At 46.0% G+C, this 72,089-nt stretch overlaps 1 protein-coding gene across 1 annotated transcript; it reads left to right on the top strand.

Annotated features, from left to right (window-relative positions):
- Nucleotides 1-31,106: 31,106 nt before the first annotated feature.
- Nucleotides 31,107-64,724, top strand: B3GALT9 (beta-1,3-galactosyltransferase 9). The gene is made up of 2 exons (XM_078640823.1): nucleotides 31,107-31,190; nucleotides 62,798-64,724. The coding sequence occupies exons 1-2, from the start codon at nucleotides 31,185-31,187 to the stop codon at nucleotides 63,905-63,907; spliced, it is 1,116 nt and encodes a 371-aa protein (XP_078496949.1). The 5' UTR covers nucleotides 31,107-31,184; the 3' UTR covers nucleotides 63,908-64,724.
- Nucleotides 64,725-72,089: the final 7,365 nt, after the last annotated feature.

Raw genomic sequence — 72,089 nt, 5'->3', positions numbered from 1 at the left:
TAGGAATTTAGCAGTGCATAGCAAGGGTGCAAGTTTAAGCTACTTTAGAGCATGAGTTATAGTTAAACAAAATGCTGTTTATTGCCTGGTTTGTATATCCCCGACCCTCCCACCAAGCTTGGAGGGGCAGGCTATATCTACCCTGTCACCCTTTTCAAGAAGGAGCGGAGATGAATGACATAGATGGATGGATAGATATTTTTTTCACTGAAAAAGGCAAACGTTAAAGTAATGCAATAGTTAGTTGTGATAAAAACATCTGTACTTGCTTTAAAAAAAAAATGAAATTCACTGAAAAATCCAAAGGTTAAAGCAATGTTATAGCTAGGTGACTTACTCTGTGAGAACATTAATATTTGAACTAGAAAAACACAGAAATTCAGCAGTTAAAGTTAGCAGCGCTAACTATATAACGTGCTCCCCCGCCATGCACTGCTTATTACCTTACATATGACATCACTTATGACATTTTCTATGATATCATTTATGACATCATTGATGCCACCTCAAATTGCATAATTCATGCCATTACTGGTGGCATCATCAAAGCTTCGTTTTCCCATATATTGCTCTATAAACTCCTATGACAATAGACATGTGACAGTAAGTACAAAATAGCTCAGGAGAATAGCAACTATCATTAGTACCATCACAGATAGAACTCCCATAGATGTTGCAAACAAGCATTATGTGCAACATTGACTCCATACCATGGTAAACAGCACTTACCATGAAACTTTTGCAACACGTGTAATTAAAACGCAGCCGTTACAACAACCGCGTTGTAACAACGCATACCATTACCCCACAAGTTGTCACAATCTCTAGCAGAGGACGAAGGTGCATTGTAGTGTGTGGGGGGAGAGACTGCCCTCTCCTGTCAAACCTCTCTCCCAGATGACGGGTGTGCGGAGTAGGGGGTGTGGATGGACTGGCCTTTCCTTTCAGACCTCTCTCAGATGATGGGTGTGCATAGCAGGGTGTGGGAAGAGCCTTAACTCTCCTCACAACTCTTCCTAAGCCAATGGGCGTAAATAGGACACTCTGATAAACACTATCTCCAATAAGAGTCCTTCCTATAGTATCAAGTTTGCGATCCCTGACCCTGCCTCAGGGCCGATCGCTCCACACACTGTGCGACTCCCCCGTGAGTGTGCCCAGACTCCCTCGCTACTGCCTCGGATTCGCCGCTGCCCCTTCAGCTAAGTATTCTGGGCTGTTGTCACTGGTTCTGTGCCTGTTGTTTTCCCACTGCTCTGCTCTGTGACCTGTTCTCGGTTTCTCTGCCTGCTGTTTATCCACTGTATTGCCTGCTGTTTGTTTTCCATTATATTGCCCTGTGACCTCTTTTTGGTCTCTCTGCCTGTTGTTTCTCCACAGTATCGTGCTGTGACCTGCATTGTGTCCTGACCCTTCGCCTGCATTTCCCGCCCTTCTCTCCCCGCTCCCTGCTCCCCGCCGCTGCTCCCCCGCGGCCTGCCCCTTTTTCCTTCTGTACCCTCTGCCCATTCGTCACCCCGCTCCCGCCTCCCAGCTGCTCCTCCCCCCCACTTGGCCATTTATGGCGGAGCCCACACAATGGTGAGCTGCGATCCCTGACCCTGCCTCAGGGCCGACCACTCCACACACTGCGCGACTCTCCCGTGAGTGTGCCCAGACTCCCTCGCTACTGCCTCGGATTCGCCGCTGCCCCTTCAGCTAAGAATTCTGGGCTGTTGTCACTGGTTCTGTGCCTGTTGTTTTCCCATTGCTCTGCTCTGTGACCTGTTCTCGGTTTCTCTGCCTTCTGTTTATCCACTGTATTGCCTGCTGTTTGTTTTCCATTATATTGCCCTGTGACCTCTTTTTGGTCTCTCTGCCTGTTGTTTCTCCACTGTATCGCGCTGTGACCTGCATTGTGTCCTGACCCTTCGCCTGCGTTTCCCACCCTTCTCTCCCCGCCGCTGCTCCCCCGCGGCCCGCCCCTTTTTCCTTCTGTACCCTCTGCACATTCGTCACCCCCCTCCCGCCTCCCAGCTGCTCCTCCCTCCCACTTGGCCATTTATGGCGGAGCCCACGCAGTGGTGAGCTGCGATCCCTGACCCTGCCTCAGGGTCGATTGCTCCACACACTGCGCGACTCTCCCGTGAGTGTGCCCAGACTCCCTCGCTACTGCCTCGGATTCGCCGCTGCCCCTTCAGCTAAGAAGTCTGGGCTGTTGTCACTGGTTCTGTGCCTGTTGTTTTCCCATTGCTCTGCTCTGTGACCTGTTCTCGGTTTCTCTGCCTGCTGTTTATCCACTGTATTGCCTGCTGTTTGTTTTCCATTATATTGCCCTGTGACCGCTTTTTGGTCTCTCTGCCTGTTGTTTCTCCACTGTATCGCGCTGTGACCTGCATTGTGTCCTGACGCTTCGCCTGCGTTTCCCGCCCTTCTCTCCCCGCTCCCCGCCGCTGCTCCCCCGTGGCCCGCCCCTTTTTCCTTCTGTACCCTCTGCCCATTCATCACCCCGCTCCCGCCTCCCAGCTGCTCCTCCCTCCCACTTCGCCATTTATGGCGGAGTCCACGCGTACGCGCAGCATTCATGCGCAGCGGGTGCGCCGATTGCGTGCCGATGGAGGGCCAAAGGCATGCCCATCTGCGCCCGTCCGCGCCTAGACCGTGCCCGACGCCAGGACCCCTGGCCCCCGACGAGGCCAGTCCACACGACGAACTTACGACGCCGCCACCCTCAATGCACTCAAACCTGGCTGGAACCCCGCCTGCTACCGAGCCACCCCGAAACGCACCCACGGACCCTTCACCTGCCAAGCCTGCAAATTCACCTGCCTCCGGACCTGCACCGCACCCGAATGGCCAGGCACCAGCACCAATCACCTCAAGTGCATCCTGCTCAACACCCGCTCCATCCACAGACATGCCGTCGAACTCTGGAACCTCCTCGACACAACATCACCAGACGTCTCCTCAGCGCCCGACATCGCCATAGCCATCCCGGACAGATACAAGATCACCCGGAGGGACCGCGTCAACCAGACCGGAGGAGGCATTGCCATCGTCCACAGAAACACCATCCGCATCACGACCAACTCCGAAGACACCCTCACCGCCGCCGAGCACCTTCACTTCCAGATACACACCGACCCCAAGACCACCCGCAGAGGCACTCTCATCTACAGACCCCCGGGACCATGCACACAATTCAGCTAAGCCATCGCAGACTTCATCAGCCCGCAGGCCCTCACCTCCTCAGACTACATCCTCCTAGGGGACCTCAACTTCCACCTGGAGAACAACAATGACAGCAACACCACCACACTGCTGGACAACCTCGCCAACCTCGGACTCAAGCAACTGGTGAACACCCCTACCCACTACGCCGGCCACATGCTTGAACCCGTCTTCTCCTCCAGCAAGCACATCTCCTTGAGCCACTCCACCGGACTACACTGGACTGATCACAGCTGCGTCCATTTCAACTTCAGGAGAACCACGGCCCACCACCACCCACAACAGGCTCCCCGCAGGAGCTGGAGCAAGATCACCGCCGACCAGCTCATCACCTCCCTCAGCCAGAACCCCCCCGCCAACACAACGGACCCCCAACGAAGCAGCCTGCAACTTCACACAGTGGCTCACAAACTGCGCCGATGACCTCGCACCACTGAAGAACCCGCCCAGCAGACCCGGCAGCAAGAAAGCCTCGTGGTTCACCAATGAACTCAAAACCTCCAAGAAAAACTGCTGTACCCTCGAAAAAGCCTGGCGCCACGACCAGACTACAGAAAACATGACAGCCCTCAATAACGCCACCCGCACACACCACCAGCTGATAGGCACCACCAAAAGGAGAACATGCAAAGAATGACTGGACAACAACACCCACCACAGCAAGGAACTCTTCAGCATCGTCAAAGAACTCTCCAACCCCAGCGCCGGAAACAACGACATCACACCCTCGCAAGACCTCTGCGACTCACTCGCCTCGTTCTTCCACCGCAAGATCGCCGACATACACAACAGCTTCGGCGCACAGACCACGCACCCAACCGCCGAACAAGCGCCCCCCACCACCACCCTCTACAACTGGACCCCAGTCAGCACCGAAGACACCACCTGCACGATTAACACCATCCACTCCGGCTCCCCAACCGATCCCTGCCCCCACCACGTCTTCAACAAGGCCGACTCCATCATCGCACCCCAACTCCAAGACATCATCAACAACTCCTTCGCCACCGCCACCTTCCCGGAGAGCTGGAAGCATGCCGAGCTCAGCGCCCTCCTGAAGAAACCAACAGCGGACCCCACCAACCTCAAGAACTTCCGCCCCATCTCGCTCCTCCCTTTTCCTGCCAAAGTCATCGAGAAGACCGTCAACAAACAGCTCGCCGCCTTCCTCGAGACAAACGGATCCCTCGACCCCTCACAGTCCGGTTTCCGAGCTAACCACAGCACCGAGACCGCCCTCATCGCAGCTACCGACGACATCAGATCCCTGCTTGACAACGGAGAAACAGCTGCCCTAATCCTCCTGGATCTCTCAGCAGCGTTCGACACAGTATGCCACCGCACACTAATACAGCACCTCAGCAACACCGGAATCCAAGGGAAGGCACTGGAGTGGATCATCTCGTTCCTCACCGGAAGAACCCAGAGAGTCCGCCTCCCCCATTCCGATCCGCGGCCACCGAAGTCATCTGCGGCGTACCTCAAGGATCCTCGCTCAGCCCCACCCTCTTCAACGTCTACATGAGCCCCCTCGCAGCCATCGCACGCCAACACAAAATAAACATCATCTCCTACGCCGACGACACCCAGCTGATCCTCTCCCTCACCAACGACCCCGCCACCGCCAGAGCCAGCCTCCACGAAGGAATGAAAGACGTCACCGAATGGATGAAGACTAACCCTGGGCGAAGCACTACGCTCCGCTCGCGGAGTTTGCGAAGTCTTTGCAACTTCGCACTACGCGAGCGGCACGTAGCACAGTGCGAACATGCGTAGTGCAGCGTAGCGTAGTGCAGCGCTCATTTTTTGCTTGTTCGCGGTCCTGAACGTCATGTTCGCGACTGCGAGCAAGCAAAATGACATCCCGGCGAGATTCTCAACGCGAGGAGGTCAGGTTTCTCATTGTGAGTGGTTGCGCATGCTCGCGACCGCTCTCAATGAGAAACTACCTGTTCGCGTTGAGAAAGCTGCCGCTCGAGTAATAATCTCCTAGAGCAGCAGAAAACTACAGCTCGCACTGTGCAAGATGCCGTTTTCAATGCTTGCACAGTGCCGGATGCTTGTCCGCACTGTGCAATCATTGAAAACGCATCTTGCACAGTGCAAACATGCTACTACGCAGCTCGCGTAGTGCTACGTGAAGTTCGCGTAGTGCGAAGTGCACTTCGCGTAGCTTCGCGTAGCGCTACTTCGCGAACTACGCCCACCCTTAATGAAGACCAGCCGCCTGAAACTGAACTCAGGCAAGATGGAAATCCTCATCCTGGGATCATCCCCCTCCGCCTGGGACAACTCCTGGTGGCCCCCTGCCCTGGGCACCGCCCCCAAGCCGACAAACCACGCACGAAACCTGGGTTTCATCCTGGACTCCTCCCTCACGATGACCAAACAAGTCAGCGCCGTCTCGTCATCCTGTTTCAACACCCTGCGCATGCTCCGGAAGATCTTCTGATGGATCCCCACCAAAACCAGGAAGACGGTCACCCAAGCACTCGTCACCAGCCGACTGGACTACGGGAACACCCTCTACGCGGGAACCACAGTCAAACTACAGAAAAGACTCCAGAGCATACAGAACGCCTCCGCACGACTCATCCTGGACATCCCCCGCCACAACCACATCTCCGCCCACTTGAGAGACCTGCACTGGCTCCCCGTCAGCAAGAGGATCACGTTCAGACTCCTCACCCACGCACACAAGGCTCTCCACAGCTTGGGCCCCAAGTACCTCAACAACCGCCTCACTTTCTACACGCCCACCCGCCAGCTCCGCTCGACCAGCCTCGCCCTCGCCACCGTCCTACGCATTCGCAGAGACACCGCTGGAGGAAGATCCTTCTCCTACCTGGCGGCCAAGACATGGAACTCCCTCCCCATCCACCTACGGCTGACCCAGGACCATCTCTACTTCAGGAGACAACTCAAGACCTGGCTTTTCGAGCAGTACGGACCCCTCCCCTCCCAGCACCTTGAGACCCTGGCGGGTGAGTAGCTCGCTATATAAATTTTCCTGATTGATTGATACCAGGGTGTATACAAACATCTGCTACTTTTCACAATCCCAAGAGAGTCAAACAAGATCGTAACATTTAAAAAAAAAGAATTAACCTTCTATTCATCACAGTACTTCTCTCTTACACACTTTCTTCTCAAAAACATGGACCATAATATGCATTCTTACTAGTAGAGTGTACTGAGAACACATCTACTCCTTTTTACTATTCACTATACCGCGCAAGATTGTACAAATATATTAAAAACAATATACATTTATTTTCTTCACAGTAGTTATCCCTTGGACACTTCGTCTCTAGGGAGGCAGTATGCCTTTCTGCTGCCCCCTTATATAGCTCTTTTACTTAATTTCCACAACACCTCCATTTTTTCACAGTAAACGGTAATGGTGGTAATTTCATTTCTAAAATTCCAACAGACAGCCAATCAGAGCGCTTGCTCTCAAGGGACTCACAGGAGCCTCTCACGAGAGCGTGAAGGCTCACGGGAAAAACAGGCCTCTCGACAAATCACAGGCTGCCATTTTTAAATGTGCGCTCTCACAGGACGCTCGCTAGACTCTCGCAAACCCAACTGCCAAAATAAGCAATTATTTTTAACCCTTAATATCTGAATAACTTCTCAATGGATTTACACCAAATGACAAAAAGCACAATCTGCATACCAAAATAGAGCTTTCTGCTAAATTTGGTGTAATCCCGTTCAGCAGTTTATGCTACAACCAGTCTTAAAGAACTCAATGGAAAATTCAATGGGAGTTGCATTTTGGAATCCCCGATTTTTCTTGGCCCGCGCTTGGCAGATCATTGTGAAAACTTTCCAGGGAGGAGCGGAGGTGCATGAATGTTCTTTTTTGTAAAGTTTCTTGAAAATATGTCAAACAGGGTCAAAGTTATTAGCAAACCTAAAAAAGCTCTTTCTATGTAAATGTAGACCTAACTATAACTAACCAATGCCCCCCCTCCCTGAGCCATGACAGGCCATGGGTAGCCGACCCCATGGCTGAAATTTTGCAAAATGTTGAGGACAGCCAATGCATATCAGTTAGAGGTCGCAACTGCGACTCCTGCGCTGCCCTTTGCGACTCCTACCTCCTTGCTTGCGACCACTGGCTGTTTGTCAGCCTTGGCAAGCAATCTGATGGCATGAAATCAGCCGCAGAATGAGCAGCACTTGATTACACTCCTGTGCTGAAGCTCTGTCTGCAGAGACATCACAATGGCATGTGAGCTGGGCCTGGGTGGGGGAAAGAACTTATCTCACTCGTTGTTATGGTGACCCTGAGCCGGATGCCACAGTCTTTCATTTGTTGCATTGTATGTATCTGCTGTAGGCCTGGGTCAGGAAGCTGAGCAAATGAGCACGAAGGGCGTGCAGCATAGCTGGGCATGGTTGGACAGGGACTAACTACACATGCTGCAACTAGCAGCACGTGTGTTCAAGTGTAGGCGCGCACCTGCTGCACCCGACCTTAGTTGAGGATGTGTTGCCTTATTTGGTATGTGCACCACTGTATTTGGGACAGGTGACTGGGTCCCAGGGCCATCAATCTGGTAGTGCATTTAAGCGCTACCAATGATGAAGGTCCTGGCAAAAATTATTGGTCAGTCCCCACCGGGGGTAAAAGACGTGTTGATGCCCCAGAGCCTCGGAGTCAGAGTTGAGCTGGACTTGTGCCTGCTACGTGAGTGCTGGGTGTCACGCATCTACAGTGACTGACTAGAATCAACATAAGTTCGAGACCGGGCTGTGAGTGACTTGCTTCACTTAGTTATCACTCTCTGACTGAGTCAGACAGTCTGACCTCAGGCGGACCGCGGGGCAGGTGAGGTCATGTGAGAGTGAGATGAACTGAGTCGTCACATCAACTCGACTAGAGTCTCGACACTCCAACTTCCCCTGTGGTGGTGCTGGTCATTGTGACTCCTGTGAGCTGCGGGCCCTGGGCAAATCTCTAACAGAAGAAACAAGTAAAGTAAGAAAAGATTATATTTGATTTTGGAGTTGACCAATTGTCCTGCTTTGGGGGCATGTGAGATTGAGGACGTTGAATCATAGACTCACTTTACTAAAATACAATCATGAAAGAGTTTCATCTTGTACACATTACCACTGTCACGAAGCACTATGGACCTACTCCCTATCCGCATCAATGACTTCACACACACACACACACGATTGCTGTTAGGCACCGCCCAATCCCTTGTTTTCTGTATACTTTGGATTGTTCTTTAACTTTGATTGTTTTCAAGAAACAGCTTTGGATATGTGATATACTGTCAATGTGATTAATTCCTTTGGTTTTACAGCCATGGCATAGCCTATGCTCTGAATTGAGCGAATCAAAGATATGCAGTCCCACTGCGGATGTCGCTTTTCTCCGTTGTGGAGCACTAACATTATTGAACGGTGTAATGAGAATCTGTCGCGCTGTTTAATTGTGTAATTCTTTTTTTCTCTTATTCCTTGTTGCCATGCTTTCGCTCGAGAGTGGATGCCCGCAACGGCCTGTGCACAATACCTCACACTACAGCGGCATTTATTATTTCTGTATGCATATGTGTAATGCTGTACTATGACAAAATGCAAATAAACATATTCAAACAAAAAAATGAAAGAGTTTCATCTTGCATTGGGGTATTACGATTATTTTGTATGCTCTAGGAAACAAAAGTATAGAGCAACAAATTAGAGGTGTGATAAATTTGCAGAATCCTACCTCTGCAATGCTGTCTACCACCTGTTCGTAAGACTACTTCATTCATCCTTCACTATTATCTCCTGCTGTTTGTACAGCTCACACTACAAGAGGAATCTGTTCGTGTAGCCTACACTGCACTCCCATAGTACAGCTCAATTACAGAAGACTAAGAGATGCTATCATATTATTAACAGCTGTCCGTGGGCAATGTACGAGCTGATGTAACTTCATTTTGCCAGTTTCTACCTCTGCAGACTCTTCTTTTTCCAGTGATTATAAATAAAGAACAGAGCTCAGACATCCCGGTGATCCGAGACACTAACTGAACCATGCCAGGGGGCAAAAGAACAGTTTGCACCTCTATTTCTAAGATGGCTCCGGTCCACCTTGACAAAAAGAGAACGTTTCTTTTGTGCCTAAAGCCCATTTCTATTGAGTGATCAAAGAGTAAACGAAGAGGGTCCCTGAGTAGCTAAATATATTTGGAGAAGAATCCAGGGAAGGATACAAGTAGCAAAATTACATAAAGACTTCTCCAAAATCTGCATTTAAAAACCATGGGCCTGATTCACAAAAGTAATCTGAGACAAAATCCTAACTTTAAGACAAACTTAAGTTTAACTGAGACAAAATCCTAACTTTACGATTAGGATTTTGTCTCAGTTAAACTTAAGTTTGTCTTAAGTTCAATTTAAGACCACAACTTAAGTTTAATTGAGACAAAACTCTAACTTTAGTACTCTTAAATGCCTTCTGTGAATACCGAAAGTCGTAAAGTTAGGATTTTGTCTCAGATTACTTTTGTGGATTGGGCCCAATGCATTTTTTTAAAATGTTATTGAGCAGAGCAGAAGACAATAAAAAGAATACAGAAAAATACATTTGTACAAAAAAACACTACTCCAAGGATCATTGTGGACATTAGAGCGAAATCGAGTAAAATCAAGTAATTCATAACATTCAGCGATAATCATTAATATACATTTTGGTGCAAACAGAAAAGAAATGCATAAAACCAGAAAATACCAAGAACCGAATGCATTCATTTTCCAATCACAGTTTAGCAGTTTAGCAGTTTCAATAGTTAAAATACAGGTAGTGCAAAATGCAATAGTCCAGTCGAGCCTATTTATGCAAGATCACAGCACAGGAAAAGTGATACCCTACCTGGCCTAGACTATAATCTTAATAATGTGTCATGAGGTAAAGTGCTCAAGTGCTAAAGTGCTAAAGTGCAGAGATGTTAAAGTGCTACTTGTTCTGTAAATAGTGTTACTTTCTATAATTTGTACCTCTTGTATTCTTAATATATTACCTTTTTAAAGTGCTATGTGGTAGTAGTGGACTCACTAATAATAAAATATTTACAATTTTTTGTGATTTTTAGCGTTGACCCTACTCTTTTGACATAAACCTCTTCAAAAATGTTCGTCTGTCTCATTTTGTTTACCCATTTAAAATAGGATGGTACCTCCTCTGACCTCCAGGATTAGAGAATGGGCAACTAAAGTGCAGATTGCAATATAAGTTTCTTCTGCACTGGACAAATCCTTTCTCTTTGTTGAGATGCCGAACAAGGCGATTTCGGCTTTGGGTTCAATTACCTTGTTTATGGCCTGACTTATTGAAGAAAAGATCTTACACCAAAAATCCTCCATTTCGAGCATGTATAAAAAATATGCAGCCAATCGCCCCCCTCATGCAGACGACATCTAAAGCATTTATTTTCTACTCCCCATGCATTTATGATATGAAGATTTCATACATCAGACCAGTTGAATTAATAATTTATTGATCTTAAATTCAAATGTTTCTTTTTTTCTTTTATATTTTTTAACATATTAAATAATGATGGTCAATCTACATACATACATAAGGTTTGTGAATAACACATACATTGACTAACAAAGAATTCATGTAAATGCAATGAAAACAAAAGCACAAACGATTGACTACATACCAATTAAAGAAAAACACATTCATACACAAAGGAACTGACAATAAAATATACGTATAAAAAGACATCAACAGCAAAAGTGATCAAAGAGTTCTTAAAAGTTATGACACAAATTATAATAACAATTATAGTACAATAATGAGAATACTGCAATGATGTTTTGTGAAGAATGACGGTTACAAATAAACAAAAGTGTGCCGATGCACGCTTAGAAAGTAACAAATCAATGCAAACATGTAATACAACCTTCATCAGGGCGCTGTATGTATTTTAGAATCGGTGGCAACCGCCACTTTGTTCAATTGACAATTGCAAAATTAGCAAGCATTTGCAATGCAATAGGTCTCGCATTTACACATGTTTGAGCTATTGGCATTGTAATTGACAATGCCTTTTATTTATGTTTTGGTTTTTAAATCTTAATTAAACTGCATTGACAATAGCTTGAACGGTCGTAAATGCAAGTCTTATTACATTGCAAATGTTATAATGTTATGCCCCCCCCGCGCGGTCCTTACGAAAGCAGCCTGCAGTATTAATAACATAAATAAAAAAGCACGTCCACTATAGTTAGAGCAGATGCACTATAATTTATATATATATACATTAGTAAAAACAGAGAGCCTGCTGAGATGTTGTGGGTTGAATAGGGAGGATCACTAAAAAAAGTGCTTACCGACTTATGAAGGAGACAGTGTAATGCCACAAGTTAAAGATCCAGTCCTCATGGGAGGTAACTAATGGCGATAGGGCGGTAACAAGGAAGGACTAACAAACCTCATTATAAATCGGAAGCCAGCATTTACCAAGGACAACGACACCAGCCAATGAAAAATATGGGAGGAGAGTGGGCGAGGACTCCACAGCTACCGCTAGGCTCGACATAAAAAGGGGTTCACAACAATTTTTTAAAAACTTGTTTTTAGAGGTGTACAAACTCACCCTGTGTTGATTGTTGCTTAGAGTAGACATCTTCTCTGTACTCAATGTCTGACGTCATGTGTTGCTTAGTTCCGTGTTGTACTTAGCCGAGTCTTGAGTGCATGACGTCAGTACCTTTGTAATTGAGTGTAGTCTAGCGAGCCTGTTACAGTTGCCCCTGCTGCCCCACTACCCTCTGCCTCCACGCCCCCGTTCCCAGTACTTCCGGTTACTTCGGAACTTGATGCGTCTCTTTCGGATACAGGAGAGAAGAAAGGATGACATTCATGCTTTAGGGCAGGGATCTTCAAACTGTTCGGCGCGACCCACAGGGGGGACTTGGAACGATGCAAAGGGGGTTGCGCCTTTCCACTCACACTTCTGCCCAGGCCCAAGGGCTTCAGCCCCCTCCTCTCCCGTCGTCTCTCAGCCCGGGCTGCTGCAGTGCAACTCGAGCTGCTGCGGGCTCAGCTGGGCAGTGTCTGGAGTCTTATCTCCAGTATGCCCGTCCGGGTTCTAAACAGGTCTTTAAAGACCATTTGCATATTTACATGCCTTTGTAAACTGGTTACAGAGCTTGGTGTTTTTTCCTGGTTCCAGTAACCCCTGGGTCCCCACTCTGTCTATTACTTACATTTGTATGTTAGATTTACTTCTTTAGTGTGGGAATGCATTTCATGAAAATGAACATAAAGTAGGGTTGCCAAAAGAAAAATGCCGGCCCTGTGTTGTTTAAAGAGCCTGCAAAAACCACCTAACCACCTCTTGACACCAAATAGACCTATAAATAGGAAAGTATGTATTCATTCATGATGTGCCTTTTCTGTCTTTGTTCTCTTTAATTATCAGTCATGGATCATTGAGGCAGCCCTAGAACACAATTAAAAGTGCTTTCTATTTATATTTGCTGTTGAAAGTATGCACAGATAAGTGCTTAAAATACGGCTTTAGGTGATTGCTTATTTTTGTACCAACTGGGCTATCAAAATAATCTGCTGGCAACCCTAACCATAGGACAGGAAGTTTGTTGCAGAATCAGCACATTATTAATTTCCTCCACCCTCGAGCCCTGATTAATGGCATAATAGCAATAGTTTAACTTAGATCTTAAACCCTACACCACTGCCAATAACATGCTGAGTTACTTCAAGTGTCCTGGAAAGTACCCTGCATTCAGACAACTCACTCCTCATTCTCGCCCTTCACTTTCACGCTCACCCTGCACTCACAGCGATCATAATGCACTCACACTGATCACCATGCACTCACACCATTCACCCGCTCACCCTGCACTCACAGCGATCATAATGCACTCACACTGATCACCATGCACTCACACCATTCACCCGCTCACCCTGCACTCACAGTGATCACTCTGCACTCACAATGCACTTGCGCTGTTCACCCTATACCTCACCCTGCAGTCAAACGAGCAAACTACTCATCCTGCACTCATGTGACACCTCACTCACCTGTTCCCCTCACTGCTCAATATGCAACTCACTCAAACAAGCCCATCAGTAATCATACATTAATTTGTACCATTCTGAACTTGCATCTGCACCCAAATTCTTATGGCCACCTCACTCACCGTGCAGTCACTCCTCTCACCCTACTCTCATACCGTTGCATCGCTCACCGTGCACTCACATGGGCACTCTTGTCACCCACACAGTGCAGAGGGTTAATGTGCCTGCTATAAAGAATATGTACCATGCAGATCACAGAAATGAGTGTGAGTAAACTATGAGTAGCGCTATAAAAAAATGAATGTTTGTCAGAAAGGTGCTTTAGAGAGAGATGAGGTGCACAGTTGGTGAGTGGTAGTGAGGGAATTCATGGAGAAGAAGGAAACGGGGTGGGGCACCTAAAAAGACTGTTGCACTGTGTGCAACCAGTGTTAGGGCCGGCCCTGGCTGGGAGTGATAGCCCCCTCCCCTGAAATTCTGGTCTAGTGACTTCCCTGCTTCTGCCTATTATTATTATTTACATGTGTACTGCGCTACTGTTACCAAAAGATGTCCTGGGGCTAATACCCATCTGCTGCCTGAAGGCCAATGAGAAACACACAGAAGGAGAAGGAGAACCAGCCAAATGGGGTAACCTACAGAGCGCAGAGAAAGGTTTTTATATCTTCCTGAAGGATATTAGTGTCGTGTCGTACCACCCAGGAACTCACACAGGACACGATGTGCATCTTGCAGGTATTCTTTTATTTATTGGTTCACATCATGCTTGGATTATGACCTCCTGCCTCGAGGTCTAGCATCAGAGTGCCGTTCCTCTCCACCCCCTGACCGGATGTGGTGTCCGGTGTCCCCTCGCCCTTGCGCTGTCCCAGGGTCCTAGTGCCCATGTCCTGGACACGATATCTCCCCCCTTGTTGCAAAACAAACGAAGAAAGAAAGAAAGAAAAGAAAGAAAGCGAGAGAGGGAGAGAGAGAGAGAGAGAGAGAGAGTACTTGTCATTCTACATTTCTCCATGAATCTAGTGTCTCCATCGCTTCCTTATCCTCTATCTTCCACCGTCCATGTGGCTGCCGTTGTCGCTGCCATTTCTTCTTCCTCCGCCTTCTTTGTCCTTGAAATGATATCTGTTTCTTGTTATTTGTTGTTGTTCGTGGGCAGCCGTTATCATCGATCCTTTCACTTTCGTCACCGCCAGTGACTCTTTGGAAAACTTGTTGTCTTATCATCTATATTCAACACCTGTGGTCCTGGCCCTATACTCAACACCTTTGGTCCTGGCCCTGAGGTGCCTCTTGCCTTTATTTCCTTTGTGTCGCTTTTCCGCTCTGCTCATTGCATGTCTTTGTCCTTTCTTTTTTGCTGCTCTTTCTCCTGCGGTATGTCTTTTCGTGTTGCTCCTTTTTACCCCTTTTTTCTAGGCTCTCCTTGTCCTTTTAGCCTTTTCTAGGCTATCCTTGTCCTTTTCTCTTGTGTCCCTTTTGTGTCCTTTTTTCTTCTTCTTCTTCTGTTATTCTCCTTTTCTTTTAGCCTTTTCTAGGCTCTCCTTGTCCTTTTCTCTTGTGTCCCTTTTGTGTCCTTTTTTTTTCTTCTTCTGTTATTCTCCTTGTCCTTTTAGCCTTTTCTAGGCTCTCCTTGTCCTTTTAGCCTTTTCTAGGCTCTCCTTGTCCTTTTCTCTTGTGTCCCTTTTGTGTCCTTTTTTCTTCTTCTTCTTCTGTTATTCTCCTTGTCCATTTAGCCTTTTCTAGGCTCTCCTTGTCCTTTTAGCCTTTTCTAGGCTCTCCTTGTCCTTTTCTCTTGTGTCCCTTTTGTGTCCTTTTTTCTTCTTCTTCTTCTGTTATTCTCCTTGTCCTTTTAGCCTTTTCTAGGCTCTCCTTGTCCTTTTAGCCTTTTCTAGTCCTCTTATTTGTTTCTGATATTCTCTTGAGATGTTTGTGGCGCCGCTGTCGAGCACGAGCCTCGCTTTGTGGGGCCCCGCCTCTATGGTCACGGACTCTGTCTTTTGATTGTCTTTTTGTCTGTGGTATTGTGTACTTGGTCTCGTTTCACCCATGTTGCTTTCCTCTTCTCCTTTCCTTTTATGTTCTTCTTTTCTATTTCTAGTGCTTGTTCACTGACTCTTCGTACTTTCTGTCATTTATCTTTGTCCTTCTGCTCTTTTTGGCCCTTATTTTCTTTCTTTGTTTTACTTTATTTCGCCTCTTCTGGGCTTTCTTAGTCCTTTTTCCTTATTTTTTCTTTTTTTTTTCTTGTGTGCACTTGTATTATTTCTTTGTCTTCTCTTCTTTGCTCTTTATTTTCTCATTGTTATCTGTGCTTGTTCCCTTGACTTCCTTTTGTCCTTCTCAGACATCCTTTAGGGTCCTCTTCCGGTTCTTTTGTGTCCGTTGTACCTCCTTTTTTTTCCTTTTATTTTCTTTGTGTCCTTTCTCTTTCTTTCCGGCCTCTATATTTCTTTTGTCTCGTTGTTCTCTCTTCTTATTTCATTCTTAATTTTGTTGTATTTCTTGTTGTGGGGATCTTTCTCTGTCCTTGTCCCTTTTTATTTCTTTATTTCTCTTTGTTTGCTGTGTTTTACGTTTTGCCTGCCCTTAAAATGGTTGTCCTGTGGCTCCTATTGCTGTTTTCCTTTAATGTCCCACTTAAGATGGCCGCCCTTGTTCCCGCGAGATTTCGCGATCGAAATCTCGCTTCTCCTGACTCTAAGATGGCCGCCGCGTTGCCCTGTCGTTCCTATTGGCTGCATTCGCCTGTCCCTAAAATGTCCGCCGACATTTTCGCCTCTCGCGAGACTTCGCTCTTCAAGTTTCAAACGCGAGAGCTTCACGCTTCTTGCCCTGCATTGGCGCTTCTTCCCGGTGCTCCTTACCGCGCTGTGTCGTTTTCATAGGTGGACGCTGATCGGGGTGAGCTCCCGTGTAGCTCCTTGTTGTCGGCGATCTCTTCTTTCACACGACGCGATCCTCATGCGTGTGGGGTCGTCACCGTCCTTCGTCGCCAGTTGTCGTGTCGTACCACCCAGGAACTCACACAGGACACGATGTGCATCTTGCAGGTATTCTTTTATTTATTGGTTCACATCATGCTTGGATCATGACCTCCTGCCTCGAGGTCTAGCATCAGAGTGCCGTTCCTCTCCACCCCCTGACCGGATGTGGTGTCCGGTGTCCCCTCGCCCTTGCGCTGTCCCAGGGTCCTAGTGCCCATGTCCTGGACACGATAATTAGGTTCTTGGTGGAGCGAAGCAAAGGAGGGTGCAAGTCCCATAACTGTGCGGCCTGCACCAAAACAGTGAGACAGACAACTTATGCCTTCTTGAACTAGAGAACAATAAGCAGTGTGGCACAGGCTGAGAGGAGCATACAGGTCCGACCCGTATGCTTGGTGAGGAGAGATGAGAGGATGAGAGAGGACAGCAAGGGAGTGAGAGAATTCGATTGAAGAGGTCAGGGATGAGGAGAAATGTGAATTGGGGAAGAGAAGTGTGGACACTCAAGAAGCTAGTGTGAGCCAAAGGTGAGGGCTTCTGTTTGAACAAAGGGGAGATGTGAAAGATGAATGGGGGGACTGAAGAGGTGTAAGACACAAATAGACAAAAATTTGAATGGAGAGACAAGGTGAATGAGAAGTGCTGAGGAGCACAGGAGGTGACGGGGCCAGAGAGGCCATGAGATAAATGCAAGAGACTATTAGAGATGAGGGCAGTGTAAAGACAGAATGACAAGAGGTGATTAAAGGTGAAGTGAGAGGTTGAATGGGGAGACTTCAGTAGTTGTAAAAAGGGGTGAAAGAAAATGGACGGCAAAGTGAGAGAGGGATCCGGGGTTGGGAGAAGAGAGAGGGATGGAAGGAAGGGGGTGAGAGGAAAGCGTCATGGGTAAACTGCTTAACTCGGCACAAAACCGAATGGGTTTTAAGGGACCCCTACTTCTCCCAGCCAGGGCCAGGTGAGCTTCTAATGTGGCAGCACGTATTCCTGTGGAATGGAAGCCCCTTCACAATTAGTTTCAAAATAATGAAGCAATTCTATCCCAAAATACGCGACATCACATAACATCATTTACATTTTCTTCCCACACAATTTAGTCAAGCCTGTCGCGTAAATTGGTCCTCACCTGCCTCATAATTCCAGTAGCCCTGCCTACAGGTTTAGACATTTTTGTCAGTGGGGGTCCTTACACCTCAAAATGTTGACAGGGGGGTCTCGGCATCCAAAAGTTTGAAGACCTCTGCTTTAGGGAGTGACATATTAAAGTTAATTCACCAAATGCGCATGAAAATTCCCAATTATGTGGTAACCTGGGAAAACTCAAAATAATTTAGAAAGACGGCAGGGAAGAGGAAGTAGATCAGATTGTTCAGCCACTTGGAGGCGCCTTAAGGCGGCTGCCTTACTCTCCCTTCCTTGGGTACAGCCCCTGGAGAAACGGAGGTCACGTGCCCTTCACTGTTCTCCTACAAAGGCCTAGATCTGTCATTTGAGGCACGATTTCACAGTTTTTCCCAGTGCGATAGTTTATAATAGAAAACAGTACAATTTATTTGGCGTTCGTGTTATTATCATAGATGGTGAAACAGATCCCGTGGGTTACCAATAAAACGATTTCCTTGTGCTAATGAAGGAATTTGTAACGTTTTTTTCACTGAACAGAAAGTGGGGGTGGCAAAGATATGAAAACCTCACGTTTTGCAAAACACTTTGAACTACTTACTACAAGTGGCATCTATCTGCATGTGTCTCCTTTACAAAAAACAACGAAAAAAAGCTTTCTCTACATCAAAGTAGGTGGGAAGACGAAACAGGCAGCCAGAATAAACAGGCAGGTAGAGGACAGGCATGATCCGAGCACAGAACAAACGAACGGAGCTGCGTCGGCGCCAGCGCCTCATTCATTATTCAAATGCTGCGCCTCTGACTTCGGAGCTGAAATGCTGCCCGCGTCACCAGTCACAGGAGCCATCAGACACCGGTTCACCCCGGGGTTAATATCCGCGAATAGAGGTTGGAGGAACTCTAGAGGGCAGCACGTACCTGTGCTCGAGAGGAGTGCGTGGGCTGTGAGATAGGGAGAGTACCAGCACTTCACTCCCTAGAGGAGTGTGTGAGCTCTGAGACAGGGAGTACGACACTTCACTCCCTAGAGGAGGAGTGCGTGAGCTCTGACACAGAGTACATGCACTTCACTCCCTAGAGGAGTGCGTGAGCTGTGAAACAGGGAGTTCCGGCACTTCACTCCCTAGAGGAGGAGTGCGTGAGCTCTGAGACACGGAGTACCTGCACGTCACTCCCGAGAGGAGTGTGTGAGTTCTGAGACAGGGAGTACGACACGTCACTCCCTAGAGGAGTGTGTGAGCTCTGAGACAGGGAGTACGACACGTCACTCCCTAGAGGAGTGCGTGAGTTCTGAGACTGCGAGTACCAGCACTTCACTCCCAAGAGAAGGAGTGTGTGAGCTGTGAGACAGGGAGTACCAGCACTTCACTCCCTAGAGGAGGAGTGCGTGAGCTCTGAGACAGGGAGTACGACGCGTCACCCCCTAGAGGAGTGTGTGAGCTCTGAGATACAAAGTATCAGCACTTCACTCCCTAGAGGAGTGCATAAGCTCTGAAACATGAAGTACCTGTACTTCACTCTCAGGGGGAGTGCGTGAGCCCAGAGACAGGGAGTACCTGCACTTCACTCCGTAGAGGAGTGCATAAGCTCTGAGGCAGGGAATACCTGCAGTTCACTCCTTAGAGTAGTGCCTGAGCTCTGAGATATGAAGTACCTGCTCTTCACTCCCAGGAGGAGTGCATGAGGTCCGAGACATGAAGTACATGCACTTCCTCTCAGGAGGAGTGCGTGAGCTCAGAGACAGGGAGTACCTGCACTTCACTCTCTAGAAGAATGCATGAGCTTTGAGACATGAAGTACCTGCACTTCACTCCCAGGAGGAGTGTGTGAGCGCTGAGACAAGAAGCACCTGCACTTCAATCCCAATAGGAGTGCGTGAGCTCTGAGACATGAAGCATCTGCACTTCACTCCCAAGAGGAGTGCATGAGCTCTGAGGCAGGGAGTACCTGCAAATCACTCCCTAGAGGAGTGAGTGGGCTCTGAGACATGAACTACCAGCACTTCACTCCCTAGAGGAGTGCATGAGCTCTAAGCCATAAAGTACCTGCACTTCACTCTCAAGAGGAGTGCATGCGCTCTGACACATGATGTACCTACACTTCGCTCCCAGGAGGAGTGTGTGAGCTCTGAGACATGAAGTACCTGATCTTTGCTATCTAGAGGAGTGCATGAGCTCTGAGTCATGAAGTACATGCACTTCACTCCCAGGAGGAGTGTGAACTCTGAGACATGAAGTACCTGCTCTTCACTCCCTAGAGGAGTGCATAAGCTCCGAGCCATGAAGTACCTGCACTTCACTCCCTAGAGGAGTGTGTGAGCTCTGAGACATAAAGTGACTGCACTTCACTCCCTAGAGGAGTGAGTGAGCTCTGAGACATGAAGTACCAGCACTTCACTCCCTGGAGGAGTGTGTGAGCTCTGAGACAGGGAGTACGACACGTCACTCCCTAGAGGAGTGCGTGCGCTCTGAGACATGATGTACCTACACTTCGCTCCCAGGAGGAGTGTGTGAGCTCTGAGACATGAAGTACCTGGTCTTCTCTATCTAGAGGAGTGCCTGAGCACTGAGTCATGAAGTACCTGCACTTCACTCCCTAGAGGAGTGTGTGAGCTCTATGATATGAAGTACCAGCACTTCACTCCCTGGAGGAGTGCATGGGCTGTGAGATAGGGAGTACCTGCACTTCACTCACTAGAGAAGTGAGCGGGCTGTGAGGCAGGAAGTACCAGCACTTCACTCCTTAGAGAAGTGAGACGGCAGTGAGACATGGAGTTCCAGCAGCTCACTCCCTAGAGGAGTGAGTGGGCTATGAGACAGGCAGGGTCGGACTGGCCATTGCGGGCACCGGCCAATCCCCCGGTGCGCCGCACGGGTGGGGGGCGGTTTGGGGCCCCAGGGGGCCGCTTTTTTTCCAGGGCCGTTTCTGCAGCATAGCTGTAAAATCGGTCCTGTACCAAAACCGGCCGAAAACCGGCCCCGGCAAAGAGCTCGGTGGCACCTCCAACCCCCCAAGTGGGGAGGGGAGCCGGCCGAGCACTTTGCCAGGGCCGGTTGTGGCTTCCAGTCCGGCCCTGGAGACAGGGATTCTCTGCACGTCACTCCCTGGAGGAGTGCATGAACTCTGAGACACAGAGTACCTGCACTTCACTCCCTAGAGAAGTGAGCGGGCTGTGAGACAGGGAGTACATGCACTTCACTCCCTAGAGGAGTGTGTGAGCTCTGAGAAATATCGCCTTTCAGTGGGATGCTACTGCTATGACATAACACGTTCCTGCACTTCATTCCCTAGATTAGTGAGATGGTGTGAGGCAGGCAGTTTCACATCTCATATGGTGCATGTGTTGTGTACACAAAGTAGCCACACTCCACTCCACTCCACAACGGGAAACAGGTGCGATCAGACAACACGTTTTCCCTACAGTAGTGAAGGTGGTCTGAGGCAGTGAGTTTACATCTCATGTGATGCACGGTGTGAGACACAGAGCACCAGCACTTCACCCCACGGTGGAATGCAGGGACTATGAGTGAAGAAGTTCCTGCACTCCGCTCCTCAGAGGAGTAACGGTGGTGTGAGGCAGGGAGTTACTGCGATTTACATCTCATGTGGTTTGAGGCATGGGTGTACTGCAGTCCAGATCTCATGGTGCAGGTGGTGTGAGGCAGGGAGTTACTGCAATTCTCATCTAATGTGGTACATGTGTTGTGAGACACTTCATACCTGCACTTCACTCCACAGTAGAGTGCAGGTACCATGAGTCTGGAATGCAGATACTGTGAATCACTATGTTCCTGCACTTCGTTCCTCAGAGGAGTGGCGGTGGTGTGAGGCAAGAAGTTACTGCAGTTTACATCTAATGGGCGTATGGGGTGTGAGGCGGGATCATTGCAGTTCACATCTCATTTGATGGATGTGTTGTGAGGCATGAAGTTGCTGTAATTCACATCTCATGTGGTGATTATGTTGTGAGACATGGAGGGCCTGCACTGCACCCCACAGTGTCAAGAAGTGTATGCACTTCGTTCTCCATAGTAGTGAAGATGGTACGAGGCAGGGAATTACTGCAGTTCATATCTCATGTGGTGCACATGTTGTGAGAAACGAAGCAGCTGCACTTCACCCATAGTGTAATGCAGGTACTATGAGCCAACAGTCTTCTGCACTTTGTTTCTAAGATCAATGAAGGTGGTGTGAGGCAGGGAGTTCCTGCAGTTCATATCTAATGTGTTGCATATGGTGTGATTTTGTAAAATTTACAGGAGCGTGACCCATATACCAATTCAGGACTGGGTAAGTAAGGTGCATTAAGAAACAATGTCCTGATAGGTAAAAATGTGTAGGCAATTAATTATGCATGCATACAGCATTACTCACAAGGAAAGAAGGAGAGCACTCATTGATATGAAAAAAGATAGTTAATCATCTTTATATTGTAACACAAGTTCATGGTCGGAAAATATACAGTTAGAAGCAGCACTGCATAAATTGAATTAGTGACAACCATATAATACTTGGTGCTTAAAAAAGTGTCTGTGGTGAGAGTGGCGACGCAAGTGAAAAAGTGAACAGCATGGACGGCGCACGTGATATCACAATAAACAGAAGTTCTTTCAATTTAATGTAGAGCCACAAAGGAGGAGTACGCCTGTTAATAAGCTGTTGGGTCGACAGCGTTTCGATCCATATTCTCTCAGGAACCGTGCTCGACCAACGGCTGATCCTAGACGGCCGCCCAGCACAATCAGACTCCTGCCCCCAGGCAGGCTCCAGATGACCTCTGCCTTTCGATATATACTTCAGGATGTTCCTGACCTAACCACAGAGGCCTCAAAATAATCCATAGACGATTTATGTCCACGCATCGGAATTGACCTCAGCACGCCCCAAACCAGACAACCAAGTCCTGATGACGATCCAAACTAATATGGATCGAAACGCCATTGACCCAACAGCTTATTAACAGGCGTACTCCTCCTTTGTGGCTCTACATTAAATTGAAAGAACTTCTGTTTATTGTGATATCACGTTGTCACATGTTTTTGAGCCACTCACTGTAAATTACTTGCACTTTGTTCACAGTGCGCCGTCCACGCTGTTCACTTTTTCACGTGGGTCGCCACTCTCACCACAGACACTTTTTTAAGCACCAAGTATTATATGGTTGTCACTAATTCAATTTATGCAGTGCTGCTTCTAACTGTATATTTCCGACCATGAACTTGTGTTACAATATAAAGATGACTAACTATCTTTTTTCATATCAATGAGTACTCTCCTTCTTTCCTTGTGAGTAATGCTGTATGCATGCATAATTAATTGCCTACACATTTTTACCTATCAGGACATTGTTTCTTAATGCATATGGTGTGAGGCAGGGTGTTAGAAATGGGGTTTCTGGTTGGCAGAGGTATGCACCCTGTCCAAGCAGTAACCACCATTCTAGTCAGGGTAAGCTAGATACACACTAAAAGATAATCTGTGCTCACCCTTTGTTAGCTTGGCACAGAGCAGTCAGGCTTATATCGAAAGTGGCAATGTGTAAAGTGTTTTTGCAACACACACACACACACAGTAAAACAATTAAGACACCACAAAAATACTCCACGCAGGAGAAGAAAAATAGATGATATTTTTATGAGTAACACAAGACCAAAATGACAAAAATCCAATAAGCAGAACCGGAGTTATGAATTTTTACAGATTAATTCAAAATGTAGTGCTTAGAGTCATAAAGCACCAACCGGGGACATCAGGTCAAGATAGACCGGGGTAAATCCAAAGTTCAGGCTGACCACAATGGAGGGCAGGCCGGCTACAAGGCTTACGCAGGTTCTGCTGAAAAAGTATGTTGGATGGAGAGAGCGCTGACATCGAGAACCCGTTGTGAGGTGCAGAGGAAGCAATGCATTGTCAATCCTGTGGATGCAGGCGATGCATCGGTTTAGATATGCACAGTTAGTAAAGCCTCGTCAAGGAACCACATCGCCATGCAGGCAAAGCATTGTCGCCGAGCCGCGCAGTCCGCCATCGTTGAGTCGTGCAGCCTGTTGAAGCTATATGTCGTCGGGCAGTAACTGCGGCTGCGTTGAAGGGCTGTGCATTGGTTTCAATCAGCGCAAAGTTGTTGATGTGTGGATTCTGCTGGGTCAGCACAGAAACAAGCACTTCTAGGGGCCAAGGACTGGATTATCACCACTTGGCAAGGCAGGACTCACAGATGGTAGAGTCCAGGTGCTGTTTCAGGGTCGTAGGAAGTCTGTGATGGCCCTGAGACTTCAGAACAGGGGTCAAGCCAGCAAGCCCTTGGAGTCACTCTGGGTTTAACTAATATGGGTCCAGTCCTTTTCCTAAGCATGGCAGGGGGTAGCAAGCAGCTGGCAACAGGCAGCACATCAGATTAGAAAAGCAGTTCTTTTAGAGCAGCAGCCCATCAGAGTGGTATCCCCTGTAGCAGCACATCAGTCCTTCTTCATGGGAGGGTTCTTCATAGGTCCAATAGTGTACTACCTTGGCAGAGTAAAGACCTAGTACTTCTACCAAGTTGTGCCTTTGAATTGGGGGTGACTTCAAAGAAGGGTCTTTCAAGTGCAGAGGTCCTTTCTTCCCAGCCATGGCTCCAGACTATCTGTAGGGGGTAATTAGCCCTTTGTGTGGGAAACAGGAAGCTGCCTATTCAGGTGTAAGTGTCAGCCCCCCCTTCCCGTCCTCCCCAGGAAGAGCCATCAAAATGCAGATGAGTATGCAGACACACATAACCTCCCTCTGTTTGTGGCTGTCTAGAGGAATGCACAAGTGTAGCTGTCACCCATTCCATACATGTATTGGAGACACGCTGCAGGGACACAGAGCAGTAAGAGCACTGAAATGGCCACTTTCTAAACGTGGCATTCCTAAAATGTTAAATCCAGCTTTACTAGTAAAGAGGATTTATCAATCCCATTGCTTAGATATAAAACATGATGCAGCTACTCCTTCGTAATCAGGAATTACAGTTTAAAAGTGTATTAAGGAATCCCCAATGTTACCCTATGAGAGGAGTAGGCCTTGCAGTAGTGAAAACATAATTTGAGTGTTTTGTCACTACCAGGACATGCAAAACGTAACAGTACATGTCCTACCATTTACTGGAGGTAGGCTGTAAACTCAGCTCTGCAGGCAGAGTTTGCCACATCGCGCTCCACTTGGAGCACAAAGTTTGGCGAAACCTCAGACAACCGCCGCATGTTGGAGTTTACCAACCATCCCTATCTGTCTGATCAGTGTCTCCTGCGGCACTGGTTATTCGCATGCCCAGATATAAGTGTGTTGTATTTTGAGCATGTGCAGCAACAGAAATGAGGTGGCTCAGGGGGCACAAGAACAGGAAGGGAGCTGTGGGTCCGACTTTGCATGCTTTTATTGTTTGTTCGTAGCCTTTTTTCCACGAGAGCCACCTCAAGTCTCAGCTCTGGGAGCAGAGGGCTGCTGTGGCAGCTCCTAACTGAGACACTGGATAGCGCTGCCCTTGTGCAGAGCCAGGACAATGGAATCTCACAGGGCTTTCTAGCTGTATTCTGCCACCGTCACCTAGCACGGCTGGGGCCCTTCTTCAGAGCTTCGTTGAGGATGTGAGGACGGACACCTACCACACAATTGGTAGATTGTACATCGTAAAGGAACTCTCCAACCCCAGCTCCAACACCAACAATGTCCCACACTCACAAGACCTGTGCGACTCGCTGGCCACCTTTTTCCACCGCAAGATCGCAGACATCCACGACAGCTTCAACACCACAACCTCCCCGACAACCACTGAGACCTACACCCCCACGACCACCATCCGCACCAACCGCCTGCTCTCCTGGACCAACATCAACGACGACGACACCATCAAGATCATGAACACCATCCACTCCGGATCTCCGTCAGACCCATGCCCACACCACATCTTCAACAAAGCCAGCACAGCCAACGCACCCCGTCTCCAGAAAGTCATCAACACCTCCTTCGAGACAGCAACCTTCCCGGAGAGCTGGAAGCCTGCCGAGAGCAACGCCTTACTCAAGAAACCCAAGGCGGACCCCAAGGACCTCAAGAACTTCCGGCCCATCTCCATGCTCCCGTTCCCGGCAAAGGTCATCGAGAAGACTGTCAACGAACAACTGACCCACTACCTCGAGGAGAACAACATCCTGGACCCTTCCCAGTCCGGGTTCCGCAGCAACCACATCACCGAGACTGCCCTCATTGCCGTCACCGATATCACAGGCGGCGGTCTGAGCTCCACCTGTGATAGGAAGTGATCTGAGAGACTCCTCGGGTAGGAAGAGGAGGGCCAGATGCACCCATGCACTGTCCTAACGCCATGCTAGTCAGCCCTGGATCCAAGAATCAAGACCTGGGAGCCCCCTAGAGAAGCATGGTTGCCAGGGGCAGAACTTCCATTGGTCCAGCCGGTGCAGTGACACTGGGGCCCTTCTGGACAATGGAGAAATGGCAGCCCTCATCCTCCTGGACTTGTCAGTCGCCTTCGACCCAGTCTGCCACCACACACTACAAACACACCTCCAAAACGCCGGGATCCAAGAGAAGGCCCTGGACTGGACCACCCCCTTCCTCTTGGGCAGACCACAGAGCATCCACCTTCCCCCTTCTGCTCCGAAGCCACCAAGATCATCTGCGGCATACCCCAGGGCTCATCCCTCAACCCAATGCTGTTTAACATCTACATGGCACCGCTCGCCCACTTTGCCCGTCGGCACGCCCTCAACATCATCTCCTATGCCGATGACACCCAGCTAATCCTCTCCCTCACCAAGGACCCCCACACCTCCAAACCAACCTCCACGAAGGAATAAAGGCAGTCGCCGAATGGATGAGGAACAGCCGACTGAAGCTGAACTCGGACAAGACGAAGGTCCTCATCCTCGGTTCCACCCCTTTGGCCTGGGACGACTCTTGGTGGCCGACCGCACTAGGAACCGCTCCAACACCCACCAACCACACACGCAACCTAGGGGTCATCCTCGACTCCACCCTCTCCATGACTAAACAGGTCAACGTCATCTCCTCCTCCTGCTTCAACACCCTCTGCATGCTCCACGGGATCTACAAGTGGATCCCCACTGAAACGAGAAGAACGGTCACCCAGGCCCTCGTCAGCAGCAGGTTGGACTACGGAAACGCCCTCTACGCAGGACCCTCGGCCAAACTCCTGAAATGGCTCCAACGCATCCAGAATGCCTCTGCACGCCTGATCCTCGACATCCCTCACCATAGGCACATCACACCCCACCTGAAAGACCTGAACTGGCTCCCCGTCAACAAGAGGATAACCTTCAAGCTCCTCACCCAAGCACACAAGGCTCTCCACAACACCGTACTAACGTACCTCAAAAGACAACTCAGCTTCTACACCCCCACCGCCAGCTCCGCCGCTTCCGAAGACCGACCTCCGGTGGCAGATCATTCTCCCACCTCGCCGCCAATACCTGGAACACCCTCCCCATCCACCTATGGCAGACCCAAGACCTGCTGACCTTCAGAAAACTCCGCAAGACCTGGCTTTTCGAGCAGTAGCAGCATTCCCCACCCCAGCGCCTTGAGACCCTCACGGGTAAGTAGTGCGGTTTACAAATGATTTGATTGATTGATTGATTTCTTCTTTGTCATGCATTGCAAAGCTGTCAATGTTGGATAGCAGTGGGAGCGTCACGCGTTGCCTTCATATTTTGTCTCAGCACTAGCACTCGTGAAATCCATTCATACCGTTTGTTTACTGTGACTTTGGGCCCAGAGGAACAGGTCAGTTGTATTGGGGTTCAGTGCCTATTTCTGTCTGACTTCCATCAAAAGGGACAAGGCACCTGAATCATGTGTGAGGCCTCAGTCCTAAGAAGCAGAATCTGGGCATCATCAGCACTAGTTTGTAACCTACCCACTGTGCCCCCCAAAAGCCTCTGTAGACGCTTCATGTAGGTGTTAAATAACACATATTATTAGGCAAATCTTACATACAGCACCAGGTGCAGGTGGGAAAGTAAACTGACAGTGGGGAGAATCAGGAGTGCGGGGAACAGAGGTGTCGCCCCACACTGAAGTTAAAACACATGGAGAAAGGCGGAGTAATGGGGACAGAAATGGAGGCAGACCCTGAATGCCAAATGCACTGGCATGAGGACTAGCAAAGAATCATACCCAAAAGCTGGGAAAATGACCGAAAGTACAGTGGAAAAAATAATGAGTGGGTGACTGTGGGATTTTGTGTTGTGGGCCATTCGTGCCCTTCAAGTCTGTGCCAGCTTCAACAATGGGGCTGAGCTGTGCCAGCCTCAGGCCCTCAGGTGCCCTCCTCAGGCCCTGAAATTCTCTTCAGGCAGTACAATGGCACGAGAGAGGCGGCGCTGGCAGGTGTGGGCAGAACTGTGGTGCTGCTATGCAGAAGGATGCCAGTCACCGCTGGGGTGGGTAAATTTTTTGTCCTTGGCACACTCGCCTCTGTGATGCTGACATAACGCACCATGCATGGCCTGTGTGCCACCCCGGCAGATGACTGACGGTGAAGGTAAGAGTTCTGGCAAAGCCGTGGCATGGCACAGCTGGGGCACCACAGCAGCTCAGGTCTGAGCTCCTTCTGTGATAGGAATGGGTCTGAGAGACTCGGGGGGGGGGAGAGGAGGGGCAGACGCACCATGCACTGTCCTAAGGCCATGCTAGCCAGCCCTGGCTCCAAGAATCAAGACCTGGGAGCCCCCTGGAGAAGCATGGGTGCCAGGGGCAGAGCTTCCTTTGGCAGCCACGGTCGGTAGTGGGAGTACTTGTCGGGCGGTGATGTGAGGAGGGGGAGCGGCAGGGTGGGGGGTAGTAATCTTTGGATTACGGAGGTTTATAAGTAAGTAAACATATATAAATAAGTAAAACGAATTTCGTTGCGTGCACTTCATCGCATTTGAGGATGCAGTGCACGCAACAAAATTCGTTTTATATATGTATATGTTTACTTACCTGTAAACCTCCATAATCCATAGATTACTACCTCCCACCCTGTCCCCCCCACCCCCCACGTCACCGCCCGGCAGGTACTCCCACTACCGACCGCGGCTGTCCATTGGTTCAGCTGGTGCAGTGACACTGGGGCCCAGAGGTGCCCTCTGAACCCTGGTTATTGCTGTATTTCATAGTTCATACAGCGGCCAGGGTGCACCAGGGGCCATGACACACTGTCTACGCTGCTAGGTAGGTCTTAGGCCAGCGTTGAGCTGCACTGACGGTGATGTTAATGCTTGTTAAGGGGTGACGTAGGCCAGCGGTGAGATGCACCGATGGAGCAGACTGGGATAGATAAGCAGATGTGCGTGGCTGCCAGGTCTAGACTGGCAGTCGGTGCTTCGGCCTGGTCTGAGATGCACTGACAGGGCTGGTAAGGGGTGCTGTAGGCCAGGGGGGAGGTGCACCGACCGAGCTGTGTCTGGATCTCTCGAATAGGACATTAGGGTTTATTACAAAACAATGACGAAAATATTGAGGTACACTGGAAGAGCAGTGAGCATAGCCCTGTATTTCACATGAAGTGGGTTCTGGGGCCGAGGGTTGACGTACATTAGCAGAGTGCTAAGAGTGGCCACTGCACTAGCAGTGACGGGGGGCTACCCCCCAGGATTGGGATGCATCAGCCGGGTGCTAAAAGTGGCCCCTGCACCCAAAGTGATGGAGTTGCAGCCTAGGATTGAGGTGCATCGGCGGAGTGGTGACAGGGCCCAGTGACAGTCACTGCACCTCTGGATAGAGGTGCATCAGCAGGATGGTGAAAGGGCCAAGTGATTGGCCCTGCAGCCCAGGATTGAGCTGCATTTGTGGGGTGGTGACAGAGCCCAATGATGGGTGCAGCACCCCAGGATTGAGGTGCATCTGCTGAGTTGTGAAGTTGTGACAGGGCCCAGTGATGGGTGCAGCCCCTCAGGATTGAGGTGCATCTGCTGAGTTGTGACAGGGTCTAGTGACAGGTGCTGCAGCCCAGGAGTGAGCTGCATCGGTAGTGGTGACAGGACTCAGTAGTGGAACACTAGGCCTCCACCAGTCTTGCTCAGGTTAGACTCAGGTCATCGCCTGCACCTCCCAGGGATGATTTTTTTACCCAGTGTAGGGTGTCACTACAGCAGCTGCTCGACTGCGAACTGTCTTTTCTGTCAGCCCTCGCACCCCACCCCAAATACTGCCCCATTTTGAAAACAAAGCTTCGTCAGCTCTGGTTGCAGACTACTCCGCCCGCTCGTGGAACTCTGCAGAATAACGCAGTTTAACAGTAACTTAGCGGAATTCCGCTGGGTGAAGCTCCACCCAGGCTTTTCTTTTACTTACACAGCACCCTGCCCTATGGGCTGCCTAGGGCCTACCCTAGGGGTCACTTATGTGTAATAAAGGGGGAGTTTAAGGCTTGGCAAGTAGTTTTAAATGCCAGGCCGAAGTGGCAATGGCAGGCCTGAGAGAGGCTTAAGAGGCTACCTGTCTGGGTGGCACAATCACTGCTGCAGGCCCACCAGTAGCATTCAGGTTACAGGTCCTGGGTATATGGTATACCATTTTACCCGGTACTTACAAGTAAACTAAATATGTCAATTGTGTCTGCACCAATGTTACCATGTTTAGGGGAGAAGCACATGCACTTTAGCACTGGTCAACAGTGGTAAAGTGCTCAGAGTCTTAAGACCAATAAAAAGATACAGCAGTTTGAGGGAAGACCACCCTAAGGACAACAGGTCTAACACAGGCTTACTGCGGTACACACCTCGTGGAGGATGTGGAGTGAGGCAAAGAGTTACTGGCTTCACATCACATGTGGTACATACGATGTGAGAGAAGGAGTTAATTCAGGTCACCTGGCATAAGAGGGCATGTGCTCTGGGACAGGGGGCTGGATAACAAATCAATATTGTACCGTGGTTGGTGTGTTTTTTCTTTTCAGCTGTTTTGTTGTGCCATGTTTTAATTGTATTGTTCTGGGGCTTTGTGTATTTTATTGTGTAATGCTCTGTTCGTTGCCATAGCAATGTCAACATATGTTTCCAGTCAATAGCAGAACATTTAACGTTCTGTGACAAGCAACCATTTTTTCACTATCTAAGGTGGTAAAATAGCTCTGCTCCAGCTCTTTGGTTACTTGGACACCAGTCAGCTCAAAACAGTAGAAGAAACCAAGGGGCCCCTTGTGCCATTTTTGCGTCACTTTTCTCATGTTAAAAATGACACAAAAGTGACGTAGGGGGCTTGTAAATCTGCCCCTATGTCTCAAATTAGCACTTGCAGTGCTCACTTTATGGAATGCGGCCAAGAAACCTACTGTATTTCACTTCAAACAGGAGTATGTACTTTATGATTCAGGGACTATCTGTGGTTCACATGGGAGTGGAGCATCTGCTGTTTCATTTGGGGGACTAACTGCAGACACTGACATCCAAGCACAAGTCTTCCTGAATTAGACTTCAGAGTCAGACACTGAGGTAGGGCATAAAAAACATAATAACAGTTTTACCTTTTTATCAGGTAGCTCTGAAATGTCAGTAAAGTGGCTTTGAACTATGGTAATCCTTTGGAATTCCATCTCCTGTAACCTGATCGAGCTCCTTCTCAGGTTCCCCGCTCTCCGCTCAGGTGAGCAGCGGCTCAGGTTGAATGGAAAGAGGCGTCACCTGCATCCACCGCACTGCGGCAGCCAGTATCCACCCCATCGATGGCAAACCGAAGAAGCAAGATATCAATGGTGGATGTCGTTTCTGAACTAAGAGGAGTGGATCCCCGGATCTCGAGGGAGAATTTGTTACACCATGCAGGTGAGTGATCCTGCTTTCACTTTGCAAAGTTTTCCAATGTGATCATTGGGGATTCATATAGAGTGGACCTAGCTTGAAAGCAATGGGGTGTGGTACAAAGGTGGGAGAAGAGAAGAGGAGTACGGAGAAGGAAGAGGGCGAGGATGCAGAGAGGGAAGATGTCCATCATCCCAAGGTGCACATCAGTGAAGTTTTGCTTGAAGATGAGGGTCTTCAACTCCTTTCTGAAGAGCCAGAGTGATGGAAGCTGCTGGGTCTGTGTTGAAATGGGGTTCAGATCCCAAGACTGAAGTGATAGAAGCCTTGGTGACTTGTCTTCTTGTTCTGCATTTTCTTGTCTGGAGCCTGATGTTGTTACTAACAAACATTGTGCTAAGGAGTGTAATGAGGGTATGTAAAAACTGAGTAGCTTATTTACAAGCCCATTGCGCCGCCGGTGGATCAAAAATGATGCACTGGTGGCGCAAAGGGCTTGCCCATATTTACAAGGCCACATATAGTCCCCCTGTGTGACTTTTCGTGGCCTTGTAAATATGGGCCCCTTTCAAGCATTACTCTGCGTGAAAGGGGCGTTCCATGGGTGTTGCTGTGGGAGTGCCCAGCAACATACATGGAACTTGACGCATTACCAGATTTACATTTTGCAAAACTGGGAATGCGTCGAAATTCTATGCCTCCCCAGGGGAGGTAGAGGAATGGCGCAACGAGGAGAAATACTTTTAATTCTCCTTGTGTTTCCCTCTTTCTATGTGTGATGCATTTTGCAGCACACATAGAAAAAGGAAAATTACATTAATGATTGTTTTTGTGTAGGAAGGTGTCCCTTCCTGCGCAAACAAAATTCATCCCAGCAGTGCAGGCACCCTTGCAAAATGATGCAAGGATACCTGTGGTGGCGCATGGCAGCCAATTGTGCTCCAGCGCAGGGGAAAGCACAGGGATGCGTTGTATTGTTGTTAATACCATGCATCCCTGTGCTTTGAAAATTACACAGCAGGGCACAGCTAAATAGCTTGCAGATGAGGGCTATAGAATAAGAGAACAAAAAGGTTGGTTAACCAGTTATTTATTAGCAATTAAACGTCATCAGAAAGCACAAGTAATAATACAAGGAAATCCTGATGGGTGGGGTACAATTTAACATGCATAATGTATATAAGAAAGGTAAAAGTAATATTTGGATTAGAGCAAAATCGAAATTAGGTGAAGTCAATTATGTTTCATAGTTGTATTTAGCTTCAGTTTTGTGGTGTTTAAATGCATCATTTTTGAATAGGACATTAGAAGTTTTTTTATTAAACTCTTTTTATTGAATATTGCATTACAACGGGAAAGCAATAAGGGAAAAAAGAAAATGTTGGTGGTTACACAACACGCTATTCTCTTAATAGTTGTGACGTACCCTCCCAAAGCATCCATTAACTTTTCCCATATAATTACTGTTCGTATCTTCCCTTTCCCCACCCCACACCAGCCTGTAGGAAAGCCACTGCTCTCATCCACCACCTGTCCAGACCAGTTGATAAATGAGAGAGTTCAACCCCTCTGGGAATACCATGTGACATTCAACATTGCAATTCAGTGTCCGCAGAGTTATGCCCCATTCCTAGGGGTGTAGTTCATTATAGGAGTAATGCATTCCATGAGGAGGTATTGGCCAGGAACAGTAATTCCAGCTATTGGCAAACGCTGCATGGAATTTGTTTGTACTTCCTTCCTCTCGGAAGGGCAGTGTCAGGGGTATAAAAGGGCAATGCCCTCTTTTTAGGTCTCCCGGATTATTTGGTCCAGCGCCTGCAGGTGGCGCAGAAATCTGCTGCTCGTGCCATTTTTGGCCTTCACAGGCGAGCACGAGTTTCTGGACTGCTGCAGACGCTTCACTGGCTGCCCATCCGGAAATGGATCATGTTTAAATCTTTGACGCTGATGCATAAGGCACTGTTTGGCTCAGGCGCTAGGTATTTGCAACGGAGGCTGTCCTTTTACCGTCCAGCCCGCTCACTGCGGTCAGAATCTCTTTTCATGGCCGTGATTCCGCGTGTGAGAAAGGCCCGCACTGGGGGTCGCTCCTTTAGCTTCAAGGCCCCTCAGCTTTGGAATTTGCTTCCGATGGTTTTACGTAGCACCTCTAATTTGCTTCAGTTCAGGAAGAGCCTAAAGACCTGGCTTTTTAACCTCTAGGCCTTCTATTTTCTCTCCTTTTTTGCTGTGTGGTCTGTTATTTGTCTGTTGTGTTATTTACACTGAGCTGCATGTGGAAAGCGCCGGGACACTCTTTTAGAGTAGCCGTGCGCTATATAAACACAATATAACATAACATAACATAACAAACTAAATGCCAAACCTTCTATACCCAGCTACTCCAAATTAATGCCCATGGAGGCATCTTCTGTTAATGCCCTGGACAGGGCGGAGATAGTGCTTCACACACCACTCAGGTCCTTAATGTGTAGCCCATTCAAACTGTCCTGTACTGCTATGAATAATCAGTAATAGTGTAAATCTTGGCTCAACAGCGCCCCACCACTTCTGACATCTCCACAAATACAAGCGCGTTTGAGTTTATGTGTTGATACTAAACAGTACACCTTTGCCACAAACAGAATACCATGCAAACAACTCGACGGCACTCAACATAAACGTGCTTACCCTACAGAAAAACATTACTGCAATGGGTATGAGTCCTTTAAAGAACATGAGCCTATGAAATGTATGTTGGAGTTGGGAGGCATTGGGGGCAGATTTACAAGGAACTGACGCATCTGGGTAGATGCGTCAGTTTCCTTACGTCAGCACCAAATGTTCTTGTGCCACTATGGATGCGCTGTATTTACAAACAGTGCTCCATGGCGCAACGATTAACAGATGCACCAGAAATTCTGACACATCTGTTGGTGCAAAAGTTACGCACTGCTGGAGTTGCTCATGAAAGTGATGTAACTCCAGCATTGCACCACAATAGATGGGTGAGTCCCATTCAAAAAGCCCTGCGTCATTCCTTACACCTGGTCTGAGCAGGCGTAGGGATTTTGACGCAGTGAAGGCGTAGAGTGACCCAGGGACATCTTGTAGATTTCACTGTGCCAGTTCTGCATGGCTTTTTGCGTGGGAAACCCCCCCCCTACATACATTATACCTGACGCAGGTATAAAGTGACGCAGGGCTCTACTACGTGACGCATCTCCATAGATGAGTCACTTTGTTAATGGGCCGCAACATTTACGCCGCTGCTGTGTCACAAAAGTGACGCAACGGGGGCACAAAAGTCACACAGAGGGCCTGTAAATCTGCCAGTTAGTGTCTTCAGTCAGGAGGAGAGATTGATGCAGGAAGGCAGTATGACTCAGCCAGTGGCGCCAGGAAGAAACATCCAGAGAGGAACCTGAGCCTACAGTGTGCCAGATGGCATCTAAAAAAGGACAATTACATCATTTCCTGGAGAAAGGGCACACTTGCATGAAACCTGTGCCAAAAGCTGCAAAAGATATCATGAGGAGAGATAAAGGCAATGTTTTATGTCAAGAAGTCATTTGAGCATGTCCAGGGGGACTCATGAACTGGTGAATTTTTGAGGAAGATGCTGCAATCTGGGCTGTCCAGACTAAGATAAGTTTTATTTGTGCCCTGAGGTCAACAATTTCATCCAGTTCAAGAGAAAACACAAACTGTTGGATTGTAGTGTCAAGTGCTGTTCACGTTATGTCTAAGCAAGCGAGACAATGAAAGTGTTGACCTTAGCGTGTCTTGGACCAGACACGAGGAAGTGTGTCCAGGACAGGACGCAAGCCAGGCAGGGCTGCACTGATGACCAAAACGACCCTGTCAAAGGTCTTTGAAGCAATGCCACAATGCAGAAAGTTGTGACATGGATGGGGTGACGAGTGCATCATAGTTGGGTCATGGCAGCCAATCCACCGCTGAAGGTACACCCCTACCCTGCAGCCACTGGGAGAATGCCAGAGTGGAAGAATGGCCAGTGGAGGTCTGAAGCCAGAGAACCACGCCCAGGCGGTGACGCAGACAAAAGAGCTGCAATGGGAAAAAGATGCATTGTAAACCCTATACCCTGGCGAGGCCAGGAATGGGCACATGTCAGTGTCTCCTGAAGGAGACACAGATCCTTCTGCTAAAGTGAGAAAAATGTTGAGTGGAAAGCGTGTGAATCTCATGTGCCAGGGTGGGGACACAAGGCGGCATGTCCAGAAGGAGACACAAACCAATGGACTCAAATGTCAAAATGTTTTTGCAAGTTTTCCGACCTGGAAAGAGACACCAGTCAGCATACCTGGCAGTGGACACAAGCAAGCGTGAACAGAAGGAGTCACAAACCAAGGAACTGTGAAGGGAAAAAACTGAATTAGTGTGGACAGCCTGTGGAGAAGAGTGGAAATCCATAACAAGGAAACGTTCTGAGTCTAAGGTATTCTGCAGCCCTGTTTGGCGACAAAAACAAACAAGCTGCGGTGAATTGAAGCAGAAGAGCTCTTCTATTCAGGACCGTTATGGGACATTTGATTCGGATAAAAGTTTATGTTGAAAGAGATCTTCCAAAGTAAGGTAGCAAGAGACATTTCAGATGAAAATTGATCTACAAGCTATCTGAGTCCACTCTACAAGTTTATCAAATCTTAGAGTTCCGTAGGTCTCAAATAACCTTTCAGTTTATCTTTTAAGTAGTGCTCACACTTGGGTCCTTGAGCACTAGAAGTGGTTTAGTGTTCAACACTTCTCATGTAGATGTAATATATGTGTATGTGTCTTTATTACTCCTTGCCCTGTAGAAGTTCTACTGGCTGTTTCCACTGGAACGAAACGTGTTGGCAAAGGAGCTCTGTTGGCAAGAAGCGTTTTAATCCTAACATTAATAAAAACAAATTGAAAATGGAAGTAACATCTAGTACCTATTTATGAATGGCATCCTGGAAATCTAAGGTTTGATGAGCTCTGACAGTCGACTCAGATAGGGTTGGCTGAACTTTCATGTTATGCATTATGATGGTGGTTGGCCTAGATGAAGAATCTTGACAACCAGCAATTCGGGTTACCTCCTTCGTCCAGCACCTGGTGATTGAATATTGAATTTGGATGTTTGTTTTGTTTTTGACATTTCACGAAGTCTGTGACTCCAATCACGTCTGTCATGGGCAGTGTGACAGAAGTCTGGGAGTGGGCCAGAACACAGCCTAACCATTTGAGGGGCCACAGTGCGATTTGGTGAGGTGCATTTGTTGTGTTATTTGGAGTGTGGGCCAGTGACAATTTTGGTGTGGGAGCCCAGCAGTTTCCTTCACATTAGGGGTACCTGGGAGGAAGACCAGTTGATACTGGACAACTGAGGTATTGAAGGACTGCACCTGGACTCGATGTGTAAGGCTCCAATGTCCTGCCTTTGGTCTCAAGTTTGAATTCGGATATGTGCGCTTTTGACAGGTGCAAGGAAGTTGTAAGTCTTTCTGATGGTGGCGTATACATCTGCATCCTAATGCAGCACAATTTTCACAACTAAATAATGTTGTTTCAACATTCTTGCATCCTCAAACTGCATGCTTTCTCAAAAATTGTTTCTGCATTCCTTAAATCCAGCATTAAACATTGAACTTTCGTTAAAACTTCTCTTTGTCACCTGTCCTTTTTTCTTCTCCCTTTCAAATGCTCCTCTGCTTCCATTCCATCCTCTGTATGTCTCCTCTCTCTGAGCACAACCTACTCTGACACATGCATGTTTGTCTTATTCTCTATTGTTGTATTTCTCCAATTTGCCCACAACGCATTTACAAAATCACAAACTCTCCTCCCTCCACTGAAAGTCAAACCTATTCAACCTAACAATACCTAAACTCATCTATCCAACCTACCATGTGCAAGAGCTCACACCTCCCACTCACTAATGATCGCAACCAATCCACGATTAATTTAGTCCACCATAAAGAAACTGGAATGAGTACATGGAATGGTCTGCGTGAACGCACAAGGCTAATCCTAATAACGAACAGTAACCAATAACACTGAGCTAACCACTATCCTTGGGTTCCAGAGCAGCATACTACCCGGTGGAAAGGGATTTGACGCGTCATCAGGGTGCTATATAAATGCAATCATAATTATAGTGTGGCCTGTGTTGGAGGGGCGGTGCAGCAGAAGCAGCAGGTGTGTCTACACTTGTGTTTAGGGTGAGGTGCAGCGTTGAGCGGTCACATGTTCTTCACCTGCTCACAATGGCGGCTGGTGACATTTGAAAGTGGTGAGGCATAAAAGTTGCGGATGAGTGCTACGTTGCGAGGAAAGTGAGCTAGCCTGACTAGCATTAGGGAGGTTCAGGAGAATTCTTTTTTTTTTTATTGTTTTTTTAAAGAGTGGGCAAATCATTGCTTTATAAAATCATCAGTAGAATTGCATTATTGTTAAAATGTAATGCCTATTCCAGTGGAAATGTGCTTTATGTGATGACAGTGCACCACTGCACCATCCTTTAGTAATATGTTTGCACACAATCCTTTAGTAATATATTTGCGACAGTGTTCCCCAAACTGCATGCCCACCAGTTACAACCCCCTTAAACAAAGCACAGACTAATTTCATAGAATGCTATTTGCAGTTCTCTACAGCCTTGCACTCCTCTGGTTGCAACTGGGAAATCAGTGCCAGGTGTATGATACTAGCACTAACCCTGCATGCATTTCAGACCATTCCCATAACACAGGGCCTCACCCTGTGCTTATGCTGAACATGCCTGGAAGTCAGAAGGCTGATAAATAGATTTCTCTCCTGGTGTTCTGACATAACACCCAATCGACTTCATAGGACACGCTCCTAACACTGCCCCAGCCCTTCCGGCTCCTCTCTAGCAACATCCCATTGAAAATATAATTTCACAAAAGTCTGGCCCATCTCTGTTAGGAGGTGGGAATGGGCTCTTTGGCAGTGATGGTGAAATGTCAATCAAAGCCCCGACGCCCTCACTCACCTCCTACCGGTGCGTCAACGCTACAAGGATAAGTGCTGAAGCGGGGTCACCACTACCCCCTGGGAATGGTTTTCGAACTCTCCTTCCCTTTTCTCTGTGTCTTTCCGTCGCCACTTAAAGGGACTGTGAAGTGCCGAGTAAAAGCAGCTGCCCACACAAGATGACAGGGAAAGCTGAAGCAATAAAGCTGCCCATTATGAATCGAAACACAGAACGAAACACTGCATTTTAGCAGCCTGGTGAGTCAAACCAGAAGAAAGACCGAGAACAAGTCACTAATAAAAACAAATTAAAGAGGGAACATTCAAACCCACGAAAAATCTGTGCAGACGAATGCAATGAGACATTTTATCAGAGCTGCCTAAGACACCTTGTAGTACTACAATGAACAATCTCCATCCTGCACAGCCTGTGGTTGTGTGAGGATTGCTCCTTCTAAAGAGGCCGGGAGTATAGTATGGTCACCCGCCCGTAGCACATGGGCACACGGAAATCCTCACTGAATATTCACAGAATTTTGGGCAAGATTTACTAAGGCTAGGATGCACCAGTGCTTAATTTGTAAAAGAATAAGTACCGGGGCTCTCGTCAGGAGGCCACTGCAGCTTGCACCAGACATTGCCCCTGCCGGCGCTGCCCATGTCAGTACAAACACGCCTACTAACCATCACACTCTTACGAATGTGACAATTCATACTATTCCGGGCCCCCAAAGCTGTAAGAATGGCTTGGGAGGCAGGTATTAGTCACTGTAAATGTAAATTGAACTAATAAACAGCTGTTGTTGTGTTCAGAACGAAATTAGCCAGACAGCGCCACCATGTGGCAGACTGTCTAAACCGCTGTGCTGGCAATTAGGTGCCGGTTCCGAGCACCAGAAACCGCCAGCTCAAATTAAGCACTGCGGATGCCACGTTAACACATTCTCTCGTTTTCTGACAAGGCCGACTGCACAGAAGAAAGTTGCGAGAGCCGGCACTGCTGAACTTCAACATGGCTGGTTCCAATAGCAGAGAGGCCTGCCTGCGTATCCTGGGCCAGTCCAGACGCTGCTTCACTGCTGTTTATGTTATCAAACAGCATAGGAGCAACACCAGGATTGGCTGGAGCAGAGAAACGCAGCACTCCTTAAGAGACCGAGAGGTGGATCTGCAACCCATCCCCCCTCACTAGTGTTGCACAAAGGAGAAGCCTTAAGTGCGCATGCCGGGTTGGATGCAGAAAGGCCCCCCGTCCAACCCAACATGTGCACTTTACTTTAAAGTAAACCTGTTGTAAAGTCCCAAAGACACCTGCCCGCCCAGCGCACTCACTTATGCTGATTGGCACCAGGCCTGAAATTAAAGCACTGTGTCTAACCAGGTGGAAAAAAACCTAAATCTTATATTTACATCTGCAGGAGCTGAGGGGCAAAAAAATGCAAGAGGGGCGATGCTCCAGGGCCATGATAGGGCAGCCGCCCCTGCGTGTTCACTGTGCACCAGTTGAGCATCCTTCTGGAGCAGGGTGCAGGCCTCTCGCCATCCTAGGAAAAATGTCAGTTTGCTGGCACACACAATCCAGAGTATGGTCATTGAAGTGTCCCTGGTGGTGCACAATTCTATTTTTATGCAACATGAAGAGAGCCTTTGCCATACAAACGAAAAGACCATGCGATAAGATAAATCCCTGTCTTCTAGTATTTAAACATGATTGTAACATATGTTATAAAACATAGGTGCTATAGATTGAGTTGAAAAATCAAGACTGTTATTGTGTGGATTTAAGAGAGTTACGCCTTCATTGTAGTGGCTACTTATTGCCTTTGGGGCCGGTTATTACAGGTATCTGCCCTGTTGGAATTATAAGTTCTGTGGAACTGTTTACCTTTATCCAGAGATTTCAGCTGTCAGGGGGAAGTGACATCACCAAATAATTTGTCATTCATAGGAGGAAACTCCAGTGCTCAATTTGTAAAAAATTAAGTGCCAAGGCCCTTCTCGGAAGGCCACTGTAGCCTACACCACCCATACCCTGCCAGAGCTGCCAATGGCAGTAATAGCGTAACCCCTAACCGTCGCACTACTACAAATGTGACAATTCAGACTATTTCAGGCTACACAAAGCTATAATAATGGCACAAGATCCTAATATTATACATTTTCAAAGTCTATTAACTTAATGAACACAGCTCAAAATGAAAAAGACAGCACCACCATGTGGTGGACTGTCATTAGAGCCGGTGCTGACAATTAAGTGCCGGTGCCGAGCACCGGAATCCACCGGCCCAAATTAAGCACTGGGAATGCCAGGGTGCAACTTGTAGTCCCCCAGTAGCTTAACCCTAGATCACTGAGCCACTTGTGAGGAGGGACAGAGTGTCTGTTGCTTTACTCTCACCCAATGGCGAACTGGGAAAGATTGCAATGACGTAGCATTGCGTACGCATGGAGAGGTGAATGAAGGAAGCAACGTCTGCTACAATGTTGCAATGTTTATACATGTGAAGAAGGACTGCTGTAACATAACAGAACAATACCGTGGAATAACAGTTCCTTTTTTACCTTTAATGAACTTTGTACATCAGTAATACAAACAGCTGGCGTTTTTCAAATACATTTGTGGAAGAATTTAATTGAGAAACAGGAATTACTTTTTTCATCGACATTTTGTGTAAACTTGGTAACGTTTGCGGCTCAGATCTACATCACTTTTTCAATAATTCTTGCCTCGCAAACAGTATCAGTACTGTAGAGTATCTGATAATAGTGACTGAAATAACCAAAAAGAAAAGAGACAGCTAGAGTAAATGTCCTTAAAGCTAGCTTTCGTAGTGATATAGGGCCTGATTCACAAAGATAAATGTACACTTTCATGTACGTTTACGATTGTTTGCTATTCACAAAGGGATTTACGAGTAGTATCTTTACGAGCTCAGCACATAAAAACACAGGTCTTTTTATGTGTGGAGACTCCACACTCATAAAGATACTATTCGTAAATCCCTTTGTGAATAGCAAACAAATGTAAACGTACACAAACGTGTACGTTTACCTTTTTGAATTGGGCCCATAGAGCCCTATTCACAAACTTCATTTTTTATTATGGGAGGTAGTACTACAGTAGTACTAATCATACACTGCAAAATTCTATTCACTAACCTATGTGAAGAGACCTCCGTCGCACCACTCTTTTCTTTCCTGTGCGGAAGTCGCTACCTCATGCGTGGAGATTTCCCACCCAAACGTAGTGGTAAAAGTGGGAAGGGCAGGTGGTGTGCCTGGAGCACGGGAAGTATTTACACATGAATAGTAGGGGTTCAGGGAGAGGTAAAGAAGAGTTTAGGGAGGGACATGCAAATACAGACACCCACCCACAAGAGGAGAAAACACTTTGCTTTTCACAAGCTAAACTTCTAAAGTTACTACTGCCAAAAATGTCCCAAAACAGTTTAGCTTTGGAGTAAGTCCAGCACAACACAGGACCACTGAAGGATACTGCAAAACTTTCTCACAGAAAATAATAGAGTCAGAGAATTAAGTAACAATGTTAACAAATTAAAATTAGTTAGGATTTAGGCCATTTTTATACTGAAAGAAACAGTTTAACGTGACATATTAGTTAGGTTTGATAATTAGATGTTTTTGTTTTGAAAAATTGTAGACATTCACTGAAAAAGTCAAAGGTTAATGTGACATTATAGTTAGGTGACTATGTTAGTGACAACATTAAGGTTTTGAACTAAAACAAATACAGAAATTCACCTGTTATAGTTAGCACAGCTAACTATAACTTGCGCCCCGCCATGCAGTGCTTATGACCTTACATATTACATCATGTATAAAAAGGGGACCCCCTGTAACTAGTGGAAGTTCCTAGGACAGGGCAACAATATTTTAAATATTAAAGAATTACTAGGCAACTCAGACCCTGAAGGATGGCAGGTACAACACAAAAAAGAATAACAGAAAGTACAGTGTACTAAGCTAATAACGACAAAATATATAAGAAAATATTATTCATTTATTATTGTTTAAAAATATATATTAAAAGAACCAGATACGTCGAAACGCACGTAGAGATCTACATCCTACCCACTTTTGTTGTATTAATGCTCTGTATTATATTTTATTATTGAATGTATATTTGATCCTCAAATACTGTTTTGTATCATTTTATGCCCTTACATTTGGTATGTGTTTTGAACATTTCAATATTTGACAATAAGATTATTTTGATTTAGTTCTTTTAATATATATTTTTAAACAATAATATTTTCTTATATATTTTGTCGTATATTTTGTCGTTATTAGCTTAGTACACTTTAGTTTCTGTTATTATTTTTTGTGTTGTACCTGCCATCCTTCAGGATCTGAGTTGCCTAGGAATTTTTTAATATTTAAAAACTTACATATTACATCACTCACTCATGACATGTTCTAAGACATCATTTATGACATCACCGGTGACATCTCAAATGTCATCATTGATGACATCAGCTCCCCGCAGGCAACCACCCAGAGACACAACCCCAAGCTGTGCACGGCCTTTGCTTGTGCGTGTCGGGGGGTTAGCCGCAAAGCCTTTGTTCCAGCCAGGCCCTGTTTCCAACTTCCTGCAAGGGGCCAACCGCATACAACGCAAGCCTTTGCCCATATGTAGCAACGGGTGAATCTGTGGCGTTGCCCTGTGGCCAAACCCCCAGCAGACTGCCAACCCCACACTGCACTCAGACTCTACTGTGCGCAACTAAGGGTTGTCCTTTGGGCCCTGAGGACCCCATCCCATGGGGCCAAAACATATATATTGAGGGGAGGGGTGCGCATCCCCACTCTTTGAGCCTTAGAAGGGCAGGGAGCCACATCCCCTGGGGCCAAATACAATACAAAAAGGGAGCTGGACCATGCAGCTCCCCTCCAAAGCCTTCTTGGGCTCTGAGGCCAAAATCTAAGGGGAAGGGAGGGAGACGTTCAACCTCCCTCCCTCAGTCATCCCCCGGGGCCAAATATAATAAAAAAACGGAAGGAGAGGCCATCTCCTCTCCACTTATTACATAAATTGGGCCCTGGGGGATGGGGTCCCACGTACAGAGAAGGGCCACACGCCCCTCCACTTAATTAAAGAATGTACCCCAGGGCATCCATTTTTTTCGATCCTGCTACAAACATTTCTGTTTTTTTTTATTTTGGCCTTGGGGGCCTTCTGCCCACCCCCCTCCCTTCACAGGGACTAGGGGCATTGCATTCCTACCCAGCCCCCTTATATTATTTATTTTATAACTTCAGGACAGGGGATTAAGTCCCTGAGTTCTGTAATGGCATTTATCTCATGTTGCTGGCAACCAATCAAAGCACTCGCTCCCGTAAGATCAAGGTGGCCTAAAGGAAAAAAGCTCCCTGGGCCAATCATCCAATGATGGTAGTTGTAATGGTAGTGATGATGACTATGGTGGTGTTGTGATTATTTTGATGTTGGTGGTGGAGATGATACAATGATAGATTAATATTCTTTCACAAGGTTCTAATACCTGACATCATTAGGAGTGCCACCCTTTTACTCAAACTCAGGATGTAACACCAACCAACTGTAACACACAGACATTACAGCAATTCAACACTGAGGAATTCACCGGAGACCTAAGAGTGATTCTGTAAATATCATAACCGTTCACGTGCTAATCATGCTGTAATAACATTGGTGAAATTACTAGGATTGCACCAGGTTACCACAGTTACTTCTTCCTGTAATATTTATTTATGGGAATTAGGGCCCAGTCTCCATTTCTTCTCATCTGATGGTCGTTGTGGGGTCATTGTGCCTCTCAAGGGAGTAGCCAGAAAATGAAAACACCCCCACTTTACACCAAAGGTTTGATGGCACCAAGCAAGCAAAGCTAGTGAGCCTGAACCTCACCAGAAGAACCTCCCTAGAAGAGGTACATTGTCTTTTCCATCCAAGCATCTATCCATTTTTCCTTTCACCCTTCCATTCATATTCTGATATCCACCAGTTCACCTTTACATTCTGTCATCCATTCATTCTTTCATCAATCAGCCAATCTTCCACCATTTTAACCATCCATCCTTTAAGACATCAATCATCTATGTATGCATTCATCCAGCCATTAACTTGCACATCCATCATTTAAGCCTTTCATATCTCAGTTGATCCTTTTGTCCATCCATCCACCCTGTTAAATTTCCTTTTACTTTGCCATCCATCTTTCCTCTCAGAGTTCCTTTTATCATGTCATCCTTTCATCTACCCATCCATTCGGTCAGATTTCCATTTGCTCAGCTATCCTTTCACCCAACAAACCATACTTTAATCAACTCAGATTTCCATTTACTCTGACATCCTTTCAGTCTCCAATACATCTGTCCTCTTAGATTTTAATTTGCTTTGTTATCCTTTCATCTATCCAGGCACTATCTATCCATCCATCCATCCATTCATTCTTCCATCCACTCCTCCATCCATCTTCTCAGATTTCCATTTACTCTGCCATCTTTCATCCACCCATCTGCTCACCCACTCATGCACCTATCCTTTCAGCAATCCATCCTCCCATCCTTTCACCTACTCATCCTCTCACACACACGTCTATCCTTTCACCCACTCATCCATCATTTCACCCACTTTTTCATCTACTCATCCTTTCACCCATCTATCTATTCATCACCCATTCATCCTTTCATCAACTCATGTATCCATTTTTCCATCCACTGATCCTTTTACCCACGCATCCCTTCACCCACTCATTCATCCATCCATCCTTCCTTCCTTCCACTCATCCATCAACTCTTTCACCCACTTGTCCATCCATCCTTTCACCCAATCATCCTTTTACCCACCCATCCTTTCACTCACCCACTCTTTCACCCACTCATCCATTCATCCTTTCACCCCCATCCATTCACCCATTCATCATTTTATCCACCCATTCTTTCATCCACCCATCCTCTCAACCACACTTCCATCCATCCTTTCACACCTAACCACCCTCTTTTTCTTCCACTCATGCACTCCCTTGTCCATTTTTCTTTTCTTTTTTCAGTCAATCCAACCGGCTTTATTGATTTTATCATTAAATATGAGGTTTTATCTGCCAAGTTGCACTCTGTTTCATGCAGAGAATCAACGCCGGGATGGCGCCTAGCTATCTTAGCGCTTTAGGTCAACAATACATTCCCACTTGCCTTCTCCGCTCGTCCAAGCAGGCCAAATTTGTGACTCCTAGGTTCAGACTGGCTCAGATGGGTGGTCGATCTTGTGCCCAACTGGCTCCCATACTGTGGAATTCACTACCAATTTCACTCCGTCTTGAGCATAACTATGTCAAATTTCGGAAAGGTATTAAAACATGGTTATTCAATCATTAAGCTCTAATGGCTGCTCTTTCTCTTAACCTGTGTCCATAGGCACCGGGAAACCTCCGGGTAGCTGTTGCGCCATATAAATTTAAATATAATATAATAATAATAAATGATGTTCATAAAAAAACACACCCGGCTGAAGCTGCTAAAGGTGCCCCAGGTGCCACTCATTGGCTTCAGACTGGATTACTGTAATGGGCTTCATCCAGGCATTGAATTGTCGTTGATGAACTGTCTCCAGTCTATTAAAAAACTAAGCTGCTCACTAACAGGTAGATTCATCATTGTCCAGTTTTGCGAGTCCTTAATAGCGATTATTAAGGAATCGCTATTAAGAACTTGCAAAACGGGATTCATGTAGAAATCGCAATTTTAATTGCGATTTCTACAGCTTCCTTATTTGCGATTAGCAAATTGCTAATCGCAATTAAGGAATGACTCCCCAAAGGCCCATAGGAATGAATGAGGAGTCATTCCTTATTTGCGATTAGCAATTTGCTAATCGCAAATAAGGATGCGATTTCAAGGGTGCCAGGGGTGTCCAAAGGACACCCTGTAGCACCCCTGAAATGTAAATGTAGCCTGATGTTGCACACACACATGTCCAAAGGACATGTGTGTGTGTAACATACCACTTAGAAAAAGGCACTAACGTGCATTTTTCTAAGTTTTCGCTATTTACCACAAAGTCAGACTTCGTGGTAAATAGCGCACAGAAATAGCGAATTCGCAAATAAAAACTGGTTAATGAATTGCATTTAAGGAATCTCAAATAGAGAATCCTTAAATGCAATTCCTCGCAAATATGCGATTTCGCAATTAGCGATTTTTGCATTTGGGATGATTAATCCCAAATGCAAAAATTGCGCTCGCAAAGGGCCAGATTCTCAGAATCTGGCCCTTTGCGAGACGGATTTCCTTTCATGAATCTAGCTGTTGGTAACATCCACTCCCTTGATTTGCCTGTCCATTGCAATATTGAAATTATTATACGGACTTCTTATTAAAGCTCATATCATTTCAAAGTACTCTTTCTTTTTTTATCATACCATTTATGGCTCAGTGCCTAAATGTGTTGCAAAATACTTAACTGGTATCACATGGATGACATTTAGGTGTAACCAGGGGTCGGAACTGCGACCCCTGTGGAAAATGACAATGTATATGTACATAAGCGGCGTTCATTTGTGTTCACTCATTACCAACTGCGTGTACCCTAAGACTCCGAATTTCGAAGCTGAACGTACGAAAGCTTTGTATGATATCGAAATACGTAATATAATGGGGATAGACATAAATTGACATGCTGGCTAGATATGTTGAAAAGGGAGGACCGTTAAAAAATCTGGATTGTGGCGTAATCATTATCGGCGCCATCTTGTCCTTTTCAGATCCATACGTGCGCGTAAGCAGCAACCATTTTGATTACCATGGCCTCTCTGCCCACTCCCGATAGCCAGCCTCTCTCTCTCCCCCTCACTCCCCAGCCTCGCAAGCATCCCCGACAGCCCCCGGTCTCTCATGCATAGGCCATAAAACCCTCTTCCTCTGCGCGACCCTGCTCTAAAAGTGACACCCCTGCCTGACCGACACCCCCTGCATTCCTCCCAGGAACACCATTCCCCTCTTCTGATGACCCCCCCCCCCCCGGCTACACCTGGCCTCTTGACCCGGTCTCAAGTCATAAAACAAAGCCTCATGGATGTACCCCCCCGGCCCCGCATAGCAAAACATGATACACCAACCGAAGTGCCCGATCTTATCGCCTGCCCAACCTTAGATCTGACCACCCCCTCTTGCCCTCGTGTCCTGTTGGAATGTCCGGCTGCAAGATTACAATCACATGTTACATTTGGGAGGGGAAACAACATCCGAGCTACAGGCATGGGAATAGGCCTGAAGCTGGGATTCCAAACGTGCCTTTTCGTACTTCAAAGTTTCTTTATTGCAATAAGGAATGTTTGTACATCATAAACCTGTGTATAAAAGACGGAGCCTCAGAGAAACTTGTTAGAGCACCTCTTGAAGACATTGTGCGCGTGTCCGAAATGACAGGCTCTCCTCATGAGAAATAAAAATCTGTTCTTGCACTCCCGCTTCCAGCGCCCGTCTCTTTATTTGGTAACTGATCGAAATGGGAACTAAGAGGCGTCTTGTGCCAGCAGCCTGGGCATCGGTTGTAATTTGGGCTGTTTTTCCTCAATTGGCGTCCCAACGCGGGGCCCATCAGCGACAGAAGGTCCGGTAAGAGAGGTCCAGACGATGGGGTGAACATCTGAACGATTGGAGTATACCTGCCTTGAGAGGGCCCTCGTCCGGCTGCCAATTGAATGAACTTCACCGATTCCGAACGGACCTCTCTCAAGCGACCTACTGTCCTGACTGGGATCCCACAGGAATGCTGCGGTAAAAACATGGAGTAAGAGAACGATCGGGTGCTGGAAAGGGAAGGCGAAGAACTGTCCACACGGTCCGGTCCGGGTAAGGTTAAGTAGGACGTCTTTACGTCCGATTGATAGGATGACTTTATCCATCTGATTGATTGATTGTTTATATTGGAATCGGTATTTAAATACTGGTATTGTTCATTGATTGGTTCATTTAGCCTTGGTTGCTACTTGAAGTATTGGTTCTCTTTGAGACATTCTCTGTTTGCAAACAGCGACGAATAGGAACGTTGCTCTCTCTTTGCAAATAGTGAAGGATAGGTAATGCAGACTTTTGTCCCCATTGTAATCCGTCATGCCTATTTTTCTCCCCACTGATTGATTGATTGCTCTGTTGCTCTTTGAGACATTCGCTGTCTACAAACGGGGAAGAATAGGAATATTCTGTCTCCATTTGCAGATAGTGAAGGGTAGGTAATGCAGACTTTTGTCCCCATTGTAATCCGTCATGCCTATCTTTCTCCCCACTGATTGTTTGTTATCGATTTTTATCGATTATCGCTCTTTTGAGATATTCCCTGTCTACAAACAGAGAAGAATAGGAATATTCTGTCTCCCTTTGCAGATAGCGAAGGATAGGTAATGCGGACTTTTGTCCCCCGTTGTAATCCGTCATGCCTGTTTTTCTCCCCACTGATTGATTGATTGTTTGGACATTTATTGTTCAAGGAATAGTTCCTTTGAGGTATTCTCTGTTTGCAAATAACGTGGAATAGAAATGTTCTGTCTAGTCTTTGCAAGTAGTGAAGGGTGGGTAATGCAGACCTTTGTCCCCCGTTGTAATCTGTCATGCCTATCTACTCCCCACTGATTGGTAAACTAGTTCCACCCGGACCATTTATTAGCGGTAGATCATCTGGCTCAACCAGAGGGCGCCCCTAATAAAAAGGACATATGTAAAATACGAAGTAACCACCGTATCCTGTTAACAGAAACTTTAGCGCAAAAACACACTAGAAAAGGAAAGTAAAAGAAATCGAGCAAAATCAGTAGGCCACTGATGAGTTTTTTGACTTCGCTAGAAATAAGAAACGTTAGAAATAGCCCGCAATAAGAAACATGAAAGTGGTGAGAGAAGCCAAGCTTGATATCACAGCAGCCACGAGGTAGCTAGGCTCCGCCGCCCCTCACTGCTCCAAACATGTCTGTCCCACCGCCCGCCACGCCCAATAACGGTAACATAAGATAGATACAAGTCAGCAGATACCTACCCCCATTCCGGAAGCTCCCGAAGTGCAACAGGTCCACGGTTACGCCCATCCGGAATACGAGGCCTCGACACGTGCAGGGCGGGGCCCGGCTGGCCGCCATCGGCCGGAGAAGTCGTGGAGTGGATGGCCCGGAATGTACTGGTATTCCCATCCTCTTCTTCTGGCGCCTTGCAGGCCACGGGGGGGGATGTCTTGCTTATGCCTCCGACCCCCCCCCTCTCTCATCGCCTGGTCCAGCCATCACGAATGCCATCGGCCGGAGAAGTCGTGGAGTGGATGGCCCGGAATGTACTGGTATTCCCATCCTCTTCTTCTGGCGCCTTGCAGGCCACGGGGGGGATGTCTTGCTTATGCCTCCGACCCCCCCCCTCTCTCATCGCCTGGTCCGGCCATCACGAATGTCAGCTCCAGAAGACGGCGTGGGGTGCACTGGGAGGGAGAGGTGACGCGGACGAGCCTCTCCCACCTCCCCAGGTGGAGGCCCCTCAGCTGCACCCCCAACGCTCCACTCACCCGACAAGGGTTCTTCCACTCTTGCGGTGCAACGCCACGCCCGACAGGCTGGAGTCCGTCTACTCTTGCGATCCAGCGACTGCCGGTTGCCGCAGAACTCATAAAATAACGGTCGACTCTTGGGAGATTGGGCCTGGCGTGCAAGGATGGCCAGGTCGCTTGCCAGCTAGAAAATGAGTCCCCCGTCCAGAAGCGTTCTCCTCAGCTTTGAAGATTCTATGAGAGCTGCAGGGGCCCCCGACCCCCCCGCGGGCCCCCAGATGGGGAATGACTGCCGTGATTGCCCGCGGAACGACCAAGACGTAGCCACGAGACGTCGGCGCTCTCATGCTGGCACCAGCCTCAGTTTGAATGACCAAAATCCTGCAGACTGCCAATTTGATCAGTTCCGGTGGAACACCAGTATGACCCAGTAGGAAAGATTGTTGCCTCCCTCCCCCCTTTGACTGATGGTTCATGTCGACGGCCCCTTCTGTTGCCCTTTAACGAAACTTTTGGACTGCCGAAAGAGGCTCTGGTCCAACCACGAGTTGGTGGAGACATTTTGACTATACTTGGACCTGCCTGACCTCACCCAAAATGGCGCCGGTACAAATGAAACTCGCAACTCCCTGTTGTGTTCCGGTTGCTCAGCCTTGATCGCATGGCGGGAGGGGATGGGTACTGATTGAACACTTGGACAATGAATTGATGTTAAGTTCTGACGTGTCATTGATTACCGTATTATTGAAAGTTCGAATTTTCGACACTTATGGTACTTGCCCACGATGAATTTTCGATATGATTTTATTGCACTTTTCGCACCTTTATGAAATCAACGGTCACCGACTCCGTTCTAATAAATATCCCCTCATGTACAGTTCAAGTCTGCTCCGTGGCCGGCCCACGTGGTTGTAGACCCGTATTTGTGCACCAACAATTTTGAATAGAGGTTTTTTGAAAAGCAAACATAGTTGTAGCGCTCAGATTGGTAAGTTTCGAATAAATGGCCACTGTTTCCGATATAAGTAAAATACAGGTGAAATGAGGCAACTCGATTACTTAAAGGTTAAAAAGCAAAGTACACAGAAATATTGCAAATGTGAATGGTCCAGGTTTGTTGTATGTGTGTTTTTATATATATTTTTATTTTTGTGCAACGTAAAGCAATCGATAAAGGTCCCGGTATTTAGCCTTTACTTTATGTGCCACATGTATCAGGGAAGTTGTTTCAGATGCCCCTAAGCCACTCCGAAGGAATGCCACCTAGCCCCTCTAGTTTCCGTGCCTGATGAACAAAAAACGACTCTGTACCACTGTAGACCATCCCTCCTCCTCGAAGGAGATCACGAGTTCGCCCCCACTTTACACTGACTGCCCTTTGTTTTGACCCTTCCCTACACACAATCCGTAATACCACACTTGGGCGATCTATGCAATACACAGTCCATCCATGATTATCTCTCCCACACTACCGGTCCCTCTGGGCTTAAACGCCGAGATGAAAGGGACTGCATCCCGCGGAGATAGGTCGAGTATGTGGTAAGTAAAAGCATTTTCGGGTTTATGCGCGCTGATGTGTTATAAAACGCTGCCCCCACCCCCTCTTTTCTGCAGGTCACATCGGAACGTCGACTAGAGTATGGAGAAGACCTACGCAACACGCCATGGTTCCGCACGGAAACATTGTATATTGTCTATGGGGACTGCCCTGAGAACGTGACGAATTTGTGTGATATGAATGCACGCGTGTATGCCCTGATGTGTATAGCTCGACTGAATACACGTTGCACACGTTTGGAGTGATAAGAGAAATGTTTTATGTATGACTTAAGTGATGACCGAACGGCCGAGGGAATGGGGAAGAGGGGTCTGAACATGGTACCTATACACGACGAACAAACAAAGATATAGCACTCCCTTACTTAGAAACGTCTCTCACTCTCTGAACCCAGCGACTGGGAGGGTGGCCTGAAGCAGAAACTTGGCGGGTTATTGCAGTATGACAAAATATGACTCCAACGGGCACCCCAAATAAGCAACTAAGAATGACGTGCACCCATGAGTAAATTCATACGGTAACTAAATAGGGAAAGGTTCAGGAATATTCCGGGGTGAGGTTTACCCAAGTACCCTCCTCCTGGAAGACTAGGAATACTGTCAGTGTTTAAGATTTACCACCTCCTTCTTGCACCCTCATAGACATGAAACTCAAAGCTGCCCCATTGTTCTCCCGGCTGACACCCTCCGTTGCCTCAGCCTGGATACCCATTCGCTAAAAATTATTAGAAGATCCCACCGTGAGTATTAGCCCAACCAGGTTAGTTCCCGAACAATTGACAAAGGTGTAAGTATTTGCAACCGAGGCCACCAGCAAAGGCAGTCAGATGAATCAAGTAGGATACTAAGGATGCGCAGCATGCAGGAAGAAATCTTTTTGGCCAAGTACTGTTCTATGTTTTGTCTTGGATTTTTGTATATAATACATGTACTATTCCCCCCCCCGCCTGGATTCATGTGTACGTAATGTATGGATCTACGTCGTCCCTCAGCCTGTGTTTCTGTATAACTTGACCCCTGCTGTTCTGTGTTGTGTGCGCACTGAATGGCCTATTATTGTACACGTTTCTCTCTCTCTCTTTCTCTCTCTCTCTCCATGTCGTACGTGTACCAAATAGTTCATTTAAAATGCGGACGACTCTCTCTCTCTGAGGGTCCCCCTGTTCCCTCTTCCTTTGTGTGGTAACGTTGTGCCCCGCCGGCACAAGCCTAATTGGTTTTCGAACACAAAGGTGTTCGGCAAAATTGACAGAAACTAAAACAATTGTAATTTGCCATATTACTACCTCTCCTTTCTGTAAAATGATGGAACTTGAATTGGCTAAGAAGGAAAGGACAGGTAAGATGACTGATGTCCCCTAATCTGGCCTTTTTATAGGTGGACTATATGTCAGTGGCCTTCTGTTCTCAGTTCGTTAGAAACACGATCCCCAATGCCCAGATTGCCCCACCTCTCTGCACCCTAGGACGGATGTCCAAAGCGTCCTCGTTTCTCCCGATTGACCCTCGCTCCATATCCCGAAGTATAACTGATGACCCTGATTAACTGTTGCTCCCCGAGAAATGAATGTTTAGCCTCTGTCCCTCTCTCATGATGATAGAAGACTGCCAGGGCTTGGGTTAGAAAGACGAGTCTCTACCGAAGGATCCGATTTCGAGTTTGGTGGAATACGCAGTTGATAGGAATCTGACTTCTCTCCATATACGTCATGAACGAATGCCAAATAGACTTAGTACAAACTCAGTAGAAATGCCCGCATACATACTCCATAGTGATAACTTCTGACCGTGACCGATGAACGTATCCCCAACTACTTAAGATTGGGGGCGGAATTGAAATGTATAAATGTCTTCTCCTGCCAGTTCTCTAAAGCTTGTTTTGTACCCATTCAAAGATACACAATCACCGGAGGAGAGGGGCCGGACGTGACGCACAGCCTAGCCGCAGATCATGAAGCACATGTGACCTCGACCAAAGGTGGAGCCGCAGAGCAACGAGACGCGGGACGAGGCACTACTCTCAAACACGGAAAATGAAAGGATGGAGGGCTGCCTTGAAGCCCTCTGCTTACTGACCCACGCGTGCCAGAAGTCCCCGCCCCTTTGAGCCCGATTGATGGGCCTGCCTGCTTGTTATCCTTTGCTCCCTTGGTTTGTCTCAAGGATCTGATCCCACTCCGCCCTCTCTTCCCTCGATTATCCGACCACCCCCCCCCCCTTTTTTTTCACATGGATTTTGACTCAGCGAAGAAGAACGGCATTTAGGTAGAATAGGGTTTGCCACGGAAGGAGAAAGAAATGCAGGTGCCCAGCATGAGGCACCCTTAAGAAGATTAGTTAGGAAACAGGACTGTGGTCTAGCAGCAGAGGACAGATCGCACCCTGCGACGTGTAAGGATGGATCCGAGCTGGACCTATAGCTCCACCGCCGGTGCTCAACAGCGCCAACGGAAGAACACGAACTACTAGAACTTACCAGTGATGGCTCGCTGCTAAAAGACATTGTGGCGAAGACCCCCTCCCCTTTCTGAACTTTCTACCCCCCCCTGACTACTTGCTTGTATTGAACTGAATTCCTCCCTCAACCACTTTTGTATTGCTTTCAAAATGTTTCATCTGTCACTTTTAACTGTACCTTGATACCGCCGGAGAGAGAGTCAGAACATGGTTCCATAATGTGTCGGAACATTTCTTTGATTGACTCCGACTGAGTTGTATACCGATCTCTAGACCCGTATATATAACACGACAAATGTAAATTCATATGTATTTCACCTCGTCTATTGCATCGACTGCACATGGTTATATGAAATTCGCCAGTATTCACAGATGCTATTTCATTGACCACACATGGCTATATGTACTCCCCGTCAGTTATGATAAACATGGAAATGAACTAACTTATGTTAAAAAGCGGCGACTGTGGAAAATGACAATGTATATGTACATAAGCGGCGTTCATTTGTGTTCACTCATTACCAACTGCGTGTACCCTAAGACTCCGAATTTCGAAGCTGAACGTACGAAAGCTTTGTATGATATCGAAATACGTAATATAATGGGGATAGACATAAATTGACATGCTGTCTAGATATGTTGAAAAGGGAGGACCGTTAAAAAATCTGGATTGTGGCGTAATCATTATCGGCGCCATCTTGTCCTTTTCAGATCCATACGTGCGTGTAAGCAGCAACCATTTTGATTACCATGGCCTCTCTGCCCACTCCCGATAGCCTCGCAAGCATCCCCGACAGCCCCCGATCTCTCATGCATAGGCCATAAAACCCTCTTCCTCTGCGCGACCCTGCTCTGAAAGTGACACCCCTGCCCGACCGACACCCCCTGCATTCCTCCCAGGAACACCCTTCCCCTCTTCTGATGACCCCCCCCCCCCGGCTACACCTGGCCTCTCGACCCAGTCTCAAGTCATAAAACAAAGCCTCATGGATGTACCCCCCCGGCCCCGCATAGCAAAACATGATACACCAACCGAAGTGCCCGATCTTATCGCCTGCCCAACCTTAGATCTGACCACCCCCTCTTGCCCTCGTGTCCTATTGGAATGTCCGGCTGCAAGATTACAATCACATGTTACATTTGGGAGGGGAAACAACATCCGAGCGACAGGCATGGGAATAGGCCTGAAGCTGGGATTCCAAACGTGCCTTTTCGTACTTCAAAGTTTCTTTATTGCAATAAGGAATGTTTGTACATCATAAACCTGTGTATAAAAGACGGAGCCTCAGAGAAACTTGTTAGAGCACCTCTTGAAGACATTGTGCGCGTGTCCGAAATGACAGGCTCTCCTCATGAGAAATAAAAATCTGTTCTTGCACTCCCGCTTCCAGCGCCCGTCTCTTTATTTGGTAACTGATCGAAATGGGAACTAAGAGGCGTCTTGTGCCAGCAGCCTGGGCATCGGTTGTAATTTGGGCTGTTTTTCCTCACCCCTGGCTTTCCCTTTGTGACCCCTGGCACTGCCCCGGTGACCTCTGAGATACAGCAATCGCACTGCCTGGGACAAAAAACAACCAGGGCTAGTGGTGGCTGGTGAAGCTCGAAAATGGTGAGGCGTAAAATGAAACCATCATTTTTCCATTGGTCAATGATATAAGTCTATTTAAATTAAATTGCTAAATAAAAGCTGACCAGTCCTACACCTATTGCCTTTGAGCCAACCAGAAAGAGGCAACAGTCAAAAGATGGGTCCCATGCCGTTCTGGTGGGTCGGACAATGCGAACCTTTCACTTGAGGTCTGTGTTCAGATTCCACCCTGCGTCCCTGGCTCTCCTAATGCACCTCCTCAGCTGGTTAATGGGAGCAGCAGGCTGGTGCTTCACCGGTGGCCCTTTACTGGTGCACCTGTTTTTAATTATGAAAAACATTTGTGACATGTTGTTCTATAAATAACAAAACAGACTGAATAGGCTACGGAGACGTCATAATAGCGTTGGATGTCCACCAGTAGCACAGGCTCTATGGGGCCGCTACTGCCGCCACATAGGGACGAGGGGCTGCAGCTTAAATACGGAGGGTTTGTTTCTTTAGCTAACAGTGGTGGCTGGCCCAGATTGGGGGTGGCAGGGAGGAAGGGCGAGGGGTAGAGGGGGTAAAGAAAAAAATATTAACTTACTTCTTTGCCGTGTCTCGCCGCATCTCTCCACCGGCGTCTTTCCGTTGTCTCTCCTGTCACAGGAACAGGAATAGAGCACCCAGGAAGCACCCAGGGTCCCCTCTGCTAATCACAATGCTGAAATATAGCGTTGTGATTGGTCTGAACGCCATGGTTCGACGCTCAGGCAGGGACTGGGAGCCTGGGCTGTTCTCCACCTGGGCTGTAATGCAGCCTGGATGGGGAGCATGCAAAGTGCGCATGACTGTTTGGACAGCCGATACGGCTAGCCAAACATTCATGTGCACTTACAGAGTGCCCTCTACTCCAGCCCCTGCTCTGAGAGCAGAGCAGCTCCGACCTGCCCCGCAAAGCTGCAGAAGCAGGAAAAAATAAAATTATATTAACAACGAGGTATTCTCATTTTATTTTGCCATTCTTCACACTGCTGAAAAGCAGTGGGGCGATGCTCCTCCACCAGAGCGAGGGAGCCGCCACTGTTAGCTAATGGCTACTTGTCCCTCAGTGGCGGCTCGCACAGGTAACGTTGTGGGGCGGTGAGGCGGGGCAGGGGCGGGGCTGGGTGGGGGGGAAGTGGAGTGCGACATACGACGGGGAAAGTTGAGAGTAAACAAATAAATAAATGAAAGCACTCACTTTGCGCTCACAGCATCGCCGGCTCGGCGAGGCTGTGAGCGCAAAGTAAGTGCTTTTCAGCCAAGGCCGGTGGTAGGTGTAACTGCAGGGCGGTGACGTAGGAAGGGGGAGGGGCAGGGTGGGGGGTTGTAATATATGGATTACGGACCTTAACAGGTAGGTAAACATATAAATAAATAAAGCGAATTTCGTTGTGGGCACTGCATCACCAAATGCAATGCAGCGCGCGCAACGAAATTCGTTTTATTTATTTATATGTTTACCTACCTGTTAATGTCCGTAATCCATAGATTACAACCCCCCACCCTGCCCCCCCCCTTCCCTACGTCACCACCCTGCAGTTACACCTACCACCGGCCGTGGCTGTGCTTTTATATATTTACTCTCAACTTTCCTGTCGTATGTCACACTCCACTACCACCCCACCCAGCCCCGCCCCTCCTCGCTGCCCCACGCCATTATCTGCGCGAGCCTCCACTGCGTTATCCTCTTGCCAAGGCTCTGTCCTGGAGGTAAACCTGTCACTAGCTCGCTTTGTAATAATGCTTTATGTGTCATCCATATAGAACATTACACATGCCTTGCATTCATAACTATCTATATATTTATTTTGTGCGTGGTCTGTTCCATGCTGTAAAGCCTTTGGGAGCCTGGTCTGCGGTGCATAGAACTGAAAGTACATTAAACTGTAAAAATATACATGAAAAGGTGCTTGCATAGTGCAAGGCTAATGATGTGGCGTCTTAAACTCATTCTGTATTTGCAGAGACCTGTAAGGTATATCTGTTGCGTTAGCATCGGCTGCACAGGAGTGTGTGCAACCTGCAGGTATGAGACAGGATTTCTTTTGGGTGGGGCCTACCCAAACATTTATTCTTCCAGGCCTATAAAATGAACACCCGCAGCCATTACAATCTATGGCTCGTGGTTGCTGCCTCCACGTTAGGTAGAAGCGTTTGTTATGTACTGGTGGGAGTACAGCCCACTCCTCACCCAGTCCACAATGCCACTCGCCATTTTGCTGCTAAACGTCGTTACTTTATGCGACTTCCTGCAGGCTGGGCTGCACCAGAGCTGGTTGAATGCTCTGATGAGTGTAAAAGGGCATTCTTTTCATCTTCATTGCCACTGCTGCCTGTCCACCTTAATTCACTCCGTGGTCCCGCAGAGATGTGTAATAATGTCGCCCACCAGCTAAACCAATCCTGATGCTGCTTTCATGTTGCTTGTATTAGTGAACAACATGACAGCAGTAACTGGATTGGCTGGGGCGGGCAGATACAGTGCTCGGGCAATGAAATTTGGCGCTTTAGTGCAGCTGGCCAGTACTAAAAATGCATTGTGCCAACCGTGTCATCCTGTACTTCAGGCATTGCATTATTCTTGTTTTAAAATGGCGGGGTACGCAGGTCTATCAAATATGTTTAAACATTGCTAAAATAGGGGGAGCCTCTTTAAATGAGGGTCACTGGCGGCCTAACAAGGCAAGTACATTGGGCCCGATTCACAGCACTAACTTAAGACAAAATCCTAAACTAACTACCATTTTGGTGTTCACAGAAGGCACTTACTCATTTGGTATTCACAGAAGGCACTTACTCATTTTGGTATTCACAGAAGTTAGGAGTCCTAACTTTAGGACTCCTAAATGCCTTCTGTGAATACCGAAAGTCTTAAAGTTAGCATTTTTCTCAGTTTAGGAGTCCTAAAGTTAGGACTCCTAACTTCTGTGAATACCGAAATGAGTAAGTGCCTTCTGTGAATACCAAATGAGTAAGAGCCTTCTGTGAATACCAAAATGGTAGTAAGTTTAGGATTTTGTCTAGTTAGTTCTGTAAATCGGGCCCATAGAAATGTATTTGTGCAATTATAAATGTGCAGCATTGCCTGTGTGCATGGGCTCCTTAACTTTATGTGTCTCTCAAAAGGGTTTTAAGGCATAAGGCAATTGATGTCATAACTATATAACAGTGCTTGTCACTCACTATCATGTTTAAATCCATGCACCATTAATGCATTGTAATCATGCATTATGTTCTGTTTAAGGTGCTCTATTATACCATTTTTACCTGGTGAAAATGGCATATGTTTGATCATGAAAGCGGTATAGCAACTTAGTAAGCCCAATATAAGGCCTCAAACATTTTGCCTTAAGATGAATCCTTGTGTTGTGCAAGTTTTATGACGGAGATACATAAATACACAGATGCCAAGTATTTGGTGTGTTGCAATGTGTAGTTCTGTAACCGACTAGTGTGCATCACACTCTGTCAGTCAGCAATAATGTGGGTCATTCTGATACTGAATGTGGGCAAAATGATGGCCATACCTTCCATTTGCAAGGGACGTTCTACAACCTTTACAGTTAGCCAGAAGTGGTTACATGTAAGAATATAATTGACAAAAATATAACCTGACTGAAATATTGTGTCCTAAAAATTGTATACTGAAATATCTTCCAATTAGGTGTAGATTGTATTTATTTAACCTCAATAGGGTGGTATTGTTGTAAATGTAGATATTTAGAACCCAATTTGTTTTGTCAGACTACATTTAATATATGATATTCCGGTACTATACAGACAGACTGCATTAAAATGCACTGGTCCAGGACACACTGTACACATGTCAAAGGTTACATGATATCACTTCCTGTGATGCAATCCATAGGTGAAAGGGCATGTGATGCCACTTCCTCAACACTGGTATATTGGTGAATCAACGTCCATGTGGTATCATGCGACGAGACCTTGGATACACAACCTTAATTTAATGGATGTTTAGTTTCCCAGTAATTCACATGTCGGTGTTTAACCACAGATCATGCGGGTGTAGCTGGCTGTCCATGTTTACGGTTCACCTTGCCCCATCGGATGATACATCTGTGTAATCTCCATATATGACCTTCTGTTAAATTACTCACACAACCCCCTCATGTAACATAAACCAGCCTCCATGCTCCTTGTTGGAAGTAATAGCAGTTACATTTACAAGTCCCTGACGGAATAAAATGGTTAATTAAAGAGGGAAGTATTTCATTTGCAATAAAGTTCCTTTCTTTAATAAGTATTTTTTTTTTTTAATGTGAATTAAGTTTTATAGTAATACCATAATTCTCCAGCAAGCTAATACATCCTGCCTAGCATACAGTCAGGAATGAAATAACAATGATAGCAGTGTATCCGCAGATCTCAAGAAAACCGGGACAGTAAAAAGAGAAAAACTGTACTTAACTTCTCTCACTACATCAATATAGAGGCCTTGGGCCCGATTCACAGAACTAACTTAAGACAAAATCCTAAACTTACTACTTTTGGTATTCACAGAAGTTAGGATGTTGTCTTAAGTTTGTCTTAAGACAGACTTAAGACAAAATCCTAACTTAAGTCTGTCTTAAGTCTGTCTTAAGACAAACTTAAAACAAAATACCAACTTCTGTGAATACCAAAAGTAGTAAGTTTAGGATTTTGTCTTAAATTAGTTCTGTGAATTGGGCCCTAGTGGCCAGATGTAGGAGGCCATTTACCGACCGGTAACGGCAGATTTCGGCCATTGCCGACCGGTAAATGGGTATTTGTGATGTAGGGGCATCATTTTACAGATTCGGTAAATTTACCGAATCGGTAAATTTACCGAATCTGTAAAATACCGAATCGGTAATTTTACCGATTCGGTAAATCCAAGATGTAGGTACCACTGTTTACAGTGCTACAGGCCTTCAGAATTCGGTATTTTACCACGCAATCCTATTGTGTGGTAAAATACTGAATTCAGGTGTGCATGCACATCTGTGCATGCACACCTATGCCATGTGACAGACAGACATGCCCTTAGGGCATGTCTGTGTGCCACATGGCGCACATGCCTGTATTTGGGGTGCTAGAGGGTGTCAAAGTAACACCCCCTGCACCCTTTCTGGAATCGGTATTTACCGAATTGGTAAATACCGATTCGGTATTGCCCATTGATTCCTATGGGCTTTACCGAATCGGTATTTACGGAATCGGTAAATACCAAATCTTAACGATTCGGTATTTACCGATTCAGAAATACCTACATCCCCCCCCCCCCCCCCCTCTATTTTACCACTTCTTAAATACCGAATTGGTAAAATTCGGTATTTAAGAAGTGGTAAAATAGAATTACCTACATCTAGCCCTAGTCGCCAATCAATCTGTAAATGTGACCTACGCCAATGAAGCAGGCACTGTTTTGTCATCCACTTTGCACGAAAGATGCAATGTTCCATTTCAATAGATGGCGCTGTTGGACTGTTATTTAGAAACGCTTTCTCTCTTTCTCAATGTACTTTAGTATGTTACGCTGTAATCTGTCAAGGCAAGTTACATTCGTACCCTCATATAAGAAATGCCTTTGTGTCTGCTCAGGTTTTAGCTTACTTCGAGAAAACAAACACCTTTACTTGCACGGAATTATAAATTACATGCTTTAAGCTGTGTTTGACCTTGATGCACATTGTAATTAATGGTTTTAAATGTAAATGTTGAAACATATTTTCTTTACATTTGCGGCATACGTTTTCTTCGCAGTGTACAATAAGCTTCTTTTCCCAGTTAACATAGGGTCGGTTTCTTACATGTTTATTGTCATTGAGACAACTCCCACTGTCCCACACCGCGTTCTTTTAGTTTGAGGACACTGGTTCATACTTACACTTTCCAAAGTGCATCAGTACACAGTGTATAGCCTTCTCGTTTCAATTTACAGCATTACCTCTATTACAAACACACATAGTTTGCATTTTAATGTTCTTTCCTTTTTAAACATTTTTGTATGGGACAAGGAAAGAATTCTACACTGCCTACCACAATTCACAATCATTTTTGGTGCGCTAAGTTTCAATGTAAGTAACTTGTGGAGATGTGCTGCTCACAATTGTGTGTCCTGCCTTTTTTTTAGAAGTCTCTGTCCTTGGATGCAAAATAAATCAGTTAGTCCAAGTATACTTCTTCTATCTTTTCACATTCGGTTTTAAAAACACAGGCTAGGTATACTGGTGCAACTTCAATTATAGGTCTATGTGTATTTCTGCGTTGATTTGGATAAAACATAGGGGGATATTTACAACAGAAGTGGTGCAGCGTGTTGTTGGCCTCCTTGGCTTAACGACACGCTCCGCCACTTCAGAAACACAAGACTTCACCATATTTACAAGAATCCCCTATCACCACAAGAACGTCACAAAAAGTGACATTGCCATGGCGATAGGGACTTGTAGATATGCCCCATAGTTAGTGCATCAGCTAGCTCACATTTTTAGATCATGTTCTTCATACTTCTGTTTTTGTAAAATTGTATCTCACCTTCTAAACCACTTTTCTGACCACTAGAACCTTCTAATAAGATAATTGGACTGCAATTCATGGTTACCGGTTATGTTTCCTATGTACATTTTACTAAAAAAGATGCTTGAGCCATGAAATTGAGAACATGATATACTTTTCATTTTATATGATGAGATTCACATGTATGCAGAAAACTTTGGGCCAGATGCACTAAACATTTTAACTGCCGTAAACAGTCTGATTTAGCATTTGTGACTGTTAAAATGTTTTTCCTATGTACTATTCCCATTTTAGGAGTCGTACACATTTTTCGGACTGCTAAAATGGGATTCTGAAGCAATTCCGATTCAATGTCTTAAAAGAAATGTGTTATAGACACCCTTCAAAATACTGAATCAATGTCTTATAAATCAATGATTTGCAAGCAAAATCCAGTCACAAAACATTGAAAATGTACTGACACCCATTTGCAAAAGGGACCCCTTTCAACCCTTTGTGAATGTATACAAAAATAGTGGTTCAGGGGACCACAGCCAACTCTTCAGCAAACTTAAAAAACAAAAAGATCTTTCTTTAAAAACGCAGCCCAGCCCCGTTCTTTTTAAGGGAAACAGGCTGAATTATTTAAAGATAAAATTGACATTACTAATAAATCAGAGACATGATGTTATGCTGACCATTGCAGGCCACCATCCCTGTGATTGAGGCTAACCGGATTGAGACGGAATTTGTAACCTACCTAATGAACATTGAATAGTTTTTAATAGGTTTGTTGGATGGCGGCTCAATCCAATTTTGATTTCTACAAACCGACCTAATGGTACATTGTCAACCATATGAAAACCTTTCTATATAAATTTACCAAATATTGTATAGGTGGTTATCCTGAGAGTAGGACTGAATTTACCTATTCACTGGGTTGACCAACCCAATCTCTGAACAAACTCTGTATTAGATGACCACAACTTCTCAATAACGACTCATTGTTATTTTCTTTTCCAGGTGGCGCTCTGCAGGTTTCGCACACACCAGTGGTGTTTTATTATCTTTAATATCGTCTTGTTCCATGCTTTACTTTTTGGTGCGGACTTCATCGAAGAATACTTCATGCAATCTCTGCCGGTTACTTATACCGATGCCAGTGTTCTGGAACTGCGAGAGAAAGCCCGAAAATTAGACCTGGTGCCCATGAAAGACAACATCTCCAGGTCCTATGTGATCAGCGACTCAGAAGCGTGTGCACACAAAGACATTCTACTGCTGACAATCATCTCCAGTAGTCCGGAGAACCAGACCAAGCGGGATCATATCCGACAGACATGGGCAAATGTGACCCAAGTCAAGGGCTATACAGTCATAACTCGGTTTGCGTTGGGAAAACCCAAATCAGAGACAGTCCAATTAGAAATCATTAAGGAGTCAGAAGAGTACAGAGATATCATTCAAGGAAGTTTTGAGGACTCAACTCAGAATCAGACCCTGAAGGTTATCATGTCGATGCAGTGGACGGTCGCCTTCTGCCCCAACGCACGGTTTCTTCTGAAAGTAGAAGAAGACATTTTTGTCAACCTGATGAGTCTCGTGGACTACCTAATGCACCTGAGGACACACCCTGAAGACATCTACATCGGAAGAGTCGTTCATCAAGAGGTGCCTATCCGAAACCCTGGGAGACCAGACTTTGTCTCCTTCAGCTTCTTCCCAGAGAAGTACTATCCCGACTACTGCAGCGGGGCTGCCTTCATCATCTCTCAGGATGTGGCTCGAAAGGTCTACATTGCATCAGAGGATGTTCCCACCCAGGTGCCCCCGGATGTGTTTGTAGGCATGTGTGCTAAAAGCGTGGGCATTGTGCCCATCCACAGCTCCAGGTTCTCAGGACGGAAGCACATCCAATACAACCGCTGCTGCTACAAGTTCATCTTCACGTCGGCCATTATGGAAGAGGAGAGAACAACCGCAGAGTGGCGAGATATGAACAAAGGCAGCGACTGCTCGCTGCTGGAGACCTACTATGGGCTAGTGTCTTGCAAAGTCTGGACCTACCTGGACAAGTTCAAACATCTGAACATGGACACCATCCGGAAGGAGCTCTCTTCATTCTCCAAATAAGGCTTCACTTCTCAAAAGTTGGCCTCTCGCCTACTTAGAGTCTCAAATTCCTAGCACTGAGAAGTCTTTATGCCCTCTCCCTGCATTATCACAGTTCTCCTTCCAGAAGGCTGTTCTTTCAGTGAAGAGAGGGAGTGGGTACGTGCAGGATGAAAAAGCTTCCAAGAATGATTCAAAGTCAAGCTTTAGAAAAAGAACTGACCATATGACTTGAAAGTATCGCTAACATGTGGTAATACTTTCAATGAGGCCCTGATTCAAGCGCACTTCTTCCTAATTTGCATGGGTCAGCACTCTTTGTCTGTACAAAAAAGAGTAGGTCCTTGGGATAATGCACATACAGCGGAGGAGTTTTTTGAATAATGACATTGGAATCTTGTAGGGTGCTTTTATCCAAAGGTGATGAGTTGGCATTATGGTGGATTAACTCAGCCTTCCACGCTTCCCAGATTTTTAAAGTGAATGCCATTAAGACTGGCAATAGTGATGGAGCAAGGACTCGTAGAAAAGAGATTCTTCTCTGATGGCATTTTAAAGCCATCAATAGCATCTGTTATTAGTGCTGAGAGAAACTTTTTCTCCTAGTGTGTACTACAGAAATTGTCACAATTGACAGTATTATTATTAATCCCCTGTTGTTGCCATTTCGTTTATTATATAATTTAGTAAGAAGGGAGGTAAGAGCAGGGAACCTGGATTGTTGAGGTTCTTGTGTGATCAGTGTGACTTGGGGTGTCTGCAGTGGCCCTGGGAGAAGTGGACCAAGTGGTTTTTGGGGGGAAGAGCGTGGGAGTCCGAGGTCAGCACCCCCCACGAACGAGAAAGCAGAAGAGGGATAAAAAAAAAAGAGGTGTTAAGGTGTTGCTTCAAGGCACCGATAGCCTTAATAAAAGTGTTATTTTTTTCCCGCACTTGTGTTGAACTGAAAATAAAACGACTATCCTCATGTGAAGTACTTTTTTTAAAGGGTCTTTAATTCAAGAGTGATGCACGTGTCTGTCCGTCCTTTATACTGTTTCAAAACATCATTGCTACTAACCATTACTCTGTCTGGTACTCTGACAGGTACCTGCGTGGTGTACCGCCACCTGTGTTGGCGAAAAACAAGAGGACACCGCCAGAATCCACAATTTTCATATTCATAAAATGTAACACAAAGTCATTAATTTCCCGGAAAAGAAAGAAGGTAATTTTTGAAGGAACATGAAAAGGCCCCAGATGGACCGAGCCATTATTGTTTGTTTAACTTGTGAATGCTATCCAATAACTGTAGCTCATTAAACTCTGCACCAGCATAAACTATATTAGACGCCTGCTGCAAAGACCTGGCCCTCGCCTGTAGTTCACAACTTCGAATTTTAGGTGGACAGAATTAATATTTAATGAATTAACTGACACCCTAAGGAGAAACAGCGTTTACATCGCATGCGCTACAACACATGCGATTACAACGCAAACCATTACATTGCAATGCTGTAGAGGGTGTGCTAAACTAAGGAATAGTATAATTTACTATTCCAACACCTTCCCTGCTGTTGCACACGCTGGAGTTGGGATAGTAAATTATACTATTCTTAAGTCCAGCGCGCCCCCTACAGCAAGTCGTAGAAACAACTTGTGATGTAATGGTTTGCGTTGTAACAACGCGGTTGTTATGATGACCGTGTTGTAATCGAATACGTTGTAGCGCATGCAATGGAACATCACATATTCGACGCTAAGTGATTGTCAGCATCTGTTTGAGTTGCAGCGTAACTGACAAACATTTGTCACCCCAGCAACCTCTCGAGCACGTGACGCTGTGACATCACAAGTGTGTGGGGTATCTTTGCCACAGAGACCCATTAGCATGCTGGTTGCAATTGAAACTAGAACACATCTTCCCACTTTATAAAAAAACATAAAGGAAAAAACAAACTTAATGACTATACGTGGCTGAAAATCATTTCTACCAGAAAAAAAGGAAAGCGAACAGATGCACGGAAGAGTGAACTTCAAATAAAAACTTTTAACTTTTAAGGGCAAATCTTGTCCTTTTATCAAAATCTTCTAACTTCTTGAGGTAAAATGTTGTCCTAATAGAAACCCTAGGATGAAAAAACTGTTAACCCAAGATAGAGATTTCAGGGACCACACTCTTGTTGTTCATAGTTCTAGACACTTCTCTCTCAGGGAAGACTTCTTTGCTGCCCGTCCCAAGAATTTACTTACATGCACAAAATGAGAAATCACAATGGTCTCCAACTTAATCATCTTCATATTTCCAATTAGCACTTTTTACAACTCTATTTAAACTTCATCTAAATCCATTTTCCAATATAACTAAAGTTCGACCTATTTTTTCGACAGCAGAAAATTTTGAAAGTCCCTTCTTGATCAACGTGGGATTGAGGTTCTTTAATTTTGACTCCATCTTACATTTGTCGTCAATTTGTGTTGCCTTTACACAGGCTGCTCTATTCATGAAGTGTCTCTGCCCTTTGGACTGCAACGTGTTGAAAACCCCCTCTGTCCTTGTTTTGAAAACCAATCTCAGACACCAGCTGGCCTAACCGCATACAGACATGTTCTGCCATTACTGATTGACCTACAGGTGCTGTAGTCTATTGACTTATGGGTTGGGCAGAAACATACTTAAGGGGGACGTTCCGTTTACATGATGCCTTGTTCTGAATGTATTCCTATTGGCTAATATTTTGCAGATCTTGTATGTCCATATTAGGTATTTTGCATGCTTGCAAAAGCTAGGACTGCCCCTTACTTTTGTGCTGAGTTTTTTGCAATTTTCACCCCGAGTTTGTAACCCTAAGCATATAAAAGGCCTCTGTGTTTTGTACTCTTTAGACTGCCTCATTCAGTTGCGAAGGCTCCTGTGTGACGTAGTCTCACTTAATTAAGTTTAATAAAGATGTCTTTTCATATTTCAGCTTCTGTTCCAAGTTCTTTGTATTAGTGAGACCCCTGAGAATGAAGATTACAGTTCTTCAGGATCTTGAAAAGATCTCTCATGTTAACTGTTTTTTTCTATTTTGCTTCACCACATTTCAGAATACATCTGTTTTCCCAGTTCATTGTTTTAATTCCCTATTACGGCTTGCTTGATTCTACTGCTCATGCAGATGGGCTTCTGAGAGGAAAAATGTCACTAGCGCGGTGTGTCAAACAGTGACATACACAAACGTTGTTTCTCAACTCCTCTTCATCCTCCAGGTTGGAGGATAAGCCAAGCTGAACACTGTCCAAGATAACTTTATTAAATATTACCCTCAAACCATTCATATGTGGTAAATCCAATGAAACTTTTTCAAAAAATTGCCTAATTTTATTTGAAGTAATTTGTACACTAGTGTCAATGATAGTGATACAGCAAAACCTTCTCTGCTGATCACACCCCCTAAAAGTAGTCTATTACCTTAACAGTAGGAGGTCATTCAATCATTTAAGTTCAATCCACTTCGAAAAATAATCCATAATGACTTTAATTCTTGCAAGAAATTCAAATAGCCCTGAACAATACAGAACAACTTGTTGCAAAGGCATTGTAGGTAAACATATATATTCAGGTTGATCCAGGCATGTTTTTGCATTTGTATCAGCCTTTTTTGACACCATGCACATTTTCTGACAAAATCTACCACAAAGTTGTCCATATAATAGGCATCAATACATCATTTTAATATTTTTCTTTGTAGAGTTTCTCCTAAATGTCATTTTTATCAAGTTTTAATGATATGATCTCTGACATCGCTGAGAATTATAAGCTTGTCTCCTCACATGATAACATCACTTTACCCATTTAACTCCTTCCAAATTTTCCAGAAATCCTATAGCTCAGAATTAGGAATCATTATTTTGGCCAACCAACCTCAATACATTTTTTTACCTCCTTCAGCATTGTATCCTGAACACACCTCTTCTCCAGAGCTATTCACTCATCACAGGTTTATTTTCACCAACAACTTCTGCAACACATTACACATATGGTAAGTGTAGAACATGGACTGTTCAACCATAATTCATTTTTACAAACACAAATTATATCAAACAACAATGCTATTCTTTGTTAAGCTATTTTTGTTTTAACGTTTCATAGATTATGATTAAAACAAAAATAAAGTCAAACCACCAGCTTTACGGTTGAGAAAACTGTCCACTTTAGATTCTCTAATACTCAGAGAGTAAACTGGAACAGCTGAGCCAGACTCAATATTAGGGTCCATTTTCCCTTGGTGATGGCCACCAAGAATATGGTAACCACGTTTGGGCACATAAATGTTTTCTAAAATGTGCCTGCTGGGCAAACTAATGGAAGAAACAAGAAATCCAATCATTGACTTATACTTACACATGGAAGGTGAAAGGTTTTATATCACTAGGTTATTAAGCCATAAGTCATCTAAGTAGTTATCTAGTGAACGGAGACCCCGAAACTTCCAGAACGTCCGTGACCCTACCATCAATAACACAAGGAGACTGAACTTTAGGTATCTATTGAAGATTAACAGCCTGATTCATCATTCTCCCATTTTGCGAGCCCCTAATAGCGATTCATAACGAATCGCTATTAAGGACTTGCAAAACGGGATTCATGTAGAAATTGCATAAAGAAATGCGATTCCTACACATTCCTTATTTGCGATTAGCAAATTGCTAATCGCAAATAAGGAATAACTCCCCATTCATTCCTATGGGCCAAAAGGCCCATAGGAATGAATGGGGAGTATTCCTTATTTGCGATTAGCAATTTGCTAATCGCAAATAAGATAGCGATTTAAAGGGTGCCAGGGGTGTCCAAAGAACACCCTGTAGCACCCCTTAAATGCAAATCGAAACAGGTGTTGCGCACACACATGTCCAAAGGACATGTGTGTGTGCAACATGCAACTTAGAAAAATACTTTTAAAAGCATTTTTCTAAATTTTCGCTATTTAACACGAGGTTTGACCTCGCGGTAAATAGCGGGCCGAAATTGCGAATTCGCAAATTTTAAATGGATGATGAATTGCATTTAAGGAATCTCAAATAGAGATTCCTTAAAAGTAATTCCTCGCAAAATAGCGAAATCGCTATTACCGATTTTTGCATTTGGGATGATGAATCCCAAATGCAAAAATAGCGCTCGCAAAGGGCCAGATTCTCAGAATCTGGCCCTTTGCGAGCCGATTTCGGCTTGATGAATCAGGCTGTTTGTCTTTTGCATGCCACCCTCGCAAATATCTCCATTAATAATCAAAATTGAGTTTTTTAATTCTTTTGAAGTATTGTCCTCATGAACCATGTAGATCTCTTTGCAGGAACTGGAAGACATATCCGCAAAATGTCCCACATTGTAACATTAAAAAAATTAATTTCTATGCGTATAAATGATTTCTAGAACCCCACTTTGTACATTTGTGTCTGTACTGAAAGCAATTCTTGTTTTTAGTCCTTTCACTGCAAGATATTTTAGCCTCACTGTTATTAGCTACATTAGCACCTGAGTCACAGGTATTGCAGACTTTATCCTTATTGAGTGTTTTAAGTTACTTAACAGAAAATTCAACAATCTTTGCAGTGTAAATGATCACAGCCAAGAATGGATTCAGTGGACGAAGGATGCTTTCCTAGATTTTTTTTTAATTGTGCATGCGACCTTTAACTGATCTCTAATGTATTTATATATAATGTCTCCAAAATTACATTCACAGCAAAACTCCTTAACACCATAAAATGATCAATTGGTTTATCCAAAAATACACGTCTGCTATAAAAAAAAAGCATGTCTCTCTATCACAATATGTGGTTTCTCTGAAAAGTGTAACTTTAATCTATTTCAGAATTCGCACTCATGCCAAAATCTCCAGCACTGGTACCAACAGGAGGAGGAATTGATGGTGAATGCTCAAACAATTCTTGTTCTTTAATACCCAGTAAATTGAGCAACAAAGCGTTTTTTCCAACAATGTCTCAATGATTTACCATCACTACTGAGCATGCAGTTATTCAATAATCATTACCTTTTGTCCCTATTAATGATGGTCTCCCCAGTCTCTTGCATGAAGGAAATTGAGGGATTCACACACTGTTGGACGAATAAAGAAAAACTCAACAAGCTGTGATCAGTAAATACCCATGATTACAAACCAAGGAATAAAACTTTAGTTTTAGTGAACAAATTAGTACCTGACACTCAGCAGCGGCCTGTGAAGGTAAGAGCAATGGGGCAGGGTACGATGGGGGAGGGGTTCGACCATGAGAGAATATTAAAAAAATAGTGAATTTTCCCTCGTCGTCGTCTGTCGAAATATATCGCACCACTCCCCCGGCCCACTGCTCTTACCTGTATGGGTCGCTACTGCTGAGACTGTGGTAGTACTTACTCCATTTGAACATTTGAAGCTCAAATCGAACTTCTTAAGATAAGAGGAATTCGGTCTCTTACAAACACCCACGATCGAAACAGAAATAGATCCGATTGCCTAAACTAAGGCGTCAAAATGACCGCACAGAGATTTCAACCATGCCAGGGGGTTTGCAGCATGTAGAAACTCAGCTGGGCTCTTTGCATAGTGCAGCACTACCACATACCACGCATGGCGGGTAACTATAGTGCATTTTAGTGATGGTGTCCACATCGCTGCATTAAAACACTATTGCGACGTATTACCTTGAAGCTAATGCCTATGTGCGATGAGGCGTTATAGCAGAGTTGCAGCTCATGAGCAACACTGTGATCTGGGCTCAGGAGAGGTGGGTTGCTATGGAGAGCTCAACCTGGCCATGGCTAAGTTGTTTATTTCAATTAAATTGTTGCACATAAACATGAAGGCCCTCCTCCTCTCCTCATGGCATGATGCATATGATTTTCCTGCCTTGGCCATACAGCTCTGTCAGTGCACGTCAGTCCGGCCCAGGATATTGACTGCTACTTCCCTGCATTAGCCTTGACTGAGGGCTTTAAACTCTGGCAAAGGTCATTTAAAACAATTTCCAATATTTTATATTTTTCTCTTATTTATGTCATGATCATACTCCATTACAAATGCCAACTCCATTCCATCATTATGGAGAAGTTCCTTTGGCCAGTTCTGGCATTTTAGCCAGTAACACTTTGCATTGAGGGAATATATGCAAGTAAACTTGCATAGACACTCCATGAACACTTTTGCTGTATAAAATCCAACTGTAGACATTGCAGTGCACCATTGGGCCCATTACTGACAATTACCTCATTAAATTAACATAACTGCTTTGTTTTTTCTCTTGATAAATTGTCAGTCGAAGTATCAAACAAAATGCCTTAAAATGTCAAACATAAGACCACTGAAAACCTAGAAATATCACACATCAGCAAAATGAATACTTGGCAGTATGCTCAGTGAGGAAAAAGCTGGTTACATTGAAGACTGCAGAGCAGCTTTGGAGGTCAGTGGTAGTGATGTCACTGGGGATATCAGCCAGGTCCTGACGCACCACTTCATAAAATCCATGTATCTCCTAGAACACCAGATCGTGAAAGGGTTGAGCAGATATGGCTGAACTAAATGAGAGCTGAAGGGGCCGCGACACAGGAAACAGTCTCAAGATGAAGAGACATGCAAAATGAAGGCCGTAGCAATGCAAGCTCCCTGGGTCGAAACCTGTTGTCGCCATGATAGAGAAGATGGTAGCACTAGTAATAAGAACATCTTTATTGTCAGAGGTCAAACTGGAGGTAAGTCTAAGAAACTGAGCCATAGCATGACTGACACAACCATTAACCACCCATAGAACCCTGATGGAAGTGGCTCAAGCCGGAGTTTCTCATTAACATGCTGACATCAATTAAACCTATATTCATGTTAAATCCATCAGAAATTAAGAAAATGATCAATATGTCTGACTTCTTCCTGTGGCCACTGTTTTATAAGGAAGCCCAGTCACTTGCTGCAGAGATGAGTGTGCACATACTGAGCCTTCAACTTACAGCTGTCCTTGTCATGAAGGGGATTGATAACAATAATAAGGCCCCAATCATGGATGGCCAAAAAAAAATAAAGGAGGACCCCATTGTTAACTGGTCGGGGGCCAGGGGAGATAGATATAAAAACAGAAAGTGTCCCTTTGTTTAAGGCAAGTGGACCCCTGGTAGGATCCAGCAGATTGCGATGTTGGACATATAACCTTTTAGGACAAAAGCACCAACCACACAGGATGAACTCAC

This window comes from Lissotriton helveticus, chromosome 5_1 (assembly GCF_964261635.1).
Source record: "Lissotriton helveticus chromosome 5_1, aLisHel1.1, whole genome shotgun sequence".
Classification (NCBI taxonomy): domain Eukaryota; kingdom Metazoa; phylum Chordata; class Amphibia; order Caudata; family Salamandridae; genus Lissotriton; species Lissotriton helveticus.
This window is presented reverse-complemented; position numbering and strand designations above follow the sequence as displayed.